We start from the raw sequence: 58,469 nt of genomic DNA, 5'->3' as shown, positions 1-58,469 counted from the left end.
GTCCTAATGATTGGACCACCAGGGAATTCCCTGAATGTGGGAAAGTTCTTAACCTCTCACGTTACATTGGGTTAATAACAGGACCTTGGAGGCTATACAGATCTAACATGCTTAGAGCAAGCTCTCAGCAGGCCTGACACCACTACCCCTGAGATTCCCTTCTGTTTTCAAACCATGCAGCCATGGTGGGCCTATGTCCAGCTCACACCTACAATCTAACCAGGGGGGCCTAAGTGCCTTGACCATCCCAGATAGGGTCCTCTCCTCACCTTGGCAGCTTCCCCCAGTTATGTTTGGCCCTTCTACTGTTTGGCTTTTTTATTCAATCAAAATGAACAAAATTATCTCCCAAACAAAATTGTCTGCCTAGAAATCAGAGAGACCTGAGAATGCTATAGGGAAGGATAGAGCCAGACTGGCCATTCAAGTATGTCTCATATTTAAAAGAAGAAGGGAAGGAAAGGAGATGTGGTGGGGTGGGGAGGGGTGGGGGAGAAGGAGAAGAAAAATTATCCTCTTCAATGCTTAGGAAACAGTGTTTAAGGGAAAAAGAAGTATAACATGGATTGCATGTTCAAGACATTTCTTCATGATAAGGAAAAAATGCATAGAAAACAGATTGGAAGGAAATATATTCCAGGTTAAATAAGTGGGTTTTTCCCCCTGCTTCTCCATCCTTTTATTTATTTATTTTGACCATACTAGGTCTTTTTTGCTGAGCTCAGCCTTTCTCTAGTTGCAGCAAGTGGGGGCTACTCTCTAGTTTCGGTGCTTGGGCTTCTCATTGCAGTGGCTTCTCTTGTTGCAGAGCACTGGCTCCAGAGCCCACAGGCTTCAGTAGTTCAGGTGTGTGGGCTCAGTAGTTGTGGTGCATGGGCTTAGTTGCCCCAAGGCATATGGGAATCTTTCCAGACCAGGGATCGAAACTGGCAGGCAAATTCTTAACCACTGAACCACCAGGGAAGTCCCTCTCCATCCTATTAAGTATTTTACAATTTCCTGCAGTGAAAAGGGATTACAGGAAAAATAAGTGAAAAAATAAAAAAGGAAGACCTTCACATGACTTTTTCTCCTGTTAATTTATCATTATTATTTATATCTTGGCCCCACAGAGACTTGCAGGATCTTAGTTCCTTGACCAGAGGTGGAACCTGGGGCCCCTGTAGTGGAAGTTCAGAGTCCTAACCACTGGACCACCAGGGAAGTCCCTCTCCTCCTAAAATAATCACCTTGGTCCTTTATATCTTAGTTTCTCCTTTTTGTTAAAAATTTTGGTTGCTGTTGTACAGCAGAAACGAACACTACATTGTAAACCAATCATACTCCAATAAAAAATAATAAATAAAAAAGTATATATATACAACAGATGAAGAAAAGATGAATAAAGGCTAGAGATATGCCGTACAACATTGTGCCTACAGATAACAATATTGTATTGCACACCTAAAAACCTGTTAGGAGAGAAGATCTCATGTTAAGTGTTCTTACTACAATTAAAAAAAACATGAGTCAAAAAATATTGTCTCTACTCACTGTTTCTGCTAATTCTCCTCCCACTTACCATTTGAGCCACTAGAATCTGGCCTCCTTCCTAACCTCAGAGGTGACCCCATCCTTGAAGGATCAGCAACGACCTCTTAGTTGCCACATCCAGTGACCTTTTTTTCCTTGCCTGAGCTCTCTGCAATATCTGGCATGGCTAGTGCAATCCCCTTCTTCTGGAAGCTCCCTGCCTGCTCTCTGGGCTTCGCTTTCCTCTGTCCAGGGAGCTAATCACTCTGACCACTTTCAGTTGGTTCCTTTAGTTTCCTCAGGGCTTAATGTTGCCCAGGTTTGGGCCTCTAGGTTCCTTCCTCCTTCCCTGCACACTCTCCTCAGGTGACCTATTTACTTTTGGCCTCTACAGTCCATCTAATTGACAAGTCCTCAAATCTAGCCCTGGATTCTTGCCTGAGGACAAGTCAATCCAACTTCCTCCTGGAGGCTTTCATTTAGATGCCCCTCAAATATCACAGACTGAAGAAGCTCAAGTGGACTCACCATTTCCACTTTCTCTCAATCCCAACTCTTCCTACTTCATTCTTTTACTTGGGGAATAGCCTCGTCCCTTTCTCTCACTCATCACATTCGCTTGATCACTAAGACTTGCTGTTCCGATTGGAACTGTGTCCAGAGCCATGAACTCTGCCCTGCACGAGGCCTATCTCTCTCTCTGTGGGGAGGATCCTAGTAAGATGATCCTAGTCTCCCTCACATAAGTTTCCTTGTCCTGGTCTTTCTCCTCTCCAGTCTATATCTTATCATTTTTTCTGATTATTCAGTCATTTAATCAAAAAACATTTGCCATGTACCATACTCAATGGATTGATACAAAATATCCAGAGGGTTTCATGTTGTGGAGACTGCTCTGCAAATCAGCTGGAGGTTGGGAGACAATAACTAGGACATGGATATAGGCGCTCTCTCAGATGTGGTGCCCTGAAGAGTCTTCCAAATGAACCTGACCAGTGCCCTGATGGAAAGGGAGTAGACTGTGGCTGGGGATCCGGCTTTAAGGTTGGGAGCCAGGGAAGGCCTGTGAGGAATGAAAGATGAGTGAACCCTGAAAACCTGAGAGAAGAGCTTCCCAGGGAGAGAGAAGAGCCGGTGACAAGGGCCTGTTCGGGGGTTCCAGGCACACACAGGGTGTCCGGAGCACAGGAGCGAAGGCAGAGGAGGGCAGGAAGAAGGTCACACATGGTGGTCCTAGTGAGGGGTCTGGGTTTTTATTCTAAGTGCAATGGGAAGCTACTAAAGGGTTTTAAACACAGAAATCACCTACTTTGTTTCTTTAAAAGATTACTCTCTCTAGGTACCTAGGATAGATAACATTTAGAAGGTGGGTGGACAGGGTTGCTGAGTACTAGGAATTACTTCAGTGATCTAGGTAAGTCCTGCGGGCTGGGGCTGGGTGTTAGCAGTACAGCCAGAGAGAACTTAAACCTCCAGTGGGTCCCCACTCCTTGTAGAATACCCCTTTACTCTTTATGAGGACCATTTGGTTCTGAGCCTCCCTCTTCACACTCACTTGTTCTTTTTGGAATGTTCTGCCTCACTTTTTCCCTTTGATGAACTCCTGCTGCTGCTAAGTCACTTCAGTCGTGTCCGACTCTGTGTGACCCCATAGATGGCAGCCCACCAGGCTCCCCCGTCCCTGGGATTCTCCAGGCAAGAACACTGGAGTGGGTTGCCATTTCCTTCTCCATTGCATGAAAGTGAAAAGTGAAAGTGAAGTCGCTCAGTCATGACCGACTCTTAGCGACCCCATGGACTGCAGCCCACCAGGCTCCTCCATCCATGGGATTCTCCAGGCAAAGTACTGGAGTGGGGTGCCATTGCCTTCTCCTTGATGAACTCCTAGTCATCCTTTAAGACCAGGTGCAAATGCCCCCTCATCTGTGAAGCCTTTCAGGAATCCTCCAGGGAGAGTCCTTTGCACTTTTTCAGTGCTTTGTTTGTATCTCTACCATAACACCTATCACACTGTACTGCTTCGTATGTTTACAATTCTGTCTCTGAAGAAGGTAGACTGAGAGCTTCTGGAAGACAGGGACAGGGTTTTGGTAAACGTTCCATGAGTGCACGATGCATAATCAAAAGATATAGATGAAAAAAATATATAGATGGTATCACTATGAAATAGTTCACAAAGGTCAAGAGTCCAGTCATGAGCAGTCCCTATTATATTCAGAATCATCTGCTAATGTGTAAATTCTTGATCATAAGAATAGATAGGAATGTGGATACTAAACCTCCTCATTTGATCCTGCAAACAGCCCTGAGAGATGGGCACAGTGAGAAAACTATCTCAGTTTTACAGGTGAGGAAATCAAGGCACAAAGGAGATGTGACTTGGCCAAGATCCCTGAGCTTTGATCAGTTCAGTTCAGTTGCTCAGTCATGTCTGACTATTTGTGACCCCATGGACTGCAGCACACCAGGCCTTCCTGTACATCACCAACTCCCGGAGTTTACTTAAACTCATGTCCATCGAGTTGGTGATGCCATCCCGCCATCTCATCCTCTGTCATCCCCTTCTCCTCCTGCCTTCAATGTTTCCCAGCATTAGGGTCTTTTCAAATGAGTCAGTTCTTCGCATCACGTGGCCGAAGTATTGGAGTTTCAGCTTCAGCATCACTCCTTCCAATGAATATTCAGGACTGATTTCCTTTAAGATGGACTGGCTGGATATCCTTGCAGTCCAAGGGACTGACTCTCAAGAGTCTTCTCCAGCACCACAGTTCAAAAGCATCAATTCTTCAGCACTTGGCTTTCTTTATAGTCCAACTCTCACATCTATACATGACAACTGGAAAAACCATAGCCTTGACTAGATGGACCATTTTTGGCAAGGAAATGTCTCTGCTTTTAAATATGCTGTCTAGGTTGGTCACAACTTTTCTTCCAAGGAGTAAGCTTTTTTTAATTTCATGGCTGCAGTTACCATCTGCAGTGATGAGCTTTGATAACCAAGCCTAGAATCCAGGTTCTCTGGCCCCCAAATCCTTTTCTATTGTTTGACTCCTGGGCTGCCTCGCCTGTTCTTGAATCAAGAGACTGTAAAACTTGTTACTTCCTCATGACAGAGAACAGAGATGTGAGTCATAAGAGCAGGCAAGATGGGGAAGCAACTCTCTCCCCCCACTCAAAAAAGTGCCTGTATACCACCACCTCATTCATTCTTAATAAAGGTAGCGACCATCTGAGTGCTTCACTCCGCAGAAAGAAGGACCTGAGTTTGCATCCTGGCTATACTACTTACAAGTTTGGTGACCTTGAGGGGTTCATTAATTTCTCTTGGCCTCCTGGGTTTTATCTGTAAAACGGGAGTGAAAAGAAGCTACTTAGTAGAGTTGCCAAGAGGATTATATGAGATAAAGGAATCTTCTTTAAGGCCGGCCAAACAAAGGTCTTCATTTTTTTTTTAGCTATTTTTATTTATCAGAACAGATCTTAGTTCCCTGACCAGGATCAAACCTGTTCCCCCGCCTTGGAAGCAAGGAGTTTTAACTAGTGGACCTCTAGGGAAATTCCCACAAAGGTCTTAATATTTGCTAATTATTACGACTGGCCCCAGGAACTTTTCTAAGCATTTTCAAGTATCACTTCTTTAAACCTATGTTTAAAACTATGTTTATAAACTTCTTTAAACCTATGTCCTAGACGAAATAGGGGCTTAAAGCTGTCAAGTAACCCCCAAAGAATTTATGGGTTCTGACTGGAATCCAGAACCAACTCGCAGCCAGAAAAGGCTTGGCAAACATGCATGTGTCAGAGAGGGCAAAGGAGTTTGCTTACAGACTCTATACTCAACCAGATCTTTTGATTCCGAATTGGTAGTTGGATCATCACTTTTGAAAGTCTGGTAAATGTAAGCTTCATAAACCGGATCTGAGGAGTGACGAGGGGCACGCAGAGTTCTCCAAGGGGAGTCCTGCCTTTGTTCCCGATTGCGGATGAGGTGTCTTTAATTTAGACCACGTTTTCCTCATCCATGAAGTGGGGTTAGAAGAGTTATTAGGGTCCCTGGCGTCCCTCCCAACACTTAATTTTCCAAAGCGGGAGCTACTTGTTCTGATAAAGGCCCCAAACTCTCCGGCTGAAGTTCATCCTCCTCGGGCTGGCAATAGGGACGCGTCCCCTTTAAGGCTCCAGCTCGCCGGCGGCGGCGGCCGGAAGTGTTGAAGCCCGGCCTGGCGGCGGCGGTGGCGGTAGCGGCCGTGGCGGCCTCTGCGCATGCTCCGTCGCCCGCCCGCCCTGGCCGCTCGCCGCCCGCCCGCCCGACGGAGACGGTGAGGAGGGGGAGGGGTGGGCGCTCGGGCGCGGGCGCGGGGTGGGTGGGGGCGGGGGGGGCGGGCGCGGGGGCCGCGCGGCGGCCGGCGAGGGCGGGCGGGCGCGCAGGGGGCGGGGGGCTGCTGCCTCCGCGGGCGCCTCCCCACGCCCTGTGCGTGCCGCCGCCGCCGCCGGGGAGCGAGCGGACGTCGCGGCGCCGCGGGGGGGTGGGGGGACGCTGCCGCTGGGTCCGCCTGAGCAGCCGGGCCGCCCCCAGCGCGGCCGGCCGCGCCGCTCGGGTTCGGCCCCCGGCCGAGAGCGGCGGGGGGCCGGCGAGCCTGGCACTGGGGGGCCCCGGCGCCCCCGGACTGAAGGGCCCGGAAGTCCTCTGCCGAGGGACCAGGAAGGGCCGGAGCGACTCCGGATTGAGAGGCCCTGACATCTAGGACCCCGGGGAGGGGTCTGGGGATCCAGGGGGTATCCCTAAAGGCGGGATCCAGGGAGCACCAGGCCCTTTGATGAGGAGCTGGGGATGAGGCCTGGGTCGCGCTCGGGCTACCGGGTAGTGGTGACAGGAGGGGGCGGCGAAGAGGGAAGGAAGCCCGCTGTCTGCCCGGGAGGACCTCTCGGAGCCTTGGGGTGGGGAGCCAGGGCAGAGAGTGGGTTCTGCTGAGGAAAAGAGTGTCCAAGCTTCCCGGGGGCGCCTAGAGGCCTCGGCCATTCAGTCCAGGGGAAAAGAGGCAGGTGCTTCCCTGAAGGCACAGTGACAGGTCCGGTAAGCAGGGGACAAGGAAGAAGAGCTCCAAGGGAAAGTGAGCAGGCCTCTACCTTCCCCTAGATGAGGGGGCGGTAGGAAGACACCTCAGAGCCTCCAGAGGAAGGAATGAGAAGGGTCCAGATCTGTGAGGGAATAAAAGAGAGCTTGGAGTACCTCATATAGGTAGAGAGCAGGGTGATGTGGCCTGTCGCGGATGGGGAAACCTGAGTTTTTGAGGACCGGAGAGAAGATGATTGTTGGAAAGAAGGCTAGCATATCCCTGCTTTCTAAAACGACGGGGGAATTGGCCTGGTGTTTCCTAATTGAGGGGCAGGAGAGTTGAGAGCAGACTCTTGAGGGTCCTGGAGTGTGATCCATCCAGACTAAGACACTTCAAGTCTTGATCATGGGAAGTCTTGGCTGTCTGAGGAGGAGGAGGAGGCATTCTCTCAAGATGAGAGAAATTCAAAAACACTTCCTAACAGACACAAACAGGGGCCTTAACTCGTGTTTATTTAGGAGAACCAAGAAGTGGCATTTTCCTCCTTAACCTGGAGGATTAAGGAAAGAGAGGATCAGCTAATTTTAGTCTCACAGGATTCTTTTCTCTCTCTTTGCTTATGGAACGTTTGGGGGACTTTTTCATTAAATTGTTGGACTGACCTAACTTGTCAGCCTTTTATCAATTATGTGTATTTAATCTCTACTGACTTGACTTTTTTCATTAGTTACCTGTTAGTTGCTTACTCGTGTTTACAGCAAACATATTGAATAGCCAACTTGTACTCAGCTTCATGGAGTTAGTTTGGACTGTGTTTTGTTCTTGTCCTAAGAAGAAATCTCCTCAACTGTAGTATGTTGACCCTTCAAAAAACCCTTTTTGCAATTGCTTCTCCAAACACCTACAGAGTGGTCACTATTAAGTGATTCATCCGAAACTTCATTTGCTCTGGCTTTTTACCTCAGTGATCTTGTGTAGTAATCTGTTGGCTTCATTACATCTGGTAGCACCCTGGATCACCTAGTAAATACATGAAACAGAATAAAGAAGGAAAAAAATCAAGGAGTTTTGACCTCATGTAATAATAAAGTTTTTAAGTTGGAAATTTCTTAGAATAGGCTACATAGTCTACCAAAATTTAAGTATGAAACAAATACATTTTGGAGTTAGAACATTTCAGGATATATGGTATTTCTATGACTCCCTCTCAGCTACCAACTGTCATGTTCCTATGATCATGGACACTTGTGCTTACATCTTGCCATGTGTTTTAAACTTTTCAGAACACAAAAATGAATTTAATCCAGAGTAGGTCAGGTATCATTGATTTAATTTTTTGATAGTTTACGTGAGTAGTCATGTAGTTACTTTCAAGGTGTCTTGTCTTTGAAAATAACTACAAATAATTCTTCCTTTTCCAGAAGTTTGACATATTTCCCTTATGTGTGTTCTCTAGAATTACAGAATGTTGTGTGATTCCACAATGAATACTCCAAGGTCCCATCCATAAAATACCCAAAGGAGCAACTTACTCATCTTCCCTTAGTTTTTGTTGCTATAAACAAGAGCCACTTTTCAATTTACACTCAGTTCAAAGAAATGACCTTCCAATTAGCCAGTGTAGTCTGTAGAGCTGGTTAGGGTTTCTTGCTCAGAATATGGTATTTAGGATAGTAAGAGTTATTCAACCCAAACTTGCTTCTCTGAGGAATGTAAGAATTGCCATGTGGGATCAGACCTGTGTCTCTGACTGACAATGAGAGACTTATTGTGGATGATTATAATTATCTTTTCTGGTAAACTCTCAGAAGGTTAGAGAAACAGCCATAATATTGCTTTTGAGTTCCAAGGTGTGGGAGGGGTAAGAAGTAAAATATGAGTTCTTATTGAGGAAAGTATTAATCAAGAAGTTAGTCAACCACTTATTCAGAGTATTGTAGAGAGAGAGGACTCAACCTTAGGGTAGAAAGTTGAACTAGAAGCATCCTTCTAATTTTGCTTTTCTAACCCATTAATTTACCTATGCTGTTAATTTAACATTTAAACCATTTTTTTGAAGTAATAAATTATCTACGATTGTTATATGCTAAAGTATTACATCTTTTAAATTCATTGCATATGTAACAGGATAGTGCTTGACAATAAGTAAGTGTCTGACAAATGTTAGCTGTGATTATTTCAATTCATCCTACATTTTTATGGTTCAGACTTTAAAGATATTGGTCGGTTCACTTATTCTAGGATTTGATGGCATTTTATACTTCATCATATCCCTTTTGGCATTTTCTAGACTCAAAGGTCCTAATCATTTAGGTTCTGTTTCTGGCAGCCAGCCAAACTGGTCCATTGATTCCGCATCCCCCCCACTCCAGTTTTAAACTTTTAATTTACAGAAGTTCAGATTGTATATTCTAGTATCTTGTAATTACTTTTTTCCTCTACTGTATGACAGTGTCACATATCTCTTTCCCTTCTGTAGTTCCTTAAGAACAGATACCATCCCTTTTCATATCTAAGGAGCCTAACTGTGTCCGATGTGATTTCTCCCCATCATTACGGCCAGTTCAAGCTTTCTAAGCAAATTTATATCTCCTAAATTAAAGAAGTAGAAAGTTCTAGAAGTCTTTTAGGGTAAAGTGAGTCACTGATTGCATGAAAATTTATTACATACCTGCTGTGTACCAGATTTCCTTAGAAAGTTTTAGGTAGGCAGTTTTGTAAATAGAAGTCTGATATTTGAAAACTATTGCACTTGTGGCCCTGGGCACTGAGCTAGCATAGGGAAGCCTGTTAAAAAAAGTAAAGCTAGCTTTTCTCTCCCAGGATGCAGTCTGGTGAGGAGAGACTGACAGAGTGGGCTGATGGTTGTGACAGGGATGCTCCAGGCGCTGAGGAGGCAAAAAGACCCCCTCAAATCTAGTCAAGGAAGTCACAGATGGCCTCTCTGAAGAAGTGATGTTTTAAATGTCACAAAAGTATAGCAGTGACTTGCCAAAAAGGGCAGAAAAAAAGAATTCCAGGTAGAGCAAGTAAGTGTGAAGGCTCAGGTGAGGAAATATGGCATGTTTGAGAATTTGGAAAAATGCAGTGGCAGGAGCCCACAGTGTGAGAGGAAGCACTGTGGGAAGTGAGGCCAGCAGGGTGGGCAGGGGACAGATTTGGTGGGTTTTGTAAGCCAGGGTGTTTGCACCGTAATAGCAGCAGAGGGAATGCCCTGAAGAGTTTTTTAAGTGGGGGAAATGGCCTTTAGTTAGATCATTTTGTCTGTTATCTAATGAGTTGGAGATCCGACCAGAGGTTAGGATACTGATGAGAAGCAGCTGGAAAAATCCAGGTAACAGTGTGGTGGTTCAGCGTATGATGGCAGCACAGATGGAGAGAGGAGGATGGTTAAAAGAGATATATAGGTGATAAAATGGCTAGGATTTATTTGGTGGTTGGTTGAATTTAGAAAGAGAAGAAAGAGGAGTCAAAAATAGCTCCTTAGTTTTTGGCTTGAGAAAATGGATGGAGGGTAGTGTCATTTACTGAGGCAGGGAACCTAGGGGCAGGTTTGAGAGGGAACATGCTTTCAGTTTAAGATGCCTAAGATATTTTAAGAGGTTTTTAGATATAGGAAGTGTTGAATCCAGGAAAAAGTTTGAATGTGAGAATCATAAAGGGCAGGTCTAAGTCATATGTGAGGAATTTTAACTTGGTCAAACACAAACAAAAATTGATTGAACTGCTGTATGTCAGTGGCTACAGTGAACAAGGCTGTAGGAGACAAGATTTTTAGAGAAGCAGCACCTGTCTTCACAGTGTGGTCATGGAGGCAGATGTATGTTCAGTTACCTGCTGTACAAGGTACAGTGCTATTAAACTAGGGGAGGGCGGCAAGCAAGTATTGGGGGCCTACAGGAAAGAAAATGGGGAGCTAGAGGCTTTGTGGAGGAGTGAACTTTGAACTGGGCCTTGAAGGGAGAAGGTGATGAGGGAGAAAGGAGTTTGGGGCTTACAGAATAACAAACGTACAGAAACCTATACATGTTACATGTCCAGAATTTAGTGAGAGATTGATGTGGCTGGATTTTAAGATTCTTGGGGTATTATAGTTGCAAATAAAACTGGAAAATTTGGGGAGCCAAATGAGGGAGACTTTGAGTGCTGTGTTAAATATGTGTATTACAGGCAAACAATTGCTGTGGCAGAGCTGAAATGTGGATTTGGTCATCTTGAGTACCAAATACATATCCATTGTGTGTCTAGGCACAGTTCATTGCAGTCCTAATCATCTTCAAATACTCACATATCTCAGTCAACACAGTACTCTTATCTGTATTCTCTTACATGACCCTCTCCTTTCTTTTCAGCTGTGAAGACTAACAGCTGCAGAATAACTTAGGACCCTCTGAGTTTTCATAAAGATGGAAATAATGCTTTGAGTTACTTTAGAGTCAAAGATCTTTTGGTACTGGACAGTAGTTCCCCCAACAGCTCTGCAAGTGAAGTGTCAGGCAAGATCCTATCTCCATTCAGTTTGAGGCAAAGAGGTATTAAGATGTTCCTGGAGGTCATACAGTTGGACACAGCATTTATTAAACAGCCATACAATGCAAATCATCTTTCTTTTTCCATGCAACTTAGTTTCAGAACACTTGATGAAGTGTAATGGCTGGTTGCAAAGAAAACAGATGATTCTTACTTTCTAAGCACTTAGGATGGAACTAGTAATGTGCCATATACCAGCTCTCTAGAATAAAAAATACCCTGATTTGTAATGCTTGCCAATTTCTTTGGTGTATATACTCCTAGCATCACTGATTTCAAGTTACCAACTTGATGTTGCTAAACCGGGAGTTGCAAAGAGATGTACACAGTTGGCTTCCCCTGTGACTCAGTGGTAAAGAATCTACCTGCAGTGCAGAAGATGGAAGAAATGCGGGTTCAATCTCTGGGTTAGGAAGATCCTCTGGAGTAGGAAATGGCAACCCTCTCCAGTATTCTTGCCTGGAAAATTCCATGGACAGAGGAGCCTGGTGGGCTACAGTCCATGGGGTTGCAAAGAGTCGGACCCAACTGAGCACACAGGCACGTGCACAGTTGGTTCTCAGGAGCTGGTGGAGCTGCCTGCAGCGTACCACTGGGTGAATCACACGTACTAAGAAAATCTCCAGTCGCTAGTGAAGTCCAAAGGCATTTCTGTGAAAAGATGTCTGCCCCTTCTTACAATTCCCATCTTTTTCAGGAGACCATGATCTCCAGGATGCCCTTGGAATTAATAGTTATTATATTGCTGTTCCTTTCCTATGGTTGTCATCTTTTCAAATCAGACAAAATTACTGGTGCTTCTTATTTCTGACAGCATTCCCAGCTATCTGACTTCATGTGAAAGATGGCTAATGCAGAAGTGAGTGTCCCAGTGGGAGATGTGGTTGTGGTACCCACTGAAGGAAATGAAGGGGAGAACCCTGAAGACACTAAAACCCAAGTGATCTTGCAGTTACAGCCTGTGCAACAAGGGTAAGTGACGAAAGATTGGAATATTCTGAAAATTTTGGGGAGTTTAGAGTGGAGATATTGTAACTTTAAGGTGATTTAGCACAATGGAACATTCAACATCAACTCTCAGAGCTAAGTTTTCATCTCTATAATGTATTGTGTGCTATATTTGTCATTCAGTACTTATTACAACAACTGACTGTTTCCTCGTCTCTTGCCCTCTACTCTGAGTTCCTTGAGGATAAGCTACATGGCTCCCTTATCATATTTATCCACACTTTAGCGCAGTGCCTTGGTACATGTGGTACTTTTGCCAAAAGAGGTAGTTACAGTCAGGGGAGAATAGGCAAGCCAGCTATAAAAGTATTCCTACCAGAAGTTCTCTGGGCCCTCATGGATGGGCAAATTATCAAGCTTAGTCTATTAAAAATATGTGTATCAATCGCCTACCATTATACAACATATCACAAAGGTGTTGAAAGCAATATAGCACATGGTTCTCACCATCACGAAGCTTGCAGTCTAGTTGTGCAAAGCAAAACTACATGTTTATAAATAGAGTGATCACTTACATGGCAAAATCTAAGAAGTGCCAAGTGGCATGCTTAGGATGTGCTTTTGAATTCAGAGAAGTGATTCAGAAAATCACGATGGATTTGAGAGAAGAGATAAGATTCTTAAATGGGCTTGAAAGGTAAACAGGAATTAGATCTCCAGAGAGAAAAGGGGGCTAGTTATTTTATCTTGGGGAATATATAAAAGATTTAAGGATCAGAAGTATTCTACGGGCTTCCCTAGTGGCTCAGATCGTAAAGAATTCACCTGCAATGTGGGAGACCTGGGTTCTATCCCTGGGTTGGAAAGATCCCCGAGAGAAAGGAACAGCTACCCACTCCAGTATTTTTGCCTGGAGAATTCCATGGACGAGGAGCCTGGTAGGCTACAGTCCATGGGTTGGCAAAGAGTCGGATACGACTGAGCAACTTTCACTAGGCAAACACACAATTGGCCCTCTGTATCTGTAGGTTCCACATCCTCAGATTCAACCAACCTTGGATGGAAAAAAAAATTCCAGAAAGTCCCAAAAAGCAAAATTGAATTTGCCACACACAGGCAACTATTTATAAGCATTTACATTATATTAGATATTACAAATAATCTTCAGTTCAGTTCAGTCACTCAGTCGTGTCTGAATCTTTGCTACCCGATGGACTGCAGCACGCCAGGCCTCCCTGTCCATCACCAACTTCCAGAGCTTGCTCAAACTCATGTCTCTTGAGTTGGTGATGCCATCCAACCATCTAATACTCTGTCATCCCCTTCTCCTCCTGCCTTTAATCTTTCCCAGCATCAGGGTCTTTTCCAGCGAGTCAGTTCTTCACATCAGGTGGCCAAAGTTTCAGGTATTGAAGTTTCAGCTTCAACATCAGTTCTTCTAGTGAATATTCAGAACTGACTTCCTTTAGGATGGACTGGTTGGATCTCCTTGTACTCCAAGGGATTCCCAAGAGTCTTCTCCAACACCACAGTTCAAAAGCATTAATTTTTTGGCACTCAGCTTTCTTTATAGTCCAACTCTCACATCCATACATAAGTACTGTAAAAACCATAGCTTTGACTAGATGGGTCTTTCTTGGCAAAGTAATGTCTCTGCTTTTTATTTTTTATTTATTTATTTTTTAATTAGCACTATACTTTACTATAAATTAAAAAAAAGCAGTTTCAATGTCTCTGCTTTTTAATATGCTGTCTAGGTTGGTCATAGCTTTTCTTCCAAGGAGTAAGCGTCTTTTAATTTCATGGCTGCAGTCACCATCTGCAGTGATTTTGGAGCTCAAGAAAATAGTCTGTCACTGTTTCCATAGTTTTCTCATCTATTTGAAATGAAGTGGTAGGACCGGATGACATGATTTTAATTTTCTGAATGTTGAATTTTAAGCCAACTTTTTCACTCTCCTCTTTCACTTTCATCAAGAGGCTCTTTAATTCTTCTTTGCTTTCTGCCATAAGGGTGGTGTCATCTGCGTATCTGAGGTTATTGATATTTCTCTCTGCAATCTTGGAGAAGGCAATGCAACCCACTCCAGTACTCTTGCCTGACAAATCCCATGGACGGAGGAGCCTGGTGGGCTGCAGTCCATGGGGTCGCTAAGAGTCGGATACGACTGAGCGACTTCACTCTCACTTTTCACTTTCCTGCATTGGAAAAGGAAATGGCAGCCCACTCCAGTGTTCTTGCCTGGACAATCCCAGGGATGGGGGAGCCTCCTGGGCTGCCGTCTATGGGGTCGCACAGAGTCAGACACGACTGAAGCGACTTAGCCGCAGCAGCCTGCAATCTTGATTCCAGCTTGTGCTTTATCCAGCCCAGCATTTCACATGATGTACTCTGCATGCATATAAGTTAAATAAGCCTTGACGTACTCCTTTCACAGTTTGGAAGACACCACAGTGAGAAGCCCATGCACCACAACTGGAGAGTAGCCTCTGATCACCACAACTAGAGGAAGTCCACGCACAGAAAAAAAGACCCAGTTCAATCAATAAGTAAAAATTATTAAGAAAGAAAGGTCAGAAAACTATGGTTATATTTTTAAAACTAATAATAAAGAGTCCTTATCTTTTACAGATATATACAAATGTCTTGGATTTGCTTCAAAAAAACTTCAGAAGTGGGCAGATGTAGAGATGAAATCAGACTGTCCATGTGTTGACAACTGTTGAAGCTGGGTGATGGATGCTTACATGAGGGTTCATTATCATATTTTCTCTATTTGGAAGTATTTTTGAAATTTCCTATAATAAACAGCTTTATAAATTACCAAGATAGGCTAATAGGCTGACAGTTTTTTAATCATTAATTAATTTTTAATCATCTGATTTATGCAATAGCTGATCTAAAGTATATGGGAGGATGTATGTATATTATATGCAAATACTATGCCATTTTATAAAAGACTTGCACGTCTGTGGATTTTGGTATTTGCAGGGGTTTTCTGGAACCAATCTCCCCACAATACTGAGGAAGGACAGTAATCCAATCCCGGTCTACTAAGTCATGTACCTTGCCTTAAAAAGTTCTAGGGAAAAACTGTTAAACTATTAACCTGTCTTGATAATTTCAAAAGCTTTTTATTATAGGAAATTTCAAATATACCTCCAAATAAAGAAAATATGATAATGAACCCCCGTGTAAGCATCCATCACCCAGCTTCAACAGTTGTCAACACATGGCCGGTCTGATTTCATCTCTACATCCGCCCACTCCTGAATTTTTTTTGAAGCAAATCCCAGACATTTGTATGTATCTGTAAAAGATAAGGACACTTTCTTATTTTAAAAACGTAACCATAGTTTTCTGACATTTCTTTCTTCTTTAATAATTTGTATTTATTGACTGTGCTGGATCTTTTTTTCTGTGCGTGGACTTTCTCTAGTTGTGGTGATCAGAGGCTACTCTCCAGTCGTGGTGCATGGGCTTCTCACTGCAGTGTCTTCTCTTGCTGGGCTTCAGTAGTTGCGGCACACGGGCTCAGTTGCCCCATGGCATGTGGAATCCTCCTGGACTATGGATCAAACCCACATTCCCTGCATTGGCAGGTAGATTCTTAACCACTAGGCCACGAGGGAAGTCTGACATTTCTAAATATTGTTAAGCATAAAGGAGATATTCTAAGGTCTATAAAGGAAAGTTGATATAAATAATGTCTAACATATAGAGTGTCTTAAATTTTTATTGGCACCACAGATTACGCATGCTTATTCAAACTCATTTGGGAATTTTATTTTGATACACACACACATACTTGTCGTCGTTACCTTTTGAGGTACAGTAACATCAAGAAGAATTAAAGGTCAGGTTCTTCTGTCTTTCCTAAAGTATTCCAGTTGTCACTAGTCCTATCCACAGTGGAGACAGAAAAAACTTCTCTGCTGCTTCGAGACTTAATTCTTTTGAAGATTTGGTTCCACTTAATTTTCTGTTGGTCTTTTTTATTTTCCAAATGATACTGTCTTATCTGGAAACCTGGCATTGCTTGATTAGGTAGAGGCATCTTTGTCCAACATACATTGACTTCCCAATCCACTGTCTACAGTGAATTTTAATGCATAAGCTAGTGAATAAACATTTTGAGGTATTGCCTTTTTTTGGGAGGGGGGTGGCTATTGCATTTTGAGATGTTTGTCAGTTGTATTATTTAATTATTTTAATATTTTATTGGATTTTAGCCTCATTTTGTAAAAATGAGCAGGGTACAAAAACAGTGATTTTAGTGATGAGATATATAGGTCTCATTTTAATTTTAATACACTTGAGACAAAGGTGAAAATTATCAGGTGTCAGTGTTCAGCCTCATCATACTTCACCTGATGGGCTGTAATTCAAGTGTGAAGGAAATAAACAATCAAAAGGTATGCATACATTGCTAGGAATAAATTGGTAAAGATTATATTTAAAAGATGTGAGAGTTGGACTATAAAGAAAGCTGAGTGCCAAAGAATTGATGCTTTTGAAGTGTGGTATTGGAGAAGACTCTTGAGAGTCCCTTGGACTGCATGGAGATCCAACCAGTCCATCCTAAAGGAAATGAATCATGAATATTCATTGGAAGGACTGATGCTGAAGCTAAAACTCCAATTTGGCCATCTGATGCAAAGAACTGACTCATTTGAAAAGACTCTGATGCTGGGAAAGATTGAAGGCAGGAGGAGAAGGGGGTGACAGAGGATGAGATGGTTGGATGGCATCACCAACTCGATGGATGTGAGTTTAAATAAGCTCTGGGAGTTGGTGATGGACAGGGAAGCCTGGCATGCTGCAGTCCATGGGGTCACAAAGAGTCGAATGTGACTGAGTGAGTGAACTGACTGGCTGGCTGATATTCAAAAGGCAAGAAATAGAGATTTTATATAAGTATTGTTAAATTTCAATATGTAATTCCTTTTGCCCATCATTTAATTTTTTTACATATATGACACTTTATACTTTCCCAAATATTCACCATATACACATTTTCAGGGATACGTATGAAGCAAAAGTAGAGTATAACCTGACGCATTATATAAGATGATACTTTCATAATGATACTAAGTTAAAATATATCCACATTCATGTTTTTAAGAAAATAGAGATACTAAGGTGAGTGAAGCAAGGTCACTCAGTTGTGTCCGACTCTTTGTGATCCCATGGACTGTAGTCTACTTGGCTTCTCTGTCCATGGGATTTTTCAGGCAAGAGTACTGGAGTGGGTTGCCATTTCCTTCTCCAGGGGATTTTCCTGACCCAGGGATCGAACCCAGGTCTCCTGCATTGCAGGCAGACGCTTTACCCTCTGAGCCAGTAGGGAAGCAGGTACTCAGGTACTGAGATACTAAGAAGATTTTTTATTCTGGGAGTTTTTCCAACAAAGAAGACTTGTTCAGTGTATGCTTTCTTTTTAAAAACAAAAAAGATGATTATTAACCTTTTCAAATAAAACCTTTAAATATACTTTGGAAATTCTCAGAAGGAATGAAAGTACTAAGATTCCATTACATTCTTGACTTTCCAATTCATTTTGGATTCATAAGAGTTTTTATCAATGAAAGGACTGGTGATTTTAATACTACATAAATTTACTCAGTGTGCTGAGTGGAATAGTTCAGTTTGAGGAATAGTGACCTTACTTTCCTTATGCTCATATCCCTCCCTAGTGGGAGGTTTAAAGTGTTAGGAATATATATAAACTCAGATCAGTAGGGTACCCCTTAGCTTATGTAAGAATCCCACACTCAATTAATCAGAATAGCTTTCCTTAACATTCAAGATAAAAAAAAAAAAGTATATTTTCAATTTTCAGTGAATTGAAATACAATAATGTGGCCTTAACTTTAAAACTCTTAAACATGTATACCATATGTACTATATATTATACTATTTATATGTATTTATATGCACACATTATACTATTAGTGAAGTTAACATCACAGTCATTGTAAATGCTAATAGTAACTGACTTGTACTTCACCGATCCATAATTACCACTTATTATTTGTAGCATAATAATTTGTGTGCATGTTTTATACTTCAATTTAGAGTGTAAGCTTCTGTGTTCTTGGGAAAAAAGGATTTAGTATATCATGTGTTCTCAAAGAATGTTTGTGAATTAATAAAGGAATAACAACAATCATAATAAAATTTTGGGGTGATTATTAAAAAAAGCTCTAGTAAACCTAATTTTGCCTTACTTTGATGATTCAGAAGGCTATTGATATCTTATAAATCCTTAACATTTTAAACATATTTTATGATTTTTGACTATAGTTTTAGTAAGTATAGAGAATTAAGCTAAATCCATCACTATTACGAGTTGCTTTAGAAAGATTTTCCCTGATAAAATCTTTTGCCTGTAAAAATACAGACTATGCCCCAACTTCCCAAGTGCAATTTACTGGTTGTTGAAATTATGTATAGACAAGAATCTATTATTTTAAAGGATTTTGTACTTATTGGTCAATGAGCTTACCAAATTTACTTGAAGTAGAGGTATGGTTTTATTTTTTTCTTGTCTGTGCTGCATGGTGGGATCTTAGCTCTCCAGCTAGGGATTGAACTTGGGCCACAGCGGTGAAACTCAGAACCCTAACCACTAGGCCTCTCAGGGACCTCTTAGATTATGCCCAAGGAGAGAAAGAAAGGTAAATAAGTAAATAGTATTAAATATTATAGTTGTTGTGGCAAAAGCCTAAAGTACAGTTGGGTCACAGAGGAGGAATTGGATGATTATACCAGAGGACTGAGATGGAAGAAAAAGCACCATACAGGCTGCTGATTAAAAAACAAACGATGGGGAAAGATGTTCTGGGAAGAGGAAGAAGAGCAAGAACAGAAGGGATAAAAGAAGATGGCAGTTTGGTACTATAGGGGCTTGGGTTGTCTGGTGGGGGTTTGGTGAGAATTGAAACCAGGGACCAGATCATGGAGGGACTTAAATATCATATTATGTATTTGGGGCTTTATTTCAGCAGCAAGGAGGAGATTCTTGCAGGGTTTTGCAGAGGGTGTTACCTGATCATTCTGGAAGGAATATAGAAGATCAGGTTGATGAGAGGAAACTGGTTCAGACTAGAGATGACGCAGCCTGAGTTAAGGCAGTAGCAGTGGAAATAGACAGGGAGGGTGTTAAGGACGTGTATCTGGCAGGACTTAGTGACTGGCTGTGTGGGAGTTGAGGAGGATGAAAAGGGAGAAATTTAGTGTAATTTCCAGGCTTCTGTTTTAGGCTACTGTGTGCTGAGTAGTGCCATTTACAAGGATGGGAAATATAGGAAGAAGAGTAGTTTGGGAGGTGGGAGAGGAAAGAGAACTTGGTTATTTTAGACATAATTCATTCAATCAAGTCCTATGGGATGTTCCAGTGCATTTATTTATTAGCAATTAATTGTGTCCTGCTGTGGAATTCAGAAGGGAGGTCTGTGCTAAAGGTGTTGCCATCAGGGAGGGAAATCACTGATGTAAAGGGGATTGTTCAGGCAGTACTTCAGGATAGCAAGTGCAGTAAATAGCATGTTAGGCTTATTGTGGAAATTAAACAAAGGATGTCAGTGTTCATGTCAGGTTATCTGAGCCCATTTCTTAGAAGGCAGAAACACTTTGGAGAAAGAGTTTTCCTTAAGTGGTACCTTTCATTACTGCTAGTTACTTTGGGCATAATCGCTCTCTCTCTTTTTTTGAAAAACTAGGCTCTGCTCATATCTGTAGTTTGATTATGATGCCTTAAAAAATGCTGAAGTGTAAAAATGGCTAAAGTGCCTAGATTCCAACAAGGGACATCAGCTTCTGTAGTCAGTAAGTTCTTCCTGGTTTGAATTGTCTAAAGGTATTACTTTTTAGTCATGTTTGGATAATTCTATAATATGTTACAAGTGAAGCAACAATCTATGTCATGAACTTTTAAAGTTAGGAAGGGATAAGTCTGGTGTAAAATACAGGTATTTTACAAGTAGCAGTGTAAATAGAGTAGCAAGAGAAACTTTTCCTCTGGGATGAGGAAGGTTGTTGATTCATTTCCATGATAGTAGCTGCTAAGCAGTCTTGGGCAGCCTGGAATTTAGATACATTGGGGCTTGAGTCAGAACACTAACATCAAGTTGTAAAGTATATTATTTTATTCCTTTTGAGATAGATTAAAACAAATTTCTTAACCCCGTGCTGTGGATATTAATATTGTCGTGATTTATGTAGTTTATTGATGGACACTTTTACGACAGGATTTATGAAGCTGGATCTGAGAACAATACGGCAGTTGTGGCAGTAGAAACTCACACAATACACAAAATTGAAGAAGGGATTGGTAAGTCCTTTTGTTGTTCTAGTACTTTTTTTTTAACCACACTTTGAGGCATGTGAAGCCCTCTGCAGTTGGAAGCGCAGAGTCGTAACCACTGGACCCCCAGGGAAGCCTTGTTCTGGAACTTTTAACCTTAGCCTCCTTGGTTGAGATTTCTTGCTTTTTGTGCCTGATTTCCCCTTCCCGTCCCCCCACACCTCACTACCCAATGTGCTCTACTGGTGCTGTAGCCATCAATTCGATGATGGTACATCAAGAGACACTGCGATCTGCTAGGGCTATCAGTTGATGTTTAACGTTAGTTTGCTAGGGTTACTGAAAAGACTTCTCATCAGTAGAAATCTGTTAAAGAAATTGGAGTCTCAAGGTTGGTGTCTGTCATTAGGGAAGTTGCTGATGAGGTGCTGATTGGAAGGCAGAGTGGAAAGAAACTGAAGAGGAACTCTGAAATTAGTCAGACTTGGTGTTTGAATCCCATATTCTCACTTAGGTGTATAACCTTGGAAAATCCCTTCATGTTTCTGAGTCCCATACAGGTACATAGGAAACCATGACCGCCTCACAGGATTGTTTTAAGAATTAAAAAAGATTGAACCTGTAAAAACACATGGCACAGTGTCTGGCACATTTCTTCCAGAAGATTCCTAAACAATACGAATCACTGTGAACTGTTAGCCCCTCAGAGGAACCAGGAGACTAGAGCTGTTGAATTAAACTTTAAAGAAGAGTGTTTGATAAATAACTGATATTTTTTCCATTTGCAAGATGCAAGCACTATAGAAGCAAATGAGGATATGGAAATTGCTTACCCCATAACTTGTGGGGAGAGCAAAGCCATTCTCCTTTGGAAGAAGTTTGTATGTCCAGGAATAAATGTAAAGTGTGTCAAGGTAATTGTCTTTTCTCCTTGCTGGGGTCTATTTTGGGGCTCCTTGTTTTCAAAGGGTATGGTTTTAGAACCTCTTCTTCCCCACCATTTCAGTGTTCTTAATTTTGTAGCGTCCCTTTGTGTCACAGTTTAAAAGAAAAAAAAGGACTCTGGAGTGATACTGACCTGGGTTCATGTCCCACCAGAATACAAGTCTTTTGAGAGCTGAGAATTTGTCTGTCTTCTTCACCATTGTATCCTTAGCACTTGGACTAGTGCTCTGAATATTTATCAGTAAATATTTTGTTGAATGAATGGAGTCTCAACTCTATCACTAGTTAGGTGACCTTGGTCAGGTAATATTTCAGAGCTTCATATGTTAAAATACAAATAATTATACATACATACGCACACAGTAAGGTTGTTGGAAGGTGAAATGGTATATGTAAAATGCCTTATACTAGTGTGTAGTTTGGCAGAATTTCTTCAAAATTATTACTGATGAAAATAATCTTCATGAGAGCACAATGTGGAAATAATTGCTTATTCTGTCTCCGCTGGTAGCCACAGCTCTACCCATAGGTAGTAGGCACCGTCAGTAGCATCATCTTGGAATCATTAAGGATTACAGAGTTTTGAGGCTCTGCAGTGCTGTTGGTTTCTACCATCCTTTTTCTTTCTACCAGATCCTGAATCTTGTCATCAGGGCTGGATAGATAACTTCAGTTTATTTTAATAGCCTTTGCAATATCAAAACCATCTGCTTGATTCAGGACACAAATGGATTTTATATCCTAATCAATATATTAACACCAGGACAGGGCCAGAGAAGGATCACCTCCTCTAGCACAATAGGATGGGAAGATAGAGAATACAGGCTATGATGAGAGATGTCATCTGGGTATTGTTTTGTTTGTAACAAATAGAGTTATGTCTTTCTTTCCCTCATGGCCTGCCTAAATTAATGTTGGATTATTTTGGACTTTTCCTTTTACATTAGTTCAATGATCAGTTGATCAGCCCCAAGCATTTTGTTCATCTGGCTGGCAAATCCACCTTGAAGGACTGGAAGAGAGCTATTCGTCTGGGTGGAATCATGCTCAGGTGAGCTCTAATAGCAAATTCACACCTTTGAAGTGACTGTGGGGTACTTAATCATGGTAGAATCCAGAGAATCCAGTCTTTCCTCTCCAACTTGAATTTTTATTCTGTCTGAAGGATTGGCTTGAACGATCCATGTATTATTTGACCTTCATCAACTTGTTCTTAAAATCCCTGTGAGAGAAGGAAAATTGAATTAAATCGACTCCTTCCAGCATCTAGGGCAAATTCTTGTGATGTCACAAAGCTGGGTAGGATCGTCTCTGTGCAGAGAAGCTCAGGAGTAGATGACAGTCTCGCTTGAGATCACTCAGCATAGGTGGAGCTAAGCCTGGTGCTAAGAAAGAGTGGCTACCATGGAGATGTAGGCTGACGGACAAATTCTGGGATAATCTGGTAAAGCAGAAGGGTGCTGTTCATAAGAAACAGTTATGCACAATGAATGCAATCCTTTTCGTCATTGTGCCATAGAAATAAACGTTATTTTTTTTAATGCAAATAGTTTTTTAAAAAATTATTTATTTCTTTGTGGCTGTGTGCTGGGTTTTTGTTGCTGCCATGTGCTTTTGCTAGTTGCAGTGAGTGGGGCCTACTCTCTAGTTTCGGTGCACAGGCTTCTCATTGCAGAGCATGGGCTCTATGGTGTGCAGGTTTTGGTAGTCATGACATGTGGGCTCACTAGCTGTGGCTCGTGGGCTCTAGAGTACAGGCTCACTAGTTGTGCTGCATGTGCTTATTTGCCCTGAAGCATGTGGGATCTTCCAGGACCAGGGATTGAACCCGTGTCCCCTGCATTGCAAGGTGAATTCTTAACCACTGGACCTCCAGGGAAGCCCAGAAATTAGAATGTGTAATATTCTCACCACATCTGTTTTTGCAGCAAGTTTATCATAATTTCATCCCCTACCCATAAAATTAACATTATTTTCTATCAGTAGCAGTCACCTATTGATAGAAAATTTTAAAATGTGGTCAAGAATTAAAAGTTCTCCGCAGAACATGTATCAAGAGCCTTAAAAGCCTCTTACTCTTTGTCTTCAATTTTTTAAGGAATCTGTCTAAAGAAAAATCTACAGTACTTATAGAGATTAAAGTATAATGGGGTTTATTGCAACATAATTCAGGATAGTGAAAATTACAGTCTGGTTTAATACACAGTCAAGGTAATGGCACCCCACTCCAGTACTCTTGCCTGGAAAATCCCATGGACGGAGGAGACTGGAAGGCTGCAGTCCATGGCGTCGCTGAAGGTCGGACACGACTAAGCGACTTCACTTTCACTTTTCACTTTCATGCAATGGAGAAGGAAATGGCAACCCACTCCAGTTTTCTTGCCTGGAGAATCCCAGGGACGGGGGAGCCTGGTGGGCTGCCATCTATGGGGTCGCACAGAGTCAGCCATGACTGAAGTGACTTAGCAGCAAGGTGTATCTGAAGTAAATTATGGCTCATCTAAATATATGGGTTTATACATTAAAATATTCCTAAAGATTTTTTACGTGGAAAATTGCTTATAATGTAAAAAAGAAAACAAAATGGACTATCAGTTAATTTAGTTGTTTTAAAAAATATATAGGTAAGTAAATTTAGTGGAAGAACATATGCTAAAATGTTGACATTATCTTTGTTTTTTTTGACATTATCTTTGTGTTGGGGTTTTTTTTTTTTTAAGGAGCAATTGTTTTCTTTATAATTTTCTGTATTTTCCAGAGGAAATGTTAATTTTTTTCTTCATGTGTTATCTGTATAGTCAGAGGCATAATTTTGAAAAACTCACTCCAGATCATTTGTATGTGTTAATTATTAGTTGAATGAAATTGGAGGTGAATACCTTTAACTTTTCTTGTTGTTCTTGGGTTGTTTTATTTGCCGAGATAAATAAGCATATGCCAACTCTCCCCAAATATAAAAGACCCAGAGTGCCTAAAAAATCTTCAGCGAAAGCCAAGTAACATTATAACATAGAGTTTACTCTAATTAAAATATCCTATGGTTTTGCTCCTAGCCTATAATAACAATGTCTTGTGAATCTAGTTATAAGGACATTTTATAGTGGGGGTTTAGTGTAATCAGCTTTGCTCTGTATTTATAGGAGAGTTATTTCTTTTTTTTTTTTCAAAGGAAAGACATGTGCTGAAGTTTTATGTCTCCAGAAGTGGCAACAGATCTTGCTGGTCTACAAGTACTAACATTTCAGAATCTAACCACAAAATTTGAATCCGCCTGTGCCTTTTCTCAATTGTGCTGGGATATGAGTTAGTCTTTTCCCCTTTAGGGTTTGGTTTCAATGAGATTCTATGGGGAAATTTAGCTAGTGTCACAATTATATGTCTAAAACTTAGTGATAACGGGAAATAAAAGAGAGTACTCATAATGAGTAGACTAGGGAGGGAAGAGGAGTGCTTGTACATGTGGGCAGGACCATGAACATTTTATTGCCCCAGTTAGAATTTTTGCGACCTAAGGACTTGAATACTATTAGGTTTCACTAATACATAGAACGGACTCCGCAACTTTGTCTCTGTCCCCTCCCTGTACGTGAAGTACAGGCTGAACTGGTACTTCTTGTCTCTCTTTGCACAGGAAAATGATGGACTCCGGACAGATTGATTTTTACCAACATGACAAGGTTTGCTCCAATACCTGCAGAAGCACCAAATTTGATCTTCTTATCAGCAGTGCAAGAGCTCCAGTGCCAGGACAGCAGACAAGTGTGGTGCAGACGCCCACATCGGCCGATGGTAGGGGGTAGGAAACCACCTGAAAACCCATTGTGTTGCTCAGTAGTACTTTTCCCCTCGTTCTCTTTTGTGTTTTTAATTCTCATGAGTGGTTGATGGAAGATATGGTAATCTTGGGTAGGAGTCTACGCTTTAGAAAGAACTCTGTTTTCTCCCAAATGATTCCTACTGGCCAGTCCTCCTTCCTTGTTTCTGTATTACAATGCATGGTAAACATTAGAAAGGGGATTCATATGAGTTTATTTAACAGTTTACTTTGGTGCCAGTGCTGCTTGGTATATCTTTGAAATTAGATTGTTTTGAAAATCCCTGGCAATTCTGATGGTCAAGGCAGGCGACTGGATTTAGAATGGTGAATGGTTTTCAGCTGTTGAACTGAGAAGTCTCAAAAACAGTGTGTCATTGACTGGGCTGGACTCTGGAGACTCTGCTGTGAGAGTCAAAGAGCTCTGTCTGGGAGGAATCCAGATAAACAAGCTGAGACATCTTCACAAATGAGATAGGGTGTGCACACACTTCAGTATTGTTGAGTTTGGAATGAGGGCTCTCTAGGAAATTTGAGGTTATTATTAAGGATTTAGTTGAGCTGGAAACTTAGCGCAGCTAAAGTTCTTAGAATGTGTCTAAACTACTTCCAGGAGACTTAAAAATATGCCTGACAGAGACACAGAATGCAGTGTAAGGAAGGCACTGTGCTTTAAAAATGACTTCGCAAGGTTTCTTTTGGTCAACCCTAAGGTTCTGATCCCAACCTAACTGCTGGATGAGTAGAAGCCAAATCTCACTGAGTTTCTTTTGGGAAAGTATAAAATATCTAGCAGTGTGAATATTTGGTGGTATGACACTTTGACTTGAGAAGTGAAAAATGCTGTGAAATTATCTACTTTCTTTTTATTTTGCTGAACCTTCTTGATCATCTATATTGATATTTTGCTTGTTTACTGATATCCTTCACAGTGGAGAATCCACATTTTATATTTCTGTCTGGATCAGTTTGATTTTTCTCAATTCTCTTTGTTTAAAACCTTAATATTAAATCGATAGCAATAGGTTTTTCCTCTGTGAATCTGCTATTCATGGATCTCTTACCTGATTTTTTTTTTTTTTTTTTTTTTTGGTCTCATTTATCTTGCTTTCTCTTACATCAGCTGATAAGTAAGTTATAGCAACTTCACATATTCTAGATGGTTAGTATCAAATACACTTGGAGTAGGGCTCTTGACTAAGCACCATAATTTTCTTTTTCAATTATTTCAAGTCCTCCTCATCCTCACTAAGTCTGGGTACAGCCTGGCAATCATGCCTACCTTCTGTCTCTTTCAAAAATACAATTGCTCAGATTGCTCTTTTGTGATTTTGTAAGTTATCTTTCACTTTCTATTCAGAGTAAGAAGAAAGCATTTTCTGCAAGGCAGGTTTTCTTTAGGAAAGCCAGTGTTCATCCTGGCTTACCTAGGATTCTAGTTTTTAATATAGGGACCTGCAGACAAAAGGCCATAAGTTAAATAGCAGGATCTCTGGCTGTCTGAGAAAGGATAGCTGTGACTTTTTCATAAAATTCACTGGCCTTCCCTTTAATGCACTGCTTTTAGGTAGCATCACACAGATTGCCATCTCAGAAGAGAGCATGGAAGAGGCAGGGCTGGAATGGAACTCGGCTCTCACTGCTGCTGTCACCATGGCCACAGAGGAGGGCGTGAAGAAAGACTCAGAGGAAATTTCAGGTACTATCTATGGCGCGCAGATTTCTTGCAAGGTTTTGTAATTCTTATCACCATTATGATTATGGACACAGAAAGGCTCTTCATTACTTGTGCTGATCTTTCTTATGCATATTAATACTAATTATAGCTGCAAACATCTTATTTGAATCCATGTAACAGCCTTGCAAAGTTAGATTTTATGAAGAAATTGAGATTCAGAAATGTTTAGTACGTTGCCTAAGACCAATCACACAACTGGTATCAGAGCTGAATTCAGCTGTTTCGCTCTGGAGTCCATCTTCTTATGCTGCCACACTGATTCCAACTTTGGCACATTCGTTAGATAAACCAAACTGCAAGATTTTAGAAGAAAAAATTAGCAAGCAGGTGGTGTAGATGATGATTAATGGTGATTCACTTAAAGGGGACAGGAGAAGCTTTATATCGTCTTTCATTAATTCATTTAACAAATGTTTATCGCTGCCTGTTTTTAGCTGGCACTGTTGCTTGATCTAGATAGAAAGATAAAAAGACATAACCTCTGCCCTCAGGGAGCTTATACCCCCACCTATTCAACTATTTCATTTTGGTGTTTTTAAGTATAGGATTAGAGGGAGTATGTCTTTAATTTATTTATTATTTAACTTTTGAAATATTATATATTAAAAGTGAAAAGTGCAAGTGTTAGTCACTCAGTTGCATCTGACTCTCTGCAACCCCATGGACTGTAGCCCACCAGGCTCCTCTCTCATAGAATTCTCCAGGCAAGAATACTGGAGTGGGTTGCTGTTTCCTACTCCAGGGGATCTTCCCAACCCAGGAGATGAGAATGGCTACCCACTCCAGTATTATTATCTTTAAATTATTTAAATAAATGTTTTAGTATTTAATATTTAATTTAATACTTTTATTGAAGGAAGATACCCATTCCCTGTAGCCAGAGGTATGACCCAGTGAGGTAATTATCACAGTTACCTGGAGTCCAAATAGTTATGTACCAACTCAAGGTGGCAGCTGGTGTTCCAAAAGCTTCTTTTCTTCTTCCAGAAATGCCTGAATAAGAAATCATTGGAATTCTCTGGTGGCCTAGTGGTTAGTATTCTGGGCTTTCACTGCTAGGGCCTGGGTTCAATTCCTGGTCAGGGAACTGATCCCATGAAGCCACACAGCATGGAAAAAAATTTTTTTTTGAACTTAACATTGTAGAGCTATACCTAAGCATATGTAGCATCCCTTATTTGTGTGCTCAGTTGTATCCAACTCTTTGTGACCCCATGAACTATAACCCACAAGACTCTTCTGTCCATGGAGTTTTCCAGGCAAGAATACTGGAGTGGGTTGGGACTTCCTCCTCCAGGGGATCTTCCAGACCCAGGGAATCTTCCAGACCCAGGGAATCTTCCAGACCCAGGGATCAAACCCATGTCTCCTGTATTACAGGCAGATTCTTTACCACTGAGCCACCTGGGAAGCCTAAGTATATGTAGCATCCCTTATTTGCCTTCTGTCTTATCCTTTTTTGCCAGAGGACACTTTGATGTTCTGGAAAGGAATAGCTGATGTTGGACTGATGGAAGAGGTTGTCTGCAATATACAGAAGGAAATAGAGGAGCTACTTAGGGGAGTTCAGCAGCGGCTCATCCAGGCTCCCTTCCAGGTCACAGGTAAACATACTAATCCTAACGATAGTGGTCTTTATTAAACAGTAACAATTGTAGGCAGACGTTATTAGCCTCATGAAACACTGAGGTACAGGTATTATTATCCTCATTTTACAGATTAGGAAATTAAGGATCATAAAACAGTAAGTTACTATACAAAGTTCATAACTGTAAATTTTAACTGTAAAATATTTTTTTTTTAAATTGAGGTGTAGTTGATTTATAATATTGTGTTAGTTTTAGGTGTACAGCAAAATGATTCAGTTTTGTGTGTGTGTATATATTTATATATATTTAGATTATTTTCCATTATAAGTTATTAGAAGATACTGAATATAGTTCCCTGTGCTATACAGTAGATCACTGTTGCTTATGTATTTTATATGTAGTAGTGTATATCTCTTAATCCCATACTCCTACTTTATCCCTCCCCCACTTCCCATGGGGGAAATAGTAACCATAAACATGTTTTCTATGTCTGTGAGTTTGTTTCTATTTTGTAAATAAATTCATTTGTATTATTTTGTTAGGTTATATATATTTTTATATATATATAATATATATATAAATACATATTTTGTTATATATATTTATATATATAATATAAATACAAATATTTATATTTGTATAAATAATATTATATAATATTTGTCTTTGGCTTCACTTAGTATGATATTCTCTAGGTCCATCTGTGTTCCTGCAGATGGCAATATTTTCTTTTGTTATGACTAAGTTATATTTCATTGGATATATATACCACATCTTCTCTATCCATTTACCTGCCAACGGACACTTAGGTTGCTTCCATGTCTTGATTGCTACAAATTGTAAATTGCTACTGTAAACATTGGAGTCCATATATCTTTTCAAACTGGAATTTTCATCATTTCCGAATATATGCCCAGGAGTGGGATTGCTGGATCATATGTGGTAGCTCTGTTTTTAGCATACCTTGGTTTTAAACTCAGGTTTGGCATTGCTTTTTCCACAGGTAATTTTTGCCTTTGTAAATGGTGCCAGAAAGCAGTCTCTCTGTCTCTCTCTCAATATAGATATAAATAGATATATAGAGTTTGAAAATTGAAGAAATCCGCCTGTCTTAGACAATTCTCGTATTCTGTTAGTTTAAGGCTCCCAGAACTATTGTGTGCATTTATAAGTGTTTCTGCATACTTACAGGGTACTTGCTGTCATGCACAATGTAAAATGTTTTAATCATCTGATACAAAAGGGCTCATTATGAGGTCTCATAAGCTTGTATGTTTAGTTAAGTCTGTCCTTAGATTTGTTAGATGTGTATTGTTACCTCTTTATGACTCATATACTATGTGTAAGGAAGTCAGGAAGTGTTAGTTGCTCAGTTGTGTCCCACTCTTTATGACCCCATGGACTGCAGCCCTCCAGGCTCCTCTATCCAAGGAATTCTCCAGGCAAGAATACTAGAATGGGTTGCCATTTCCTTCTCCAGGGGAATCTTCCTGACCCAGGGATCAAACTGGGGTTTCCTGCATTGCAGTTAGATTCTTTACCATTTAAGCTTCCAGGGAAGCCCCTGGTATTTACATTATGTAAATACACTTAAACTTTACAGCAGAATCTTTTTTTTATGATTGGAGGTTGTTTTTTTTTTAAGGCAACTAATATAAAAAACAGGGGTGATTCTTTTAGACAGGGTGGTCAAAGAAGCCCCCTCTAAGCAGGTGGCATTTGAGTAGAAATCTGAATTGAAGGAGATAGCCATGTGACAGACTGGGAGAAGGAACACTCCAGGCAGAGGGGACAAAGATCTTGATATGACAGTAAACTGAGTGGGTTCAAAGAATTAGAGGAGTGCTGACATATGGCTCCAGTGGACTGTTAATGGAAACAGTGATGGGTGATGAAGTTGGACAGAAGCAGGGGGGACATTTTGGATAAGCTTTGGTCAGATAAAACCCAAAGATAAAACTTTGGGTTTTATTTTAAGGTGACATTAAGCCATCATAGTGATTTTGAGCAGGAGAGTAAAATGATCAGGTTTATTTTTATTTTTAAAAGATCACTGTGGTTGCTGTGGGAAGAATAGATTATATGGGGCAAGAATAGAAACAAGAAGACCACTTAGAGTACTTCCCTGGTGGTCCAGTGACTAAGACTGTGATCTCCTAATGCAGGGGGCCCAGGTTCGATCCTTGGTCAGGAAACTAGATCCCACATGCTGCAGCTAAGAGTTCGAATGCTGCAACTAAAGATCCTGCATACTGCAACTAAGACCCAGCACAGCCAAATAAATAAATAAATAGTTCAAAAAAGAAGACCAGTTGGAAGACTCTTGAAGGAGTTAGTTCAGGCAAGAGACGATGGTAGTGTGAATTAAGTGGGTAGTGGTAGACCTGGGAAGAAATGATCATACTGGGGATATGTTTTGAATGTGGAACTGACAGGTCTTGCTGATGGATTAGATGTCAGGTAAAAAAGAAAGAAATCCAGGATAACTAATGTATTTTTTGTCTGAACTGTGAGTGGTGGCAAAATTTCTTGAGATGAAGACTGCTAGGATAGGAAATCAAAATTGACTTTTGACTTTTAAATTGAGATGCTTATGAGGACTTCAGATGGAGATGTCACTTGACTAAACAGAAGTATGAATCTGTAATGTAGGAAAGAGATCTGGGCTGGATAGCTACATGTGGGAGTTCTTAGCATGTCTATGATACTTAAAACTATGAAACAGGACTCAATATGCCAGCAAATTTGGAAAACTCAGCAGTGGCCACAGGACTCCAAAAGGTCAGTTTTCATTCCAATCCCAAGGAAAGGCAATGTCAAAGAATGTTCAAACTACTGCACAATTGCACTCATCTCACACGCTAGCAAAGTAATTCTCATAATTCCCCAAGCTAGACTTCAACAGTATGTGAACTGAGAACTTGCAGATATTCAAGCTGGATTTAGAAAAGGCAGAGGAACCAGAGATCAAACTGCCAACATCCATTGGATCATTGAAAAAGCAAGAGAATTCCAGAAAAACATCTACTTCTGATTCATTGATTATCCTAAAGCCTTTGATTACGTGGATCACAACCAACTGGAAAATTCTTCAAGATATGGGAATACCAGACCACCTTACCAGCCTCCTGAAAACCTGTATGCAGGTCAAAAAACAACAGTTAGACTTAGACATGGAACAACAGACAGGTTCCAAATCGGGAAAGGAGTACATCAAGGCTGTATATTGTCACCCTGCTTATTTAACTTACGTATGTGCAGAGTACATCATGCAAAATGCCAGCCTGATGAAGCATAAGCTGGAATCAAGATTGCTGGGAGAAATATCAACAACCACAGATATTCAGATGACACCACCCTTATGGCAGAAAGTGAGGAGGAACTAAAGAGCCTCTTAATGAAAATGAAATAGGTGAGTGAAAAAGCTGGCTTAAAACTCAGTATTCAAAATTCTAAGATCATGGCATCCGTTTTCATCACGTCATGGCAAATAGATGGGGAAATAATGGAAGCAATGACAGACTTTCTTTTCTTGAGCTCCAAAATCACTGCAGATGGTGACTGCAGCCATGTAATTAAAAGACACTTGCTCCTTGGAAGAAAAGCTATGACCAACCTAAACAGCATATTAAAAAGCAGAGACATTACTTTGCCAACAGAGGTCTATCTAGTCAAAGCTGTGGTTTTTCCAGTGGTCATGTATGGACATAAGAGTTGGACCATAAAGAAAGCTGAGTGCCAAAAAATTGATGCTTTTGCTTTGTGATGTTGGAGAAGACTCTTAAAAGTCCCTTGGACTGCAAAGAGATCAAACCAGTCCATCCTAAAGGAAGTCAGTCCTGAGTATTCATTGGAAGGACTGATGCTGAACCTCCAATACTTTGGCCACCTGATGTGAAGAACTGACTCACTGGAAAAGACCGTGATGTTGGAAAAGATTGAAGGCAGGAGAAGGGGATGACAGGATGAGATGGTTGGATGGCATCACCGACTCAATGGACATGAGTCTGAGCAAGCTCCAGGAGTTGGTGAAGGACAGGGAAGCCTGGTGTGCTGCAGTCTGTGGGGTTGCAAAGAGTCAAACATGACTGAGCAACTGAATGAACTAAACTGATGAAACTGGATGAGATGACTGTGGAAGAGAGCTAGCTATAGGTAGAGAAGTGGTCTGAGTTAATAACAGCTCAGTTAGTAACAGCTCTTTCAAGAAGCTTTGTTTAAAGGGGCATAAGGATAATACTATTAATAATAATAAATGCCCATGTTTGGCAATTAACATATGATATTTCAAACCTTCATATCTATTTTGCAGAGTAAGTATTATTAGTCCCATTTGTTTCAAATGAAAAAACTGAGGAGTGAAATGACTTACCCAAGGTCACACAGACAGGAAACATCAAAACCAAGATTCAGACTTAGCTCTGCTTAGTAGATGACCATGTTTTCTTTTTCTTTCTTTTTTGTGCCATACCACACAACATGTGGGATCTTAGTTCCCCGGCCAGGGATCAAACCTGTGCCTTCTGCATTGGAAGGCAGAGTCTTAACCACTGGACTGCCAGGCGAGTCCAGAATGACCATGTTTTTCTAAACCAAGTCAGAACCTATACCCAGATGCAAGATTTTTTCCCTTATTTTTGTATTTATTTATATGGAGAGATGTATAAAGATATAACAATTAAATAAAAATTAGTTACACATGTGATAAATCTTTTTTACTTAATATTCATTTCTTTGTATTTATTCTTTGGTTGCACCAGGTCTTAGTTGAGGCATGTGGGGCAGGGATCAAACCCAGGCCCCCCTGCAATGGGAGTGCAGAGTCCCAGCCACAGGACCACCAGGGATGCCCTGTGATAAATCTTTGTTTTTTTGAAAATGCAATTAGCATTCTAATTTCTGAATTGTTTTATATTTATAAGTAGCATAGTAGGGAGTTTGTGGAGCATTTCTGTTTTAACTGGACAGACCTATTTTGTTTTAAATAGATGCTGCTGTTCTTAACAATGTAGCACATACATTTGGCCTAATGGACACAGTTAAGAAGGTTTTGGACAACAGGAAGAACCAAGTAGAACAGGGAGAAGAGCAGTTTCTCTATACTCTCACAGGTATGTATAGCTTCTCTCTTTTCTTTGGTGATATACTAACATCATCGAGTCTTGGCATTTCTTTGTTGTCTTCTGTTGGGACTGGACTGGCTTTTTCCTTCCTTCCTTCTTTTCCTCCCTCTCTCCCTCGCTCCTGCCTTTTCTGTTTTCTTCCTTCTCTGTCTTTCTTTCTTTCAAATCACATAGTATTAGATTTGGCTTTTTCTTTGTACACAGTCCTGGGTGAGGTGGAATCAGGTCAAGCAGAGAAGTACAAAAGGAAAGAAAAGAAAACTAGCAATATGATCCTCCTTTTATATCTTTGAAGGATGAAGATGTCTGCTAGATTGCTCCATTAGCCCAGTAATATAAGTGGCAGAAGAATAAAGCTGACCCTTGTCTTTTTTACATTATTAATACTCAGTTGGTTGATAGATACACATTTTGCACTTCCCTTATTTCTGGTAATCAGAAATTATGAGCATATATATAATTTAACCCTTTAAATAAGTATTGGGTTGGCCAAAAAGTTCATTTGGGTTTTTCTGCATGATCTTATGGAAAAACCTGAACAAATTTTTTGGCCAACCCAGTGCTTTGTGCTGGTCTCCAAGCTAGATTTTAGAAATATAATGTTGAGTGAGGTAATCTCAGTCTCTTGAGGGCTTTCAAGGAACTCAAGGGAAAGCAGACTTAGAAATATGTGCAAAAAGTAGTTCTGTAGCAGAGGCATATGGAAGGTATGGTGGTAGAACAAAGGGAATTATCATTTATTGTCAGGGAATATTTAACAGGAGGATTCCTACGTGGTGTTTCTTGGTTTCTTCTCTAATTACAGTACAGGAAGTAGCAGTTTCTAATCTAGCTACAAATTAGTATAACTTTCATTAGGTTCCAACAAAGGAGAGACTTTTGGAGTTGCACCTGTTGGCAGGGGAGAAGCATTTGGAGTAGCCAGGGCAGGGCTAGTAAGAAAATTTTGAAATATTTTATGTTGTTCTAATTGGGCCTTTTGTAAAGTTTTATCATCTAATTCATATTCATGCAATAAGCGTTCTGTCTGTTGTTGAATATTAGGAGGGTTAGAATTTACCTTGAAATGGCCAGAAATCAATTGGAATATTTTTTCCTTGCTTGGTGGCTCGTCTAACATTTTCTTTGATCTAGTGCCAAATTTCTAAATCAAAACTGCCTTTATCAGGGAACCAAGGATTACATTTAACCAGTGTTTGAAAGTAAGCCTCTATTCATTGGCCCGAAACCAAAAGTCCCTGAGCTTTAAACAAATGGTGAAGTAAAGTAGAGAAATGATGGGGCTTTCCAGCTGTATAGCCCGTGTTTTAGTACTTATTGACCTCAATAGGTCCCAACCTCAATAGGTCCTGAGTCCCTCAGCCATTTGACCCGCATCTTAATACTTACCAACCTCAATAGGTCCTGAGTCCCTCCGACCGAAATGCCACGTACACCAGTGTCCCTGTTCGGGCGCCACTTGTTGGGGTCCTTTAATGGACCGGGACCTGGTGGTCTGGAGGCAACAATAAGAAAGTGAAAGAGAGAAAGAGGCTAATACTCCCTGGTTTACGCAGAAAACCAATAAAGTCCTTGACACAGGACTTGGTCTCTCACGAAGGCACCGGGCACCCTCTCGATGGGGGGTGAAGGCACAGGGCACCTTCTCTAGTGAGTCTTAGAAGCCTGGGCAGGAGAGTGAGCAAGACGGGTCTCTGTGGTCCGAGGAATCAGCTGAAGAGAGAGAGAGAAAGAAAGAAAGACACGGGGACCCAAGCTCTCATGGAGCAAAGGTGCTATAATGATTTTTCTGTGAGTATATATAGGCCGTAGTACAAGAAGTTTCTTTCGTCAGTGATGAAGATCAGAAAATCAAATGTACAGTAACCGTTACCAAGGGAACAAGGGATGATGATGGTCACAAGGTCAGGAGACAATCCATATCTCAAGAAAGGGAATCGAGACTAAGCAGTTTTGTTGTAAAGAGAATGTTTACTAAAGGCGATTCAAGCCTGTCTCACACAATGACCTCAGTTCCTGGGAGCAGCGTGCTGTTCCACCTAAAAAGAAACAAAGGACTTGTGAGAAACAGCACGTAGGAATCCTCCTGTTAAACATTCCCTGACAATTTATATCCAGAGAAAAGTCATGAGAAGCTTTCGAAATAAGGTACAAAGCAAGTTAGAGGTATAGATTATCAATCTTATATGATGTAGAATATAGTCAGTTGGGAAAACAAAAGGCAAGAAAGATCATTTGGTAAGAGAAGAACAATTTAGGTTGTTTTAAACTTATTTTTATGTCCAGTTTATATTTTAAATTCAGTTTACCAAGTATTCTCAGAGATCCCCCTTTTCATTTCATCTTCCTAGGGATATTATAGGCTGTTATCCTGATTTTACAGATAACCCAGTAAAGGGAGAGAGAGAGTAAATGATTTGCTGGGATCACATCACTCCTTGACAGTGAAGCCCAGGGTAGCACTGTCTTCTTTCAGACTGGTAGAACAGTCTGAAAGATGGTTTTTGTTAGAAATGTAGGCTTCTGGTTCCTTGTCCATATATTTTAGTTATAACCACAATATACATAAAGTTGTGTTTTCTGCTTTTTTCACTATGATATACTAATATTTTTTCAAGTTCCTACACAGTATTTTACCTCGACATTTTTCTAGGGATGAATTTAAATTTTCAAAATTTTCTTCAAAGGCTTATTTATTGTAGTGAACTTATATGAATATAATATTTCTTCTTATGTCCTTTTAAACTACTTCATGGAAGTTTCCTGGTGGTCTAGTGGTTAGGATTCTAGGCTTTCAATGCCGTGACCCAGGTTCAATCCCTGGTTGGGGAACTGAGATCCTGTAAGCCGTGAGGCCCCCCAAAAATAAAGAAATAAGCTACTTCACAGGACTAAGCTTGAGGCTAAATGGTATTGATATTTGTTTATGGAGTTCTGTGACCTATTATCAAATTTCCGAGTAGATTATACCAATTTAGTTCACAAGTTTGAGCTCCCAACATTGGGTGTTGTTTTTTATAGTACACTCTGATTTAACTTTTTTTTAAAACTATACATTTAATTGATATCTTGTTTAGGTTCATGTTTCTTTGATTACCACCAAAGATGGGGAAAAAATGTAGTATCTTATAACCTTTAAAAGACAGCGTTGTAAAATTTTTGACTATGTTCTTTATCCCTACGAATTAGCGGCTTAGTATACATGCATGCACATACACACTCTTTTATTCCAAGCAGGGAATTGACTTGCTCTTGGTGTCGCACAGGAAGAATAGTGCTCTTCGGGTGTAACTGGTTATTTATTGGATGTATATCAGGTGCTAAGCAGCAGAGAAGTTCTGCTGTAGAATCAGACTCACCAGTAGTCATCAAGGTTGGATTAGACCCTTGGGAGAGGGATAGTGATAGGTGTATTGGGGTGGGAAGGCCACCAAATTGACTATCAGAAGACTTTTGTTTTGGCCCAAGCTCTGTGACCTTAAATAAATAGCTTTACTTCTCTGGATCTCTGTCAAAATGAATATGTTAGAACTCTAAGACCTCCTTCAGTATTGTAATTCTTAGGGACTTCCTTTGTAGCTTTGTGTAGACTTCTCTGGGGCTGATGGTAGATTAAAGCCATCTGGGTCACTAGCAAGTGATCCTGTCTTGAAGGACAGTTTGGAAATCACTGTTTTTCAGAGTGGCCATTGTAGCTCCTTTGTAGGTCCATGGCAACTGCAAAGGGATTGTACAGATATTATTTTCATCTGTAGGCAGGGCATATATAAACTACTAGACCAAATGGAGACTTCTTCGGTTTGCATTTTGGTGACAGGTGGCAAAATGCCACAGGAGCTTCTAGAGTTGAGCTGTAGTAGGGTCACAGTATGGCAAGATTCTGAATTATCACCTTGCCTATAATCACACAATGAAATATAATAACTGGTGGAGTTGTAAAGATCCAGTCTGGTTCCTTCTTCAGAATGATAACATGACTTGCCTAAGGCTGCTGCTGCTGCTGCTAAGTCGCTTCAGTCGTGTCTGACTCTGTGCGACCCCATAGATGGCAGCCCACCAGGCTTCCCGGTCCCTGGGATTCTCCTGGCAAGAACACTGGAGTGGGTTGCCATTTCCTTCTCCAATGCATGCAAGTGAAAAGTGAAAGTGAAGTCACTAAATAGTAGCAAAACCAGGACAAGACCCCAGGTCTCCTCACTCCTAGTTTACTGTTCCCAAGATTACGCTTCTCTCTACACAAAGTCTGTCTTTTTTCCATAGACTTGGAACGCCAGTTGGAAGAACAGAAGAAGCAAGCCCAGGATCACAGGCTGAAATCCCAGACAGTTCAAAATGTGGTACTGATGCCTGTGAGCACTCCTAAGCCTCCCAAAAGGCCCCGGCTCCAGCGGCCAGCCTCCACCACTGTCCTGAGCCCTTCTCCTCCTGTCCACCAGCCTCAGTTCACAGTCATCTCACCCATCACCATCACACCAGTGGGTCAGTCATTTTCCATGGGCAATATTCCAGTGGCCACCCTCAGCCAGGGCTCCAGTCCTGTGACTGTCCACACACTGCCTTCTGGCCCTCAGCTCTTCCGTTATGCCACAGTGGTCTCCTCAGCCAAGAGCAGCTCACCAGACACAGTGACCATCCACCCTTCGTCTAGCTTGGCACTGCTGAGCTCCACCGCCATGCAGGATGGGAGTACCCTGGGCAACATGACCACCATGGTGAGCCCTGTGGAGCTGGTGGCCATGGAGTCTGGCCTAACCTCGGCCATCCAGGCAGTTGAAAGCACCTCAGAGGATGGGCAGACCATCATTGAGATTGACCCAGCCCCAGACCCAGAGGCCGAGGATACTGAGGGCAAAGCAGTCATTTTGGAGACCGAACTGAGGACTGAGGAGAAAGTCGTGGCTGAGATGGAAGAACACCAGCATCAAGTCCACAATGTGGAGATTGTGGTCTTAGAAGATTAACTGGGGGTCTTGGGGCCAGGAGATATGTTTTGGTTTGGAATTTTAATTATTTGTTTATTTTTATCATTGTCCCACTCATTTCCACATAGGATCCTTTTTTTTTTTTTAAAAAAAAACAAGATCTCATTGTTGTAACTGAACATGTCGGGTCCCTTCCAGCCCCTCTCTGAAAAATGGACAAAACAAGCTGCCCTTCTGGAAGTTGAGAGTAGGTCATTCAATGTCCTAACCGTCTTACATCAAGAGAGTTATTTCTTTGAGGGGAGGCATCAAGATAACCCGAAACCCTCTCCAGAAGTCACTTTCCAGGCTGGTCTCTCTGTGTATACACGTGGTTTTAGTCTCATAAGGTGCATTGACCAAACCAGGGAACACAGATCTGACCCTGAAGGCAACCCACTCACACATGGATGCAAAAGTATACTTGATGTTGTATCCTGAAACAAGCCCTCAGAGGCCAGTGCAAAACCCCCAAACAAAAGTGAGTTGACTCTGCTTACAGGGGAAGATAACAAACTAGCAGAAGCTTAAAAAGGGAAGTGCTTTGGCCAGGATGGGGCAAGGAAATTATCTTACTTCCAGAAGTGCTACTGATGCCTCTTGCTGTCTCTGAGGGTTACCACCATGGGTGCCGTTTTGAGGCAAGGCCAGTGTTAAGCGGAAGGGTACATTTTCACCAAGCAGGTGGCGTCAGGGACCTGCAGCTTGGCAGAGATAAGAATCCAGAGATGTCACAGCTGTGGTTTGGGGCTAAGGCTTACCTTGCAGCCGCTCTGTCAAAGCACTTACCCTCCAGGTCCATTCATTTGCAAACTGTGGTGTGGTATAAAATTGCTCTGGTCCTTAGACTGTGGCTGTTCTGGGCGGGTGGGGCTCCAAGGCCATCATTTTTATTGCATGACTCCAGGAGCAGGAGATTTCCTCTTCCAGACCAACTGCCCTTTTTTGCAGGGCCCTTTCTTGACTTTGGAACCAAAAGTAGCCACTCCTTTGGTGCTTCCTCTTGTTTTCCCCTGTATCCCTGAATGGTTAATGGCATCTGTCTCCTGGATCCCACGCTCTTCAGCTTTTTGGCTGATTCAGAGAACAGTGACAGGTGGCTGCCTGCCTTCATCCCCTTTTAGATTCATTTCTACCATTTATACCACAGATGTTTCTGTGAGATATTGAGCTCATAAAAGACCCTTAGGTTTGGCAGGGAGGACTCAACACCCCAGCCTATCAAGTAGATGTCTCCTGAGCAAGCTGGACTTCCTGGGAAAGAAGCATTGTCTGCAGCATTATATTATAGGAAATGTACCAGGAATGTAATCATAATGTCTTTGGGTGGGGAGGGGGTATTTTGTTTTGTTCTTTTTTTAATGTTTTTGTATATTTGGAGCTGGGCCCATTTTCTGTGCTGTGATTCTTTCTCTTTGACCATCTTCAGTGTTTGGGGCAAGAGTGGACCCTGGTTTTTATTTCTAAAGAATGCATTGTTTACTGCACTAGGAAAAATGTAGGGAAACTGCAGACCATTTAAAGGAAAAGTAGGTCAAAAAAGAAAGCACACATCTTAGGAGTGGGAGGTCTTTTTTTTTTTTTTTAATTAAAAACAAAACTTTGACCTGTAGTTTCCTTCTTTTTTTTTGAAGGCACCCACCTGAAGCTATGTTTCTTCCAACGGAAGTTGGAAACCCTGTTGTTAAGCAAGTGAAAACTGCGTTCTGCCATCCCTCCGATAGCTGTGTATAGCTAGAGAAGCCCTCTGATTTGGAAGGGTCAATCTTAAAAGGCTTAAGGGTGAAATTTCTGAATCCCATGCAGTTTTGATTTTCAGCTTTAAGATTGTCCGGGGTTTTGTTTTTCTTTTCAGAATAGTCAATAGACAGAGCAATCAATTTAGAACAAAGCTTTGGCCCTTAATATATCTTTAGTGAGGAAAATGACTTTTATTTCTTGCTTCTTTAGATTTTCTTTTGGTACATAAACAAAATTTCTGCCTAAGTCTAAAACTACTACTTGAACCTAGAAAGGCACATGTCATCCCTCATGTGGTTTTTAAGGACACTTTTCTCTTTGCCAGAGACAACAGGCTTAACTCTGGACAGAGGAGGAGCCCTAGAGAACACCTACATGCTAGCTTAGGTTCCTTTCTTATTTCAGAGATGTTGGTACTGTTTTAAAGTAGTGTGAGCATCATGCTTCCTAAGTCAAGAGATCGCCTCCTAAAGACAGAGCCTGTTTCTTTTCACTCTCTGAATATTCCACCTGGTGGAAATACATGAGCTATGTTGTTTTCCTGGTCTTCCAATAGCCTGTCGTTATTGCTCAGTGCTATGTACCTGTTGTTGAATGTGGGTTTCCTCGTAGCCCTGGTCTAAATGAGCTCAGATGGGGTGAGACACACGCAAGGCACTGCTGTGTGCACAAGCAGTTGCAGTGAATCATTCCTCAGGCTGAGCTTCCAGTAGCCATCTATCTTTCTGTTCCCTCACTAAGTGAATGTTTGTAAGTGTCACCTATGTGCCAGGCTTTGTGCTCGGCACTCGCAGTACAGAGATGAAGGCTCGCTCAGTCCATGCACTCAAGGGACTCATTCTCCAGAGACTGTCTGGAGTTAAGAACTGTATTTCAATATAATTGGTTTCCTTTGTAACCTTATGTATTTTATTTCACGCATTGATAAATATTGTTCCGAGAGCTGGTCCATGGATTTCAGAAGGCTACCAAAGGTACAAAACGGTTAAGCCTTTCTCTAGGGACATACTGAAACTAATCATCCAATGGGATAAGTGCAGTGGCAGAGCTGTTGGCTGGGAGAAGAGAGAACAAAGGGTCAAGCGTCTAACCCAGCTTGGAGGCAGAGATCAGTAAATAATGGGAGTACTTCCTGGAGAAGATGTATACCTAACCTGATTTAGGACAGACCATTTTTGGCTACTTTTTTGGATTCCATTTTCAAGTTGTTGGACTTAGGTATACAAGAAGGGGGAAAAAATCCGCTGTCTTGTTGCTTCTGCCTCCAGAGCTAGGCAGAGTCAGCAGCTTAGATAGGCTCTCCTGAGACCACTCCACTGGAGAAAGCCCAGTCATTCATCAGCTTCTCAGAGTTTCCAGCAGATGAATCCAGTACAGGACTGGACTTTAGCTGGTAGAAGGTAAATGCCCCAAACATTCCTGCAGTGTGGTTTTCACAAAGGGCTCAGAAGCAACTGTTCAGCTGTCTTACCTTGGCCATGCCCCTGTCTGGTGCGTGCCTGTTCTCTTCCCCTTTTCAGTTTCCAGGCTCCATCCCTGTCCCCTCCCCCAATTAAAACAAAACTCCCTGCCATTCCAAAGTTAAAAAAAGAAACAATAGACTTGAATATTTAGGATTTCAAGCTGTTTCATGTGAAGTTTCTTTTATGCTTCTGTCCATATTTGGGGAGGAAGACCAGAATTAATCCAGATACCCTCAAATTTAACATTCAACCCAGGTGGATTGACTGTTTAGTGGTGGCATTTTAACCTATTTCATGAAAAGCATTAAAGGTAAGTCTGCATGGTGGGAAGTACTGGTAACATTTGATGATAAAGATAGTGAAATCAAGTACAAAATATGGAACTCCTAGTTCATTGAGTTTGGAGAATGGCTCCCCACTCCAGTACTCTTGCCTGGAAAATCCCATGGATGGAGGAGTCTGGTAGGCTGCAGTCCATGGGGTCGCAAAGAGTCAGACACGACTGAGTGACTTCACTTTTGCTTTTCACTTTCATGCATTGGAGAAGGAAATGGCAACCCACTCCAGTGTTCTTGCCTGGAGAATCCCAGGGATGGGAGCCTGGTGGGCTGCCGTCTATGGGGTCGCACAGAGTTGGACACGACTGAAGCGACTTAGTAGCAGCAGTTCATTGAGTTATAACTGGCCCACAACTCTCAAGGAGGCAGAAAGGACAAAGAAAAGGTTGAATTCTCAAAATAGGCATGAGTTGTGATTCACTTGGGTAATGCTCCTGAGGAAATAGTCCTTTCTGAGACAAATCAGATTCTAGGTTAGCTAGCCCCTGCCTTTTCAGTCAACAACCTAGTACAATTGATCACAGACCCCTCACACCTTGGATACCTCTTCCCTGGGAAATTCTTGTGTAGTCTGTAACGTACTACAATAATAAGCAAGGCTGATGCGCTAAACAAAGGATCAGTTCCGCTAGACTAGCACTCTCTGCCCCTGGTATTCTCTTCTTAGATAGCCTTAGTTGAGTCATTTCTAGTTTTCCTTGCCAACCTGGAACACCTTTCTTAGTCCCAAGCTAGGCAATCACGCGCCCTCTAGAAGGTTCTACTTTCCTTGAACATCCTCACCATGCTGCACCATCCTCCTTGCTTTGGAGAAACCAGTGTGACTTAGTTCCCAAATCCTGCCATGTAGTAACTCTGCCTTTCTTAGCAATAACTTTCTTATCAACAACTCAAGACAATCATTTCCTTCCAAGGAGACCCCAAGACCCAAACCTCACCGTACATCCAGAGATTTCAGTCTTCACTCTAGAACAGCCTTCTTAACTCTAGTCATCACCTGAATTGAGGCATCTTTGGGATATGCTTGTGCTCGAAGTTCCTCAGAACACAGATTCTAAAATCTATCTTTCACACCTGATCGACTCTCTACCTATGGTCCATAGCCCAGGCCAAGACATGCCTGTTTGCTGGATAAATTATTGCAGCCCAGTATGATTCTTAACTACATCTTCATAACTACCTGAAGTTTCTGTTGTGTCTATGAGGCTCCCAACCTGAAGACTCCTGAAGCCCTCTCATCCTAAAGTAGGCCACACTCTACTTTGAAATTAACCCTGGGTTCTCTTGCTTCTATGTGCCTTTGCTAATAACTATGGTTTATGACGTGGGTCGATTTTTCTAGTTTGAAAACACGTGGACATTAGCGTTGGGTCACATACAAAGATAAATCTGAGGCTGGGTAGTGATCCAGAAAGAAAGATGGGTTCCTCATTGGACTTTAATGTAGGAGCTTCTGTAAAAGGAGGTATTACCTCATTTCAAAGTATGTTTTTTAAAAAAACCCCAAAACTTCTCAGTTGTTTTCTCCAAAGAAATATATGTGTTGTAGAGCAAACTGGAAGCCTACAGCTCTGAATCAACCTTAAGATTTACTTTGGCCCACATTTTTGTTTTAACTTAAAAAAAAAATTCATTTATTTGGCTGTGTTGGGTCTTAGTTGCAGTTGTTTTAACTTTTCATTGACATATAAATGCATACAGGAAATTGCATAAATCACTGTACAGTTTGATAAACTTAAATTGAACATACCCATGAAATCAGCTTTCAGATCAAGGGGGGAAAAAGTAAAAAACAACCCACCAGCACCTCTCCCAGACAGCATAACCGCTATCTATGTCTCTAACATCATATCTTAGTTTTACCTATTTTTGAACTCTTTTGGGACTGGCATTTTTTCTCTCAACATTATGTTGTAAGATTCACCCATAATGTGTGAAGTGTAGTTGATTGCTTCTCTTTGATGTGTAGAGGGTACTATTTACTATGCCACAACTGATTGGCACATGGGTAGCTTCCAGTATGGGGCTGTTATAATAATGCCTGTGAAAATTCTTTTTTTTGGTGGGAGGGGCGCTGTGCCATGTGGCTTTCCACATCTTAATTCCCTGACCAGTGATTGAACCCAGTCCTGGCAGTGAAAGCACCAGATCCTAACCACTGGACCACCAGGGAAATCCCACCTTCGAATATTCTTGTACCTGTCTTTTGACAAACAAATCTGTGTATTTATGCCTATATGCACGCATGCTTAGTTGCTGAGTCTCGTGTCTGATTCTTTGCGACCCCATGGACTGTAGTCTGCCAGGCTCCTCTGTCCATGGGATCCTCCAGGCAAGAATACTGGAGTGGGTTGCCACTTCCTCCTCCAGGGGATCTTCCCGACCCAGGGATCGAACCCGGTCTCCTGCATCGCAGGCGGATTCTTTACCATCTGAGCCGCCAGGGAAGCCCCATTTATGCCTACACAGGGTTTCAAACATAGGAACAGTTCACATGAAAAATTTAGGATAAAACTTTTCTTCAAAAAACAGCAACAACAAAAACCAAAGCCCAGAAGATCTGACAACACTGGATCCACATTTCCTCACAGCAGCACCAGACTGGAACTGAGGCCTGTGTTAGGTGGAACATGGCTTCTTAACAGACACTGTCACTCCTTATTACAAACCCAAATCTATTAATACTTATTTTTTGCAGCTTATTTTTTGATTTAATGGTTTCAAGCACACTCTTCCCCCCAGGTAGCTGCAGAGCTTATTATTAATACGTCATTTCCTTCAAGTCTCCGTTCACATGTTCCCTTATCAGAGAGGACTTCCTTGATTACCCACCCTATGAAGAGTGGCAATTTCCTTCTGCACTGTGCTTCCCACTTTCCTTTACCCTGCTTTATTTTTCTTTCTTTTACTATCACCTGATATACATGTATTTTTTTCTCCCCCAACTAGAATGGAAGCTCCATGAGAGCAGGGGCCTTTCTCACCTCTTGGTCACTGCTGTTCTGCAGTCCCTGGAACAGTGCCTGGCATGTAGTAGAGGCTGGATAGATATTTGATGCATGAATAATATTATTAATAATAATAACAATAATAGCCAATACTTATGGAAGGATAACTATGTACCAAGCATTGTTCTAAGCACTTTACATTGTTAATCCATTTGATCCTCACTACAGTCCTGCGTGGTCAATAGCATTGTTTACATCATTTTACAATGAGGAAACTAACATTTATATTCTACTCTAAACAACAGATACATTTGAAGCATTGTATATGGATCAAATTTATTAAAGAGAGTCTTCAAATGTGCTAGAGAACCTTAATACCTAAAAGGAAAACTTTCAACTAACTATTTTATCATGATGATGTTCTACGGATAATGTATTTTGTTTAGCTGCTCCTTAAGGTTGTTTTGCTTACAGTCCTGTTCACCATCTCTCAAAAGTACTGGAGAGGGAGTTGTGAGGGGAGGGAACTTACCTGAGAAATTATTTTAGAACCCAAATCATCTATCCTGTCCATCAGACACAGGCAGTACTGATTTATCACTTTGTTAATGGTCCTGTTTGAGGTGATGCTGATGTCACGGTCCCTGATTAGAACTCCTTCATTTGTTCCCTACTGTATAGAGCCCAACCCTTTACGATTATACAGTGGAAGTGAGAAATAGATTCAAGGGATTAGGTCTGATAGACAGAGTGCCTGAAGAACTATGGATGGAGGTTCGTGACATTGTACAGGAGGCAGTGATCAAAACCATCTCCAAGGAAAAGAAATGCAAAAAGGCAAAATGGTCTGAGGAGGTCTTTACAATTATCTGAGAAAAGAAGAGAAGCAAAAGGCAAAGGAGAAAAGAAAAGATATATCCATCTGAGTGCAGAGTTCCAAAGATTAGCAAGCCTAATAGATAAGAAAGCCTTCCTAACAGATCAATGCAAAAAAAAATAGAGGAAAACAATAGACAGGGAAAGACACAGAAAATCAGAGATACCAAGGGAACATTTCATGCAAAGATGGGCACAATAAAGAATAGAAACTGTATGGACCTAACAGAAGCAGAAGATATTAAGAAGAGATGGCAAGAATACACAGAAGAACTGTACAAAAAAGAGCTTCATGACCCAGATAACCACAATGGTGTGATCACTTACATAGAGCCAGACATCCTGGGATGCGAAGTCAAGTGGACCTTAGGAAGCATCACTACAAACAAAGCTAGTGGAGGTGATGGAATTCCAGTTGAGCTCTTTCAAATCCTAAAAGATGATGCTGTTAAAGTACTACACTCAATATGCCAGCCAATTTGGAAAACTCAGCAGTGGCCACAGGACTGGAAAAGGTCAGTTTTCATTCCAATCCCAAAGAAAGGCAATGCCAAAGAATGCTCAAACTACTGCACAATTGCACTCATTGCACATGCTATCAAAGTAATGCTCAAAGTTCTCCAACCCAGGCTTCAATAATACATGAACTGTGAACGTCCAGATGTTCAAGCTGGATTTAGAAAAGGCAGAGGAACCAGAGATCAAATTGCCAACATCTGCTGGATCATCAAAAAAGCAAGAGAGTTCCAGAAAAACATCTGCTTCATTGATTACACCAAAGCCTTTGACTGTGTAGATCACAACAAACTGAGGAAAATTCTGAAAGAGATGGAAATACCAGACCACCTTACCTGCCTCCTGAAATGTGTATGCAGGTCAAGAAGCAACAGTTAGAACTGGACATGGAACAACAGACTCGTTCCAAATCAAGAAGGGAGTACGTCAAGGCTGTATATATCACCCTGCTTATTTAACTTATATGCAGAGTGCATGCTGTTTCTCAGTCGTGTCTGACTCTTTGAAACCCCATGGATTGTAGCCCACCAGGCTTCTCTGTCCATGGGATATCCTGGCAAGAATACTGGAGTAGTGTGCCATTTCCTACTTCAGGGAATCTTCTCGACCAAGGGATCGAACCCTGGGTCTATATGCAGAGTGCATCATGCAGAATGCCAGGCTGGATGAGGCACAAGCTGGAATCAAGATGGTCGGGAAAAATATCAATAACCCCAGATACACAGATGACACCATCCTTATGGCAGATAGTGAAGAGGAACTAAAGAGCTTTCACTAAAGTGAAAGAAGAAAGTGAAAAAAGGCTGGCTTAAAAGTCAACACATCACTTCATGGCAAATAGACAGGGAAACAGTGGAAACAGTGACAGGCTTTCTTTTCTTGGGCTTCAAAATCACTGTAGATGGTGACTGCAACCACACAATTAAAAGACACTTGCTCCTTGGAAGAAAAGCTATGACCAACCTAGACAGCATATTAAAAAGCAGAGACATTACTTTGCTGACAAAGGTCCTTTTGGTCAAAGCTATGGTTTTTCCATTAGTCATATACGGATGTGAGAATTGGACCGTAAAGAAAGCTGAATGTGAAAAAAGTGATGCTTTTGAACTGTGGTGTTGGAGAAGACTCTTGAGAGTCCCTTGCACTGCAAGGAGATCAAACCAGTCCATCCTAAAGGAAATCAGTCCTGAATATTCATTGGAAGGACTGATGCTGAAGCTGAAACTCTAATACTTTAGCCACCTGATGCAAAGAACTGACTCTGTGGAAAAGACCCTGATGCTGGGAAAAATTGAAGGCAGGAAAAGAAGGGGATGACAGAGGATGAGATGGTTGGATGGCATCACTGACTCGATGGACATGAGTTTGATCAAGTTCCAGGAGTTGGTGTTGGACACGGAAACCTGGTGTGATGCAGTCCATGGGGTTGCAAAGAGTTGGACAAGACTCAACTGAACTGAACTGAGAGCCCAACCCCATATCCCTTGTTGGTGAGGAACCAATTTCATAGAACATTATAATATTGTAAAGTCTTTACCAACTCAGTGAAAATGTATTTCCCTGCTCCAGGAACAAAAATGCAACCACTATGCTTCAGAAATGTTAAGTTAACATTTCCATTGACCAAGACATTCTGATAAGACTTTTTGAGCAAAGTGGACATATTTTTGCCTCTCACACTCTGTAGCTGCCACCCAAGGATCAAAAGGGAAGCATTTAACTATAAAACACTGTGAAATTGTTTAGAGGCACATTCATTAGTTTCACTATTTTTTCTTGGCACAGACTTAAAATTGAACCAGTCCTTCCTAGGTCTCCCTAACTTCATTTTTCTCTTGGAACTATCTCTAGAAATCTTGTTTATACTTCATTTTTCCCTCTGGGCTATTGTCTTAAGATTAAGACTATAAGCTGTTTCCTAGCACAGTGCTGTTCAAACTCTGAGATCCCGTGGATCAATAAAAGAGGTTTGAAAAAAAAAAAGTCTTAGGAAACAGTATGAAGAAAAAAAAAGAAAAGGAACCAGTACAGAGTTCTATACACTATATTTTACCAAATAAGGATATGAATTTATTGACTTATTTTCTTTTGCTTACTGTTATATCTTCAACATCTAGTGTATATTTTTTATTTTTCCAAACCTTAAACTTTTTATTTTGCATTGGGGTATAACTGCTTAACGATATTGTGCCAGTTTCAGGTAAACAGTGAAGGGACTCAGCCATACATATAAAAATATGGAACACTTCATGAATTTGCATGTCATCCTTGCATAGGGGCCGTGCTAATCTTCTCTGTAGTGTTCCAATTTTAGTATATGTGCTGCCAAAGTGAGCAAAGGCTATTTTTTAAATGGCTAATTTTTACTGGCATCATTTGAGAAGAAAGGTCATTTTCACATCACGAAAGTAGGAGGAAAACAATCTAAGAATAAATAAGTCTTCTACACTGAATAAGTTTAGCTTTATGAAAAGCTCATTACATTATCATTAGCTTTCTCATTTCTTGGGGGACTGATGAAACTTTCGGCTTTCACCTCTAGACCCTGAGTTGAAAACTTCAAGGATCTTTTCCTGCTGGCTCTCTCTGGGTTCTGGTTCTTTTCTGCCCTTGATGACATCCCCGACAGGGGCCCTTGTGGATTCCTAGTGTCCTTAGGCCACTTGGCCCAGATGTAGGTCTTTTCTTCCTTTAGCTTTGTTCTCATGTTGCTCTTCTCAGAACTTCATTCAGCAAGTCATAAAACACACCTGCATGTCAAAAGACAACCATCCATTTATCTTGGGATTTCCACAGTGCCTTTCCTTAACATTCAATTATGCAAGTTAAATCTTCACATTTAACTTTTGAATGCAAAGGTTGGCCCCACAAGGTTTTCATTAATAAAATGGAGATTGACATTACTAGGGGGAATTTTGAAAATGAATGAGAGAAATTAATTCAACAAACATTTATTTAGCAAGCACTGGATTATAAAGATAATAATAAAATGTTCTTTGTCCTATAAGCAGTAATAGATTTATTGGAGAGGCAGTATATAAGCTGATAGTTGGTTCTCTTAACCTGCAGTCGATGAAATGGATGTACTTGGGGAAAGTGTGAAAGCAAAAGCATTAGTGGCTCGGTAGTGAATTCCAGTAGTCCCTGGAATTCTCCAGGGAAGAATACTGAAATGGGTAGCCATTCTCTTCTCCAACGGATCTTCCTGACAAGGGATGAAACCTGGGTCTCCTGCATTGCAGGCAGATTCTTTACCATCTGAGCCACCAGGGAACCCCAATCCTTGGGAAAGAGAGTACATAATGAGATTGGAGGTAAAAATTTGGTTGTATATGCATTTTTCTGAGAAGTTTCATTACTCTCATTAGATTTTCAACTGAGTCCAAGATTTCCAAAAGAAAAATGCTGATATAAACAGATAACTTTAATACACTAAAATAGGTTACCATAAGGAACTGTGACCAATATTATGGGTGGGCAAAGAGAGCACCTTTGTTCTGCTCAAGGGAAAAAATATGGCTTAATTGATCAGGGTTTTGAAGGACAAATGTGAGTTGGGGAGGGGAGATGTCAAGGACAATGGAGCAGAAAGAACAGCATGTGCAAAGTTGTAGGTTCCAGGAAAAAAATGTATGTTTCAGAAAAACACAATGTGGCTGGAGCTCAGAGTGTATGGTGAGAAATATACATGGCTAGGGAGTCACATGGAGAAGGCAATGGCACCCTACTCCAGTACTCTTGCCTGGAAAATCCCATGGATGGAGGAGCCTGGTAGGCTGCAGTCCATGGGGTCGCTAGGAGTCGGACACGACTAAGTGACTTAACTTTCACTTTTCACTTTCATGCATTGGAGAAGGAAATGGCAACCCACTCCAGTGTTCTTGCCTGGAGAATCCCAGGGACAGGGGAGCCTCATGGGCTGCTATCTATGGGGTCGCACAGAGTTGGACATGACTGAAGAAATTTAGCAGCAGCAGCAGCAGCAGCAGGGAGTCACAAGCTTGGTAAACTGTGTGGATTACAGAGAACCAGTAGAAATCTTTAAAAATAGGGTTTTACACTGTCAGTTGTATGAAGTATATAAACATTTATCAAAGGATAAATGTTCCATTCCTGCCTTAGTAAGAGGGTGACGTGGGCAATGAAGTCTGCTGTTCCTGAAGTCTGGAAGCATTTGAGAAAAAGAGCAAGGGTGCTAGGGCCCAGCCCAGCCCATAGTAAAATTCTGGAGATTACACGTAAAATCTGTCCTAACCAGGGATCGAACCTGTTCTAACCAGGGATTAAACCTGTCCTAAGCAGGGGTTTTAAATGAAATTAAAAGACGCTTACTCCTTGGAAGGAAAGTTATGACCAACCTAGATAGCATATTCAAAAGCAGAGACTTTACTTTGCCAACAAAGGTCCGTCTAGTCAAGGCTATGGTTTTTCCAGTAGTCGTGTATGGATGTGAGAGATGGACTGTGAAGAAAGCTGAGCACCGAAGAATTGATGCTTTTGAACTGTGGTGTTGGAGAAGACTCTTGAGGGTCCCTTGGACTGCAAGGATATCCAACTAGTCCATCCTAAAGGAGATCAGTCTTGGGTGTTCTTTGGAAGGAATGATGCTAAAGCTGAAACTCTAGTACTTTGGCCACCTCATGCGAAGAGTTGACTCATTGGAAAAGACCCTGATGCTGGGAGGGATTGGGGGCAGGAGGAGAAGGAGATGACAGAGGATGAGATGGCTGGATGGCATCACCGACTCGATGGATGTGAGTTTGAGTGAACTCCGAGAGTTGGTGATGGACAGAGAGGCCTGGCGTGCTGCAGTTCATGGGGTCACAAAGAGTTGGACACGACTGAGCGACTGAACTGAACTGAACCAGGGATTAAACTGTATCCCCTGAGGTGGAAGGCTGAGCCTTAGTCACTGGACCGCCAGGGAAGTCCCCTCCTTGCCTGCTTCTTTTCTTTCTCTTATCCCCACTGCCCCCTTCATACATCCGGAAGAATTTCTTCGGTTTTACCTTCCAGAGGTCTAAAATGGTTGAACTAGAAGGAATCTCAGAAGTTATTCTGAGATTAATAGCCCCACGTCTCTATTTTACAGTCTTGGAAATAGACTCTGAGTAAGGAGATGATTTCCTCTGTCTCTCCCCTTCCATCTCTAGTTTGGTACTGGGCCTGTTGCTCTCCTCTTGCTCTTCTGAGGAAATTTCAGGGGCTCTTTTGGGTTTAACTAACATCCCCATACCAGAGATTCCAAGATTTGTATTCCTAGTTTGATTTTACTCTCTAAGCCCCAAACCTCTTAATTGTCTATGGAATATTCCTATCTGATATTTTAGATTCTCCTGAAACACAGCATGTCCAAAGGTGAATTAATGATCTTTCCCTGTCTCTAGTATTACCTGCTTTAGAAAATGGCACCTGCTTTCAATGCAGGGGGCCCAGGTTGGGGGAACTAGATCCCACACGCTGCAACTAAGAGTTGGAATGCTGCAATGAAGATTGAAGATCCTGTGTCCTGCAACTGTGACTCAGTGCAGCCACATAAATAAATATAGATATTAAAAATAAATAAACATAGTTAAAGAAAATGGCACCAGATCCACGGAATCACTCAAATTAAACTAGATATTATGTTTGTATCTCCTCCTTTAATGCCCTCCCCAAATCCAATCAATCACTGAGACCTCTCATTTTACCACCTAAAATGTCCATTTGTCCTTTTCTGTTTATATATATATATATATATATATATTTCCCCCGTCCCCAAGCCGCACAGCTTGTGGGATCTTAGTTCCCCCACCAGAGATTGAACCCGAACCCTTGACAGTGAGAGCGAGGAGTCCTAAGCATTGGACCGTCAAGGTATTCCCCATTATCACAGTATTAGACCACTACGTTTTGCTTGCATTTGCTACGATATTCTTCTAACTCCTAATGTACTCATCTCTCCCTGAATCTCCTTTCCACGCTGCAATCACAGTGAACTTCTTAAAACATAAACCTGAGAATACTATGCTTCTATTAACCCTTTACCAGATGATCACTCCTTGTAGTTAACAACTATAGTCTCTATTTTCCTTCTTTCTGCCCAATTCTTGAGTCTCATTTGGTTTCATCCTGTCTCTCATTATGCACCAGTCACACTGGCCTTTTTTTCAGTTCCTCACCAGTGCCAAAGCTCCTTCCCTGCCTGAGGCCTTTGCACACATTATCTCTCACATTCCTTCCCTCCTAGACTGGTCAATTTCCGGTCACCTTTCAGGTTCTAGCTGAAGCTCATGGACTTCAGAGAAAACTTCCTGGTCTTCAGACTAAGTGAGGTCCATCTACGCTTTCTCATGCACTCTACACAACTGTGATTGAATGATTATTTTAATAGCTATTTGCTGTCAGTTTCCCTGACTATAGACTTCAAGAGGAACTGAACTCTTAAGACTTTCTCTCCAGCACATTGCCTTAGTTCAGTTCAGTTCAATCACTCAGTCGTATCTGACTCTTTGCGACCCCATGGACCACAGCACGCCAGGCCTCCCTATCCATCACCAACTCCCGGAGTTTACCCAAGCTCATGTCCATTAAGTCGGTGATGCCATCCAACCATCTCATCCTTCGTCGTCCCCTTCTCCTCCTGCCTTCAATCTTCCCCAGCATCAAGGTCTTTTCAAATGAGTCAGTTCTTCGCATCAGGTGGCCAAAGTATTGGAGTTTCAGCTTCAACATCAGTCCTTCCAGTGAACACCCAGGACTGATCTCCTTTAGGACAGACTGGTTGGATCTCCTTGCAGTTCAAGGGACTCTCAAGAGTCTTCTCCAACACCACAGTTCAAAAGCATCAGTTCTTCAGCACTTAACTTTCTTTATGGTCCAACTCTCACATCCATACATGACCACTGGAAAAACCATAGCCTTGACTAGACTGACTTTGTTGGCAAGGTCCATCTGCTTTTTAATATGCTGTCTAGGTTGGTCATAACTTTCCTTCCAAGGAGCAAACGTCTTTTAATTTTATGGCTGCAATCACCATCTGCAGTGATTTTGGAGCCCCCAAAAATAAAGTCAGCCACTATTTCCACTGTTTCCCCACCTATTTGCCATGAAGTGATGGGACAGGATGCCATGATCTTAGTTTTCTGAATGTTGAGCTTTAAGTCAACTTTTTCACTCTCATCTTTCACTTTCATCAAGAGTCTCTTTAGTTCTTCTTCACTTTCTGCCATAGGGGTGGTGTCATCTGCATATCTGAGGTTATTGATATTTCTCCCAGAAATCTTGATTCCAGCTTGTGCTTCATCCAGTCCAGCGTTTCTCATGATGTACTCTGCATATAAGCTAAATAAGCAGGGTGACAACATACAGCCTTGACGTACTCCTCACCCTCAATAAATGCTTGTTATGTTAGTAGAGGGACTGAAGGATCTATGCACCTAGTGGTAGAGGTGAAACTAGAATCCAAACTAATTTCTCATACAGTATTCTTTTCTCTGCCACCCTAAGATGATACCCCACACTCCAGACTTCCTCTCCCTCTTCCCAATGATTAATTATATGTCTCTCTCTCTCTTTTTTTTGGCTACACTGGGGTTTTTCTTGCTGCAAGCAGGCTTCCTCTACTTGTGGTGGGTGGACGCACAGGCTTTTCATTGTGGTGGCTTCTCTTATTGCAGACCACGGGCTCTAGGGCACTCGGGCTTCAGTACTTGCAGTCTGTGGGTTCTAGTGCACAGGTTCAGTAGTTGTGGTGAACAAGTTGAGTTGTCCCATGATATGTGGCATCTTCTCGCATCAGGATCAAACCTGTGTCGCCTGCATTGGCAGGTGGATTCTTAACCCTGCACCATCAGGGAAATCCCATATGTCTTAAATTTTTTTTTTTTGGCTGTGCTGGGTCTTAGTTGTAGCATGTGGGATCTAGATCCCTGACTGGGGAATTGAACTGAGCCCCCTGCTGTGGTATCCAGGAGTCTTGGCCACTGAACCACCAGGAAAGTCCCTAAATGTATATCAATATTGTTTGTGTTCTGTTCAGGGGCCTGTTAAAGCCAATCTTGTGAACTAATTCAGGTTTAGAGAATATCCTTCCCCCCAGGATATCTGCCTTTTAACTGGGAACTCCTGTAGGACAAAAAGTAATCCCAAAGGGATTAATCAAAATTTCAGGCACTAAGAAAATATTATTGAAAGGAGGGAATTAACAAACACCCTCTTCCAACAACACAAGAGAAGACTCTATACATGGAAATCACCAGATGGTCAACACCGAAATCAGATTGATTATATTCTTTGCAGCCAAAGATGGAGAAGCTCTATACAGTCACCAAAAACAAGACCAGGAGCTGACTGTGGCTCAGACCATGAACTCCTTATTGCCAAATTCAGACTGAAATTGAAGAAAGTAGGGAAAACCACTAGGCCATTCAGGTATGACCTAAATCAAATCCCTTATGATTATACAGTGGAAGTGAGAAATAGATTTAAGGGCCTAGATCTGATAGATAAGAGTGCCTGATGAACTATGGACTGAGGTTCGTGACACTGTACAGGAGACAGGGATCAAGACCATCCCCAAGAAAAAGAAATGCAAAAAAGCAAAATGGCTGTCTGGGGAGGCCTTACAAAGAGCTGTGAAAAGAAGAGAAGCGAAAAGCAAAGGAGAAAAGGAAACATATAAACATCTGAATGCAGAGTCCCAAAGAATAGCAAGAAGAGATAAGAAAGCCTTCTTCAGCGATCAATGCAAAGAAATAGAGGAAAACAACAGAATGGGAAAGACTAGGGATCTCTTCAAGAAAATCAGAGATACCAAAGGAACATTTCATGCAAAGATGGGCTCGATAAAGGACAGAAATGGTATGGACCTAACAGAAGCAGAGGATATTAAGAAGAGATGGCAATAATACACAGAAGAAATGTACAAAAAAGATCTTCAGGACCCAGATAATCACAATGGTGTGATCACTGACCTAGAGCCAGACATCCTGGAATGGGAAGTCAAGTGGGCCTTAGGAAGCATCACTAAGAACAAAGCTAGTGGAGGTGATGGAATTCCAGTTGAGCTATTCCAAATTCTGAAAGATGATGCTGTGAAACTGCTGCACTCAATATGCCAGAAAATTTGGAAAACTCAGCAGTGGCCACAGGACTGGAAAAGGTCAGTTTTCATTCCAATCCCAAAGAAAGGCAATGCCAAAGAATGCTCAAACTACCACACAATTGCACTCATCTCACACACTAGTAAAGTAATGCTCAAAATTCTCCAAGCCAGGCTTCAGCAATATGTGATCCGTGAACTTCCTGATGTTCAAGCTGGTTTTAGAAAAGGAAGAGGAACCAGAGATCAAATTGACAACATCCACTGGATCATGGAAAAAGCAAGAGAGTTCCAGAAAAACATCTATTTCTGCTTTATTGACTATGCCAAAGCCTTTGACTGTGTGGATCACAATAAACAGTGGAAAATTCTGAAAGAGATGGGAATACCAGACCACCTGACCTGCCTCTTGAGAAACCTGTATGCAGGTCAGGAAGCAACAGTTAGAACTGGACATGGAACAAAAGACTGGTTCCAAATAGGAAAAGGAGTATGTCAAGGCTGTATATTGTCATCCTGCTTATTTAACTTATATGCAGAGTACATCATGAGAAACGCTGGGCTGGAAGAAACACAAGCTGGAATCAAGATTGCCGGGAGAAATATCAATAACCTCAGATACACAGATGACACCACCCTTATGGCAGAAAGTGAAGAGGAACTCAAAAGCCTCTTGAAAGTGAAAGTGGAGAGTGAAAAAGTTGGCTTAAAGCTCCACATTCAGAAAACGAAGATCCTGGCATCCGGTCCCACCACTTCACAGGAAATAGATGGGGAAACAGTGGAAACAGTGTCAGACTTTATTTTTCTGGGCTCCAAAATCACTACAGATGGTGACTGCAGCCATGAAATTAAAAGACACTCCTTGGAAGGAAAGTTATGACCAACCTAGATAGCATACTCAAAAGCAGAGACATTACTTTGCCAACAAAGATTCGTCTAGTCAAGGCTATGGTTTTTCCTGTGGTCACGTATGGATGTGAGAGTTGGACTGTGAAGAAGGCTGAGCACCAAAGAATTGATGCTTTTGAACTGTGGTGTTGGAGAAGACTCTTGAAAGTCCCTTGGACTGCAAGGAGATCCAACTAGTCCATTCTGAAAGAGATCAGCCCTGGGATTTCTTTGGAAGGAATGATGCTAAAGCTGAAACTCCAGTACTTTGGCCACCTCATGGGAAGAGTTGACTCATTGGAAAAGACCCTGATGCTGAGAGGGATTGGGGGCAGGAGGAGAAGGGGACGACAGAGGATGAGATGGCTGGATGGCATCACTGACTCAATGGACGTGAGTCTGAGTGAACTCCGGGAGTTGTTGATGGACAGGGAGGCCTGGCTTGCTGCGATTCATGAGGTTGCAAAGAGTCGGACAGGACTGAGCGACTGATCTGATCTGATCTGATCTGGGAATTTTCACTATCATGCCTTAATGGGATTATAGGAAAGAAACTTAAAATGTACGAGATTTGCTTTAATGTTTTTGTTTTTTGATTCATGCAACTTAATCTTTGCAACAAACATGTTAGGTAGATATTTTTATCCCTTTCACCAAATGAGGGAATCACTGAAAGTTTTAGTAATTTACCTAGAGTCATAAATCTGTTGAGAAGGCCTGTATTTAGTCACTCCCTCTCCCAGGTTATGACTCCTGGTCTAATCCTATATTTACCATACAAGGGTAGGTTAGGCAACTTCTTACAGTTTGCACATAAATCTGGGTCATGGAGTTAACTGACTAAGTTATCTTTCCTTTTTTTAAAAAAAAGAAAGGCTTACCAAGTTAGTTTTCTTTCTTTGGTGGGATCTATCCTCTGAATCTGGATTCTGCCAGAATCTATCATATTTGGTACCTCACCTTATCCTTTCCAACCATAAATGTGATTATGGGTAGGAAAAAAGTACTTTGAGCACTTTTAGTAAAATTATGATGCAACATACAACATGTTATCACTTATTTTACTACTGAGTCCACCAAAGCTTCCTGTATCCAGGGAGTGGATGGTATCAGGTTGACCCTTAAGAGTGCATTATTCATCTGTTTACTACTATTTGCAAAAACAAAAGCTATTAGGTGATGGGCTGTCCCATATCAAATATCCTTGCAGGAGTCAGGTTTGCCTCTGATGAAAAATGCTTCTGCCCACCCTTTGTGTGTATGTGTGTGTGCTCAGTCGCTAAGTCCTGTCTGAGTCCTTAGGACCCCATGGACTGTAAACCCACCAGGCTCCTCTGTCCATGGGATTCTCTAGGAAAGAATACTGGCGTGGGTTGCCATTCCCTCCTCTAGGGAATCTTCCCAACCCAAGGATAGAACCTGCATCTCCTGTGTCTCCAGCTTTGGTAGGCAGGTTCTTTACCACCAGTGCCCCCCATCCTTTAGACCTCCTCAATACATATGATTTCTCTTGGGGTCGGAGGGACACTATTATGTTCCTCTCAATGTCAGACAAACTTCTTTGATAGCTTTGTGACCTTGGGCACATGCCTTAACCTCTCTGTTTCCTCAGTTGTAAAATGGATTGACTGCCAGCTGTTTTGATGCTGAAAGCCTTTAATATGTTTGAAAACACCTAACAACAGAGCGAAGTCGACAGCAGGTATTTAAAGAGCGTTAATTTCCTTCCTTCTCCAGGTAAGGGCTCATTGAAAGATCAGTAAAATTTTGTGTAGTTGTGCGAGGTGTGTTTTCCTTAGAAAGAAAATCCACAGTTTAACAGATTATCATGGGGGCCAGCGATGTTCCTGAAAAAGAATTGTAGATTCTCCTGCCTGCAACCGCCAAATGGTAAATCTCTTTCTCAGGGGATCAGATTTTTTGTGAATATTTTTGTTCTCTGGGTACTCTTTCTTGTAGCCTGATAACAGAAGAGAATAACCAGGTGAGGGGCTTTCTTTCTCAAGACAGGGTCCCTTTGAACTTTCCCTGAGGGCCCTGTGACTCCCGTTTGTGTTCCCTCCCATATGAGGGGGAGTGTGCCATCCAG

General features: G+C 41.5%; 1 protein-coding gene and 1 non-coding gene across 5 annotated transcripts; one reads left to right on the top strand and one right to left on the bottom strand.

Annotated features, from left to right (window-relative positions):
- The first annotated feature begins 5,706 nt into the window (after nt 1-5,706).
- GMEB1 (glucocorticoid modulatory element binding protein 1) lies at nt 5,707-40,821 on the top strand. 4 transcript variants are annotated; one of them, XM_070775101.1, is made up of 10 exons: nt 5,707-5,831; nt 11,914-12,071; nt 20,301-20,383; nt 21,146-21,270; nt 22,249-22,352; nt 24,933-25,090; nt 26,683-26,814; nt 28,320-28,457; nt 33,431-33,553; nt 37,826-40,821. In XM_070775101.1, the coding sequence occupies exons 2-10, from the start codon at nt 11,944-11,946 to the stop codon at nt 38,524-38,526; spliced, it is 1,692 nt and encodes a 563-aa protein (XP_070631202.1). In that variant the 5' UTR covers nt 5,707-5,831; nt 11,914-11,943; the 3' UTR covers nt 38,527-40,821. The 4 variants fall into 4 exon arrangements, with proteins under 4 accessions (XP_070631202.1, XP_070631212.1, XP_019835394.1 ...); XM_070775111.1 differs by lacking the exon at nt 5,707-5,831 and adding an exon at nt 6,100-6,586; XM_019979835.2 differs by lacking the exon at nt 5,707-5,831 and adding an exon at nt 6,100-10,415.
- A 7,817-nt stretch (nt 40,822-48,638) lies between these two features.
- LOC139179363 (U6 spliceosomal RNA) lies at nt 48,639-48,745 on the bottom strand. The gene has a single exon (XR_011563733.1). It is a non-coding gene; the product is annotated as a U6 spliceosomal RNA (small nuclear RNA).
- Between the last annotated feature and the right edge of the window lie 9,724 nt (nt 48,746-58,469).

Source organism: Bos indicus, chromosome 2 (genome assembly GCF_029378745.1).
Source record: "Bos indicus isolate NIAB-ARS_2022 breed Sahiwal x Tharparkar chromosome 2, NIAB-ARS_B.indTharparkar_mat_pri_1.0, whole genome shotgun sequence".
Classification (NCBI taxonomy): domain Eukaryota; kingdom Metazoa; phylum Chordata; class Mammalia; order Artiodactyla; family Bovidae; genus Bos; species Bos indicus.
The sequence above is the reverse complement of the archived record's forward strand: the minus strand, read 5'-3'. Positions and strand labels throughout refer to the sequence as shown.

Coding starts and splice junctions, on each gene's coding strand:
- GMEB1 (XM_070775101.1), top strand. CDS start 11,944: ATGGCTAATGCAGAAGTGAGTGTCCCAGTGGGAGATGTGGTTGTGGTA. Junction 21,271..22,248: donor TAAATGTAAAGTGTGTCAAG/GTAATTGTCTTT, acceptor CTTTTACATTAG/TTCAATGATCAGTTGATCAG. Junction 26,815..28,319: donor AGACTCAGAGGAAATTTCAG/GTACTATCTATG, acceptor CTTTTTTGCCAG/AGGACACTTTGATGTTCTGG.